At 42.7% G+C, this 72,089-nt stretch overlaps 1 protein-coding gene across 1 annotated transcript; it reads right to left on the bottom strand.

The window, feature by feature from the left end:
* Positions 1-13,161: 13,161 nt before the first annotated feature.
* On the bottom strand, positions 13,162-62,449 carry PRIMA1 (proline rich membrane anchor 1). Its single transcript, XM_054161891.1, has 4 exons — positions 62,094-62,449; positions 55,904-56,054; positions 31,997-32,126; positions 13,162-13,980 (listed from the first exon to the last, which is right to left on the bottom strand). Exons 1-4 carry the CDS (start codon positions 62,184-62,186, stop codon positions 13,881-13,883), a joined length of 474 nt encoding a protein of 157 aa, XP_054017866.1. The 5' UTR covers positions 62,187-62,449; the 3' UTR covers positions 13,162-13,880.
* Between the last annotated feature and the right edge of the window lie 9,640 nt (positions 62,450-72,089).

Genomic DNA, 72,089 nt, shown 5'->3' with positions numbered 1-72,089 from the left:
AGCTGGAGCAGTAAGTTGGTGAGCAGGATGGGATGCCCATTGCTCAGCTCTGCTGAGTCAAAGATCTGAATAAAAAAATAAGGGCATCTGCTGAGAAAATCACATTTAATTAGAAGGGAATAAAATGAACATGCTGAATAAAAGGAGATCAGAGCTGTTTCAAAAAGGAAGTTGAATTAATCCATCTGGGAATTCTCTGAATAATGATTATTATTAATAACACTGAGCAGTTGAGTGGTGTTTTTTGGGTCAAGTTCATTGCTGTGAATCATCACAACAAATGTGAAATGTAGGTTATTTTTCAGTATCCAGATGTCATGTCTGATTTATATTAGTTTATCACTATCATATGATCTGATATGTGGGTGAATTCTGCCGTCATTACTGAAAGGGTTTCTCCTGCAAATAAGAATCTCATTACTTATGCATCTCCTCACATTAAGTATGGAATAAAATGTGCAGAATGTTATATGGAATTACTGGTTTTGTCTCCTGTGTTGTTCAAAAATGTGTTCCTTTATGCAAAAGGTAATTTCAGGCAAATGTTTTGTATTTTGGCTGTAACAATCTTCCTTTTTTCTACTTCAAGTCCCAGAACTCTGCACAAAATGTAGCAGCATTTTCTTTGGTCTTGAAAGCCTGAGCATGAACCCACTAGCAGCCAGATTCTATACCAGCCAAGTCCATGGGAGCCTAACCACTGAAATTAGTACATGTGGTGCACCACCCTATTAAAAAACATTGATCACACAGCTCTGATTCCCCTCCCCACTTCAGATTCAGTGGCTTGAGCAGATCCTTAGTTGTTAGCAGCCAGGATCATCTGCTGGGCATCGTACTTTCTGCGATGCCTTTGATAGCTGAGATCCCCTTCCCCAATCTAGCATCAAGGTTTTGCAGCCTCAGCTGATAATCCATATCATTTGTACACATTGTTTATTGGTCCTTGTCTTAATGCAGTTACAGTTGAGAGTTAATACAGGTCAGAGCCATTCTCCAGGCAAACTCTGACTGAGAGACATGGTTCTGAAGCAGGTCTCCTTCTGTATCGACAGGTTTGAAAAGTAATTGTGAAACAGCTATTAAAATAAATAAATCTGTTCATGCTACAAATAACACAATTAGGAATGTTCCTAGAATAAATATGTATTTTTCTGGAGAAAACAGGGCTTAAGAGGTTGAAAGATGGGTTGGTAAATAGTATATTCTAGATTTTTTTTTTTAAAAGTATTTTTTTTTTCTTATTCCTGATGATTAAAGGTAAGTTAAGGCATAAAATCCACGAAAATCCATACACAAACTCAGTGCTGATTGTTTTTAAGCTTTCCTAAGCTGATGGAGTGTCATGTTGCTTTCAGCTGCTCAGTTCCCTTGAAGAAAGGGCACATCTGTACAATGTGTGCTTCATCCAGGTGGCAGTGACAGGCTGCAGGCATCAGAAGGGATGAGTTGGCTTTTTGGGCTCTTCCAGTCATTCTTGTTGACAGTGTGTGACCAGCCAGCTTGGACAGATGCTGCAGACCCTTGACCTAAAGTCAATTCAGTTTGTACCTTGCTTACACACCTGAGTAGTTTTCCCTGGTATAAGAAATAGCTCAAAAACAGGAGGAAAAAAATATTTGCTGGTGTCCTATGGCTGCTGAAGTTTTTCTTAACCTAAAATGAAAATTAGCTGTGGGGAGAGTAGCTTCCTGTTTGTAACCTGCAATTCCATGTTCACTTCAACACTGGAGAGATTGCTTTGACAGAGAGCTGAGCTGGGACTTTGGGTGGTCCCAGTTTGGGACCTGAGGTCCTAGTTTGGGTTTCTGTCTCCCACGTGGGAAGCTGAGGTTATGAGCAGCCACAATCCCACAGTTTCTGTGGAAGCCTGCCCTGAATGTGCTGCTGCTATCTAGGAGTGAGGGGGATGCACAACAGGCTTCTCAGTTGTCCCATTCAGCCCAGACTATGCGAGTGACCACAAAGGTATTGTCTGTGCAAAAATTATTATTTTCAGAATAACATTTTTGTAGTCAGGCTGAACTAAACTGCATGCATGTGCACACATGAATCGCACACACACACATGGTGATTGCCTTCAAATTTTCTACTGTCTTCTTTTGTGTTAATTAATTCACCTTCTTCCCCAGAATTAGGCTGAATTCTCTGTACAAGGTTGTATGAATATGTCCAGTTTTGGATGGACTGCTCCTACTCTATTGATTAGTACTACTAATTTTGCATTGTTCTCCTGTAGGATGGGTATCTGATGTCATTGGACTGTATGACAACCCCCTGCTGAAATGCCTGTGTGCAGCAGCATCTGCCCTCCCACCATCAAGAAATTCAAAGCCTGGGAGCCACGTCCCATGTTACAGCAGTTGTCCCAGTGCAACCAAACATAGGCACTTATTTCAGGGTAAGGCGAGTTGCCATCTGGAGGTGCCATCCTCCTCCACTGATATCAAGATTCCAGATTAAACACCACATTTTTTGTTTGGTAAAAATTAGGGGAGCAATCCTGCTTTGGGTATTCAGTGGCTTCATAAGTCAGCCTTAATACATCATAGGTGTTGAGAGTAAACCTCTTCTCTCATATGACAAATGAAACTAAAATGTTATTGATAACTCTCAAGGTCCTGACAGCAAAAGTGGAGCCTGTTCAGATTACATGGTGCTAGTCAGAGTTTGTCTCTCACCATGTGAGACAGGAGCCAGCAAAGTAGAAATATGAAATGGGATTTCATCGCAAGGTACATCTTGGCAAGTTAAAACTCTGTTAAAGAGAATGTTGAATTTAGAGCATCCCTCAGACCTGTAGTGGATCAGTTTTCTGTTGGTACAGCAAATAGCATTTCAGATTAGATTTATTTTGGCTCAGAAATTATAAATTTTAATTCTAAAAGTGTTTGGCTCCAACTTCTGTGGTATCCAAACAATGCAAATCCTACGTGAAGGGAGCAGGGAAGTCATTCTGCCCCTGTACTCAGCACTGGTTAGGCCACACCTTAAGTATTGTGTCCAGTTCTGGGCCCCTCAGTTCAAGAAAGATGTTGAGCTGCTCGAATGTGTTCAGAGAAAGGCAACAAAGCTGGTGAGGGGTTTTTGGAGCACAAGCCCTGTGAGGAGAGGCTGAGGGAGCTGGGGTTGCTTAGCCTGGAGAAGAGGAGGCTCAGGGGAGACCTTCTTGCCATCTAGAACTACCTGAAGGGAGGTTGCAGCCAGGTGGGGGTTGGTCTCTTCTCTCAGGTAATCAGCACCAGAACAAGAGGACACAGTCTCAAGCTGCGCCAGGGGAGGTTTAAGCTGGATGTTAGGAAGAAATTCTTCATAGAAAGAGTGACTGGCCATTGGAATGTGCTGCCCTGGGAGGTGGTGGAGTCACCATCACTTTGAAGTGTTTAAAAAGAGACTGGATGAGGCACTTAATGCCATGGTTTAGTTGACTAGATGGTGTGATAGGTTGGACTTGATGGTCTCAAAGGTCTTTTCCAACCTGGTTAGTTCTGTATTTGAATTACCAAAATAAAATCCTGGTGCTTTCCCCCATGCCTGTTGTTATGGAGTAGTTTTACTGCTTTTAGTAGGGCCAGTGAAACTGGCAGGTAACCTTGGGGGTACCATGCAGTCTGATGCCTCATCTAGGGACCTGCTTGCTAAATTCACACTATTTTTTGCCCTGGACAATCTCCTGGAAAACAGTGGTGAATTGGGAAGATCATAATCTGAAAATGCTGAGTCGCTCAAATCCAGCCAAATGCCCAGTTTGGAGACCTAAATTCCTATCGTAGGTGATGAGGTATGATAATAAAAACAATGTAGCTGCTGAATCTGTAATTTCTTCAATCAGGTACATTCCTCTAGCCCTGTAAAGCCTCAGTAACTTCAGATGTGCATCATCAGTATTTTAAAAAGTTAGGGGAAAAAAATAAAAAGGGCAAACCAGAGATATCTGCCACTCCATTTCCCTCCTGTTATATTTCAAAGGAGAATCAGATTATAGCAATTTTGCTTTAGTGATTCAGGCAGGGAGAAAGGCTTGCTTCAAAAATGCTCTCATACATCTACTGCAATGGAGAATTGCAGATAATTGCTGCTGACATATAGGTGGACACCATCTGAGTAGTACTGAATTGTAGCTTTATCTAAGTACTGTTCAAAGTACCTAAGGAAAAAGGAGGGTGGAGCAGATTCATGTGGTCATTCATCTGAGGGATTTCTCATGCTGAAGGTGTTTACCTGTGTGTACGATCAGCATCCACTTGTTTCAAGGCAAGGTTGAAAATATCCTTTATTCCCACTAACACAGTAGGTAAGAAGAGTCTTCTTTGACGAGACTTTGTTTATTTCTGCTAATGAGAGCACCTGACTATTACAAATATTTTGAGTAAAACTCATTGCTAATTTTGAAATTAATTTGCAAATAGTTTTTATCTTCCAAAACTGTAGTTGCAAAACCGAATTAGCTGAATTGCTTTCACTCAGCTCTACCCTTGACTTTATTCACAGATATTGAATTGATTAGTTCTTGACAAGAACTGACTGAAATTCAGCATCTTAATTTTAGTAGGGAAGTCAGAGATGGAGCAGCCTCCCTGCAGACAGACTTTTCACAGGATTTACCTGTCCAGTTTAAGTGACCTGAAAAGAAGGGAAGCCATGAGTAACTGGCAATAAAAACATTGATCTGCTGTCAAATTTAATCCCTTCTCCAAAGGTTTGGAGAAATGGAGACTGAAAAAAACAAACACCAATAGTCAGAAGTTCCTGCTGGGTTTTGTTTCAGTATCTTTCCCCCAAACGTCAGTCTTGCAAGCAACATAATTGTTCTGCCACTCCTAGACAAATACAAAGGTCAGCTTACAGCAGAAACTCTGCATGGAAAATTTCAGCACAAACTGTTCACACTTGAATAGGTTATAAGCACACTGAGCACTGGGTAAGGAAAATCACCACTCTACCTGGCATCCATGTGTATTGTATGCACTTTTGGGGGTTTTACCATCCAAACTTGGTCCCATACAATGCTTACAGTGATGAGGGGATAGGTGTGGTATGTTCCTGAAAAGTTCTGTGGTTGAGTTTTCTGCTCCAGAAATTCCCTGAGGAGCCATTGAAGGGACACCAAAGGCATGTAGCATTTTACTTGATGATTCATGATGCTTTCATCACCTGTCTTTAAAAGTTTTATCAAAAGAATTACTTTGGGCAGCCCAGGTCTGTGTCCATCAAAGCAGTCTTGCCTGCCAGCCAGCTGGTCGATAGGTTAGTGTGACCTTCTGCTTCCATGGTAGCTCGCTGGGGAAAAGATAAATAGCTTTCCTTCCGCTGGACTCAGAGTGTCACAAGAGAAAGCACATTTGAAGTCAACAAGGCTCTGAAACATCCTTGTTTGAAATTTCCCCTGAAATTCTTGCATTGTCATTATATACAATGGTTTAGCATCACTGAGCTCTCACCCCAGCAGCCAGAATCTCTGTTTTGTGGGCACAGAGAGCCATGCACCCCATGATTGGCCCCTGCAGGGATTTGGCTGCTGGCAGACATCCATCAAGAGCAGGGCAGCGGGCAACAGGCTTGGCCCTCGAGCCCTCAGAGGCTCCATGCATGATGCCAGGGAAAGGCCCCTACAATGTTTGCTGTGTGTGAAATGGGCACATTGACAGGTTTTCAAGTTTTCCAGCTTCTCCTGGCCATACCTGAGCAGGACATGAGTCTGTGCAGGATTTTCTCCTGCTGTGTGGGTACAGTGCCTGGACATCATCATCATCAGGTGATGCCTTCCAACGCCTCAGTGCTATTGAGGGTGGGCAGGCAGGTTCTGGCTTTCATAAACAGCTGCAGCTCCCTTCCATTCTGCTCCTAAACACCTGCCCGCTTTTCAGCTACTGACAGAGAGGTGGAGCAGATGGGTGATCAGGTGCATTTTCTGTTGTTTTAAATCTCTCTGTAAAAGGAACACACAGGCCTTGAAATATTCTGTTAAGCAAACGGCTGCAAATGAGGTGTGAAGCATTCAGTCAAGGTTATGCCACTCATTCTTCCATTTGTACTTCTTTCACCCACCTTGTGCTGCCCTTCTCTCTCCCCTTACCCCCCGCCCCCCCTTTTTTTTTCAATGTGGTGGTAGGCATCAATTAGGTGAGGGCATTCCATTTTAAACATTGGGATTTTTACTCGGCCTGCTAAGGCTGTCAAGTCTAGTTTGCTGCTGAACAGTTCATGCTTTGGTGCTGGACAATGCATGAGTGTTTAGATTGCTTGAAATGTCTAATTGAATTATCCTCAAATTACAAATCAAAAAGGGAAAGGCTGTCTCTGACTCACAGGCTCGTTCCCTGGGATGTGTCTGCCATACTGCTGCTTTCCTTTATTTTCTTTATTTTCTTTCTGCTTCCGACGATGGCTGTGTTAAATGAAACCTTAAATACTGCAAACATTTCTGTTTGCGTGTGCAGGGGGAAGCGATGCCAAATGTAAAAGGAAATTTATTCACGTTCCGGCTCTGTGTTCTTTTTGTGCTGCACAAAAACGAGTTCATGAAAATTATATCCATGCATAGGAAAGCAAAACAGCCAGCTGCTATTTACAAGGCAACTTCCTTTCTCTTTCAGCCACAGTGATATATAATATAAAATGCTTCCAGCCTGATCTATATAAATGACATTTTTTTCCCTTTCTTTTTTTTTTTTTTTAAGTGAGAGCTCACAGATAAAGGAAACCAACAAGGCAGAAAGAAGATTTGATATATCTGTGCAGCGCTCATGATAAAATCAGCTTCTTTTAGAGCCTTTCCATGTATACAGTGGCACAGAAATTAAAGCTTGTAGGATTTTCTTTTTTTTCCAAGTTGTTAAGAGACAGAGCTGGGTTTCCATGCATCATATTGGGCCTGAGCAGCCCCCTCTCCAGCAGCATTGGAGGCTAATCAGAAACTCTGGCCAGTGCAATAATGCATCTTTCATGGGTATAATATTTGCACATCATTTTATAATATATTGTCAGAGGGGTTTAATTACCTAGCCCCAGCCTCCATAATTTTGTTGCCATACTGTAACTCATTCAGTGATCGTCGGTACCAGTGACACAAGGTGAATGATGGTGCTGCATCCTGTGCCCAGAGTTGCTACATCTCTCCCTCTCCCCAGAAAATACCATTTCATGGCCTGCACGCTTGATTCAGGCATTGGTGCCTCCCTTCATGGCTGCCAGAACCTCCCATGTGCTCTGTTGTAGCTGCTCAGGTAAGGAGCCCTTGCTAGAGCTCACAGCAGTGTATGGATGCTCACACCAGGATGACCAGGGCTGGGAGAGCACCAGCCTGGCACAGGCACTGCTCAGATGCTCAGTCTAACCACGAGAATTGCTAATCCCCATGGATATACCAAACCATGCCACACTGCAAGACAGGAGCAGCAGGACAAGTGTTTAAAAGTGGCAATGAGTGCTTTTGTTTTAACTAAACCCAAAAATAAACCAAGTTCAGAACATGCCATGAATCTTGGTATTAATATTCCCAGTATTTTCCCCAGAATACTAAAAAAATGTTAACTAGATTCAGGCCACTTTCAAGGGCAACTTCTTTGCTAACTTGCAGTTAGGCAATTGTTTTTGTGCTATAAACATGGGTGAAGACATAACAGTTACAACCGAACCTTAAGGGAATGGCTTAGATAGCATCTTTATTAAATGGAAGACAAAATCTGTGGGTTGTTCTTGATAGAAAAGAATTTTTCAATATTAAGAATGTTAACAATTTAGTAACTGAAGGACTACTACATAACCAAAACATCAGTTGTGGGGATTTTTAAAAAGTGATTCTTCTGAGGTCAAAGATGACACCTGCAGGACAAGCATGAGTAAATCAGAGCTTCTTTCAGCAGCAGAGAAAGCTATAGTTTGAAACTAATTGTACTGGACATCTATCAGAATGATGTCGACCCTGGCAAGGCACATGTCCAGATGAAACCAGTGAAATGCACTTGATAATGATTGCTTATTATCAAACCCACAGAATACACTGAATAGCTCTCATTACAAATCTCTTGCTCCCTCTCCAAACAATATTAAAATCCAGTAATCTAATTTCTCTCTTGGCATTACAATGCTGCTTCCCAGAGATGGGGCAGTGGAGAAAGAGCACGCTAGGCAACACCAGGCTTTTCAGCATGGCAAGCTGCTGTGTCTTACATTATTTAGTGATGTTTTCAGCTATGCTCAAGACATAACCCTGGTTTTAGCTTTGGAGCTCTTCAGCTGGGCTCTGGTCTAACCAGATGTGCACCCAATACTCACGTTGCTTGCTGAGAGCAGTGACACTTGGATCATCTTCAGACTTGCTTGTGCATTGATTCCTGTGATGATCTCACCATGACAAAAGCTCAGCCAAATGACAGTGAATTCTGGGCTGATATTTTTACTCTTAGTAGGACTTGAGGGACATTACTTGAATTCCACCAAGGCTGTGCCCTATCTTTTTCTGCTGACTGGTTTCCCAGTGGTCTCTTCTCAGTCATGGCAGTCTCCTCTGCAAAGTGATATCCTTCTTCCTCTCCTGCAGATTGGAGGTATGGATGTTGACACAGCAACTTTGATGCCTGAAGCAGGGTCCAATGCCTTCCAGAGACATTTTCTTTCTCAGTGGTCACAAGGAGATTTTAATCTGGAAGTTTTCTTCAGCAAAACATTCTGATGCCTGCTGAGTATCATAGTAGATGGCATAATGATTATTGCTATAATTCATTAAACTGCCACCTGATACCTTTCCATTCATGTTGGCCTGTTCTGTTTAAGGGCTTCTTTAAACTTGAATATCAAATCATTCCCAAGGGACTAAATAAAACTGTTTGGGAATACTGCTTTGGGAATAAAAGGCAATCAAGATGCCTCTCCATTTGAAATAAAATCCTCCCACTCTCTGTCTGGTATTTAGCTGACCTCGCTTAGGCACCTGGTGGTCCCAGGACAGTTACTTCAGGCTTCTTCTGTGGCTGGGGAAGGAAAATCCCTGATGTGAAGGAGAGTTCAGGTTGTGATGGTTCCTTAGCTTCAGAGGATCTCACACAGACTGTGCTCTTCACCTGTCTGTGAAAGGCACAAAACTGTGAGAGGTGAATCCTGGCCAAAGGATCCAGGTTTAGCTAATGTAAGTCAGTGTTCATCTGCTAAAGGACTGGTCAAAATCTTGCTTTTGTTCTTGTGTGGAAAAGGGAGGGTGAAGTCCTCATAGGGAGTTAGAATATAAAATGGTGCAAATTATCTCTTGCCCCCAAATAGACAAAGGAACAGAGTATTATGTGAAAGATGAAGAAATCACTCTAAAACTTGAGTATGTTGTTAGGGAAACTGTGCATCTTTGGTATAAAGAGATGGGTTTTCTTGAGCTGCAGGGGGGCTGCAGGAAGTGTAATTACTTTGTTTATGAAGCTTCAGCAGTGCACATATCTAGGATTAAAACTGCAGCATTAGGGGAGACAGAGCCAGAACCCTGCTGAACACAGGTGAGAGCAGCAGCCACACGCTTCTCCAAAACTAAAACATAAAAGTGTTCAAGAAAGCAGGGTTAATTTGGGCAGTAAGAGAAGTAAGTGCCTCAAAAGGCACTACAGCCATTCCTCTCTTCAGTTTCTCTTCAATGTGTAGACTGTTCTCAGCTACATAACTGACAGGACACAGGAAACTTTTACAAGTACATTTTTATTTAAAATAAAAATTAATTATGGTTCCTTCTTAAAATAGGGTACTGCACAATCTGTATATGCAACACAGTTTTTGGTACAGAACATACTTATTGAGCAATATCCTTAAATACTAAATATACATTAATGGCTTTTTTGAGAGACATGACAACATTAATTCTGATATTTTTTTCTCTTTAGTCATTTAACCACTGATACAGATTTCCTATGAACAATATTTGTTTTTATCTGTACATGTGGTACACAGTCAAGAAGGCAGATCTCAGAATATTTACATTCATGCATTGATTTAAACACACTATTTTGTAGTTTAAAATAATATATTTTTGTTTGTACAGGTGCAGGGAGTCTTGTAGATACATATCTGTCATAGACCTGATTCTCCATCACTTGGCAGCATCTATGGTCACGTCCTGCTTGGAGCAGGAGGACCACACTTGCTTCACATACTGTGACCATATGGCATGCAAGGACCTGGACAATTAGGTCTCTGTACAGATATATATCAATATATTTATAACTTATACTTAGTTGAACTTTTCTCTTTCCTTCCATGTCTGTTTTTGCAGCATCTATCCAAGATAGAGGTGCTTTCCTGGGCACACCATTGTGTCAGGTCTGAAACTGGAAGGCTTCAGCTCCACTTCCCTGGCACTGCTGAGGACTGGGGAAACTCAACACTTTGAAGCTCAGGCTCTTAAAGTGCATTCCCTGCTTGTGTCTGCTAGTAGTGATCCTTGAGAAGACATTTTGAGTTGATGCTCTCCCTCAGACTGAACACAGCAGTTTTCTGAGTCTCTCTGGTGGTGGTCAAAGCAGAATAGTTAACTTCTGTGTAGAAATTGGCCACCTTTGCATTTGCTGGGGATCTGGCTATTTTGTGAAAGGAGCTATGCAGGACCTTTCTACACCTGGTATTTTTGGTGATTAAAACCAAACCTGAAGTACTGGTAAAGCTGCATTTTGATTGCCAGTTCCCCAGATCCAGGGTCACTGCTTAGTGAAGCCCTGAATTGTAGTACAGTAATGAAGCACAGAAGCCTCTTTATAAAAGCTTTGCAAGTAGTCTCTAGAGTGTTAAACACAACCTTAAACCACGTCAGTAAACTTTAGAAATCATTCCTCCAGTGCTTTTCTAGCCTCTCTTTTCTGCTTCCACTACACTTTTGCAAGTGCCTTTCTGAAGATCTCCTTAAATTTTGGCGCAATGTAGTCAACTGTAGGGATCTAAAGATAAAGCTACCCCGTGCAAGATCTTCCATCTTTCCTTGCTGTGCAGCTCTGTGAGTGCTGAGAGAAAAGGTTCTGGACAAGCAGAGGAGCAGCTCTCAGTCTGTCTGCTGCAGGTCTTCTGTGCCCAATGAATTATAAAAGCACACTGGGGAATGGCTTCTTAAGAAACAGTATGGTGGTGATGTGCCCAAGTACACACATTTGATATCAGCATGTTGGATATAACAATAGCATATATCTGTCTATGCAAATAAGATACATCTATATCTCACAAAATACTGCCATAGAGCTGGTAAGTATTTTTATCTTGATTATACAGGTGGGTAAATTGAGGCACAGAGAGGCAAAATTACTTGCTAGTAAACATCAGATCAGCAGGAGAATTGAGAACAGATCCTAGCCCTCATGTCTTCTTCCTTATGCCCTGCCTCCGTGCTCTCCATGAAGTTTGCTTGTGAGTTAAGTCATGCGCCAAGATTTTCACTAGCAAGGACACTCTACCATTGACATCACTGAAAATCTGACAGTGTCTGGTGACCATCTCTCTGGACTTTTTCTTGCAAAAACAGACACATTTTGATGGACATAAGATACAAATCCCATTTGTGATTTTGGCCATACAGAACACGCCTTTAAAGCTGTATTAGGAGAGAAATAAAATCAACAACTGTTTAGGAGAAAGTGCTAATCCTGAGCCTGTATCATGCTAAACTCGTTTTCATTTATACTTTATACTCTCAGCTAAACATGCAACCAGTCTCAGACTATGCCATGTTTAGGCAGAAACAAACAAAGCAAAAAAAAGAAAGGCAAACATAGGTAACTACACCAAAATTAATGTTATAGCTTAAAAAGTACTCTAGAAATATACTTGCAATATTTTTACTATAGTATTTAGGGGCTAAGTGCTTTAGGCAATCAACATTCGGGATACTAGACTCAAAGTGTGAATTCTGTCATTTTACTCCCATTTTGGATCTAGGAGTGTATCACTGTCTCATGTGCAGCCACACCACATGACCATGGCAGAGAATGATAATACTCTTGGGCAAAGGGTCACTGACTCCCTTTCACTTCTGTAATTGCATTCACTTCTCCAGAAAATCTAGCCTTTAAAAAATAATTGTATGTAGCTAAACTTCTTCTACATAGTGACAACAGGCTAAAAAGCAAAATGAGTAATTCCATAAATTCCTCAACAGCCTTATATAGCAGCATTTCATTTTATCATTAAGAAGATACTTCTATTTACACACACCCTATTGTTCAATAGGCCATAGAAAACTACAGATGGGCCTGAGCTGAAACTGCTGATTTAAACATCTTGGAGGGTTTGGGGTTTGTTGGTTTTTTTTGTGAAGGTCTGCAGAACTTCATCTTTCTCTACCTTCAGGCCATACTCTGCATCCCGGTGACAGACCAGTCACAGACAGGAATGCATTCAAAATCGAGGTCTGATTCCTGCAGTTCAGGCACATCCTTATATAAAACTGAAAGCATCGGTGTGTTGCAGTACTGAGGGATGTGATGGCCGGAGCACTGTCACATCCTGGAGCAAGACTGGGTCAGTGCCTAGGAGTTACTCACCAACATGGAAACTGAGTGGTATTGAAGCTTAATGTTCAGACAAGAAGCCAGGGTGGAAATTTGTCTTTCACTACATCACTACTCTCAGCACAGAGGTAAGTGGAGACATACACGTGGAGATGTGACATGAAGGAAAGTTTTCAAGGAGGTGGGGAGAGACTAGCCTCATCGCCTTTATCCCATGGGTTATGTACTGAATCTAACCCGAGATCCTATCTGAAATGAATTTGGCTGGATTCAGCTTTGCTTTAAGTAGTCTGCAATCCACTTTATGGAAAGCACAGCACTAAGCTATTACGCTGAATTTGGCACAATTGGCAGTCTCTGCCAAGAAGAGGCAGAGACTGGATTAACACAGTGGGTTACAACCAGCTTACCAGACCCCCAAAAGTGGTCCTCCAAGACAGACCTAAAATGTCCTTGATAGGTCAGTTCAGAAGACTTGACACTTTCAGGAAACAACACTAATCAGTGAAAGAAGACAACTTCAAAGGGCTGCTAGTCCTTTTAACACTGTCCTGACCAAATACACTAAAATGTAAAAACCCCCATCTTTCCTGCAGAGAGCTCCCTAGGGAATCAGCATGATGCAAGCACAGAGAAACATGTAGAATTTCACAAAGGGAAAACCATTCTTAAAGATAAAAAAATAAAGCGTGATGAAAAAAATATGAAGTAATAACGTCCAAAGCACCTCTGAACTTCTCCCTTTCAACAGCAACGCTAATTGCCAAAAACTTACATTTTCATTTCTTTTGCCTGAAAAGTCTTCTGCCATGGAAATTGCATAGTCATCAGACCATAGATTAATTTCCTGGGATAAGTCACAAGTTCATGCAATTTTTGGTTGCTTGATGGCTTAACAGAAACCTTTGTTCCCTTTTAAATAATGAAATAATATGAATGATAAGAATGAAGCATAGGCGTACAAAACTGCACAGGCTGGCGAAGCACGTAGGTGACACCTCCCACCCTTGACCCTCAGAACCATTAAATAAGCCGCAGATCATCTCCTCAAAAGATTCTATTTCAGCAGCTTTTTGTGGACACTCAATGCAAACTGAAAAGTGGGGCGGAAGAGAGGAAGAAGTGGGAGGCATCGTGACATCGCTTTCACGAGATGCAGCATGCAGTGCTTATGCCTTTGTGAGGCCTTTTCTCTGGGCAGCCCAAGTGGGCGAGTTTATCCTCCCTTGGAGAAGCAGCAAGCCTGGAGAGCAGCCTGCTTTTCTCTTCTGAATCGCTGATGCGTACGCTATTTCTGAAATGAAGTCCTTGGCCACAGAGCTCCTTTCGTTGCCTTATTTGACCCACCTTGCACGCTCCGCATGTGTGCTTTGAAAGTTTACCACCTCCTGCGCCTCGGCGGGGTTTCAGGGATTATACGACCGCATTGTTATCAACTGTTTTGTTGCTTTGGGAGGAGGTCATTGCATATTCAGCCCGACTGGTTCCATTCTCTTCTTTTCTCATTGGTTTCCTTGAGTGATCCCAGGTTTGGCGACGTATAGATAAGCAGGATGATGAGGAGAAGAAAGGACAGACATAATCATTTTTTTTTCAATACAGATTGAAAGCAAGGACATGCAAGATGCATCATAATACCAAACTTTTCTTGTCTATTTTTCCTCTTCTGAACAAAGGCCAAACTAGTAGTTAAAGTCTGTCAAGCCTCATGATTCACCTGGCAGGCAAGAGGTCTGGTTTTAAGGCCTCATGATGGGCTATTTGTCTATGTATAGATACAGATGTGCATGTTGTCTGAGATGAAGGCTGCTGGAAGGAGAACCTTTCACTACCACCTTCATCTCTACAATGGATGCTAGGGTGTGGGGTTAGGCTATGCTCTAGGGCACTCCTAGGCCTTTCTCCTGAAAGTGCCACATCATTCAAACTGGGGCAATGACCCAGGTCTTTCCACGGAGGGCCTGACTCAATCACCAGCCACCATAAAATCACAATGTTTGATCATTAGAGGAGGACTCATCTGACCAGTGCAGATATGTACGTCTGTGGTGAACACCCCAAATTACCTTCACACTCAATGAAGAGAAACAGTTATAAAATAGAGTTCAGAACAACTTGAAGTGGACACCCAAAATAATTTGGATGCTTTGTGCTCAAGGGCTTCATGTTTCCCTGCACTGTCTGTGAATGGAGGCTAATTTGCTAGCCCATACACAGATGCCCGTGTTCTAAGTATCTGGCTCATAACTAAAACATGATGCCTGCTGTGATCTATCAGGCCCCCAGCACCAACCACCTGTTTTATTTTGTTTGGTGGCCACCGGTACCTTTTGGTAACACAGTCTAGGACTACCAATGCTAATTGTGAGACAATACAGAAAATGCCCAGCAAGTGCAGAAAACTAACAAGCTTCTGCACATCACAGAACAAAATCATCTTTATCGGGGGTTTTGAAGTGACTTTGAAAAGGGGGACCTAAGTGTAAGTCCTGTAACAGACCACGGTTACATCATGGAAGTGTTTTGCCTACTCATTGTCTTCTCAAAAGTGATGTGAACTTTATATAAAGCTGAAGTTTTAAATACAGTAAAGGGAAAAAGCTTTGGTGTTTCCACAGAAATATTTCAGACATTGGTGCCCTGACTTCATGGTGCTTCTGAGGGCATAAAGAGGACCAGATAAATGCAACACAACACTCAGTCTGTGCTATTGTTCTTGACATTGTTTAAGAAAAACCCCAACAATTAATAAAAAGTGGTTAATGACATTTAATTTCAGCAAAGTATTAATGAAGGACTTGTGAAAAATGATTACAGGAAGACAGATTTATGTTGTTTGTAATTTGAAAAATAATTCTTATGATTCTCTTGAGCTGACAGGAGTTAAGGCTTGTTAATATTAGCCATGAATCCAGCTGTTAGAGAATGGAAATGAAGGAGAGATGAAGAGTTGTTGAGACCAAGGTTTGTTGACCATTTTTCAGCCATTAACATGCTGTGTCTGTCTGAATCAGACACGAGGTCCTGTGGCTCTGTCTTTCATGACACTGTGAAGCACCCAGGTGCCAAAGGGTGGGGGTGACAACAGGAATGGAGAATCTGATGGCAATACTCCTTTCATATTTTCCTGGGCAGAAAAATGATGTGGCTGTCTAAACTCTTCTGCTGCTTTCAAAAAGTATACACACACACACACACACACACATATATATATTCCTTCCCCCCAGTTCCAACCCTGACAATCAGGTCAAAATGGTCAAAAAATGAAGATATTTTGGCCACTTCTACTTGCGTCCTGTTAAACCCCTTCTTGCTTTATCTTGGCCTTCCATGTGTTTCTGCACCTCTTCAGTTGAATTTTCTTTTGTTATCTAGCCTTCCTTTTCCTCTCCTTGCTTTTCTACATTTTTCATTTTTCTAGAAATGATTTCAAGACTGACTTCTGCTGTCTTCTTGAAACACTTTTTTCTTTCCTCTTTCTTTTTTGCTTCAGTTTCTCTTCCCTGAGAACTGCCGCTTGCTCTTTCCCCTCCTCACGTTGGTCTCCCAGCACAGATCTGGGGAGTTTAGAGACTCTGTTCTGATGGTGAGACTTCTCTGCAGACACTGCTGGAGAGGCTGACAGTGATACTACACCACTGGCACAAGCATGCATTGGATGTTTATTTTTTCAGAGTCTGCAAACACCAGAATGGAAATTTTATCATGGTTATGCTTCTGCCTTATCAGTGGCTAAGGGATAGTGCTAGTAAAGCAGAGCAAGTATTTTCTTGAGTCTCAGTGAAACGGCTCTTTGTTTGTCAGACACATGCACTTGTCCCACTGATCAAAATAGACCTGTCTATTTATATATGCAAAATAATTTTGGCCTTTTGCTTCCTTTCATCTGCCCTTTTGCATTAGGGCACTAGCTATTTTTGTACCACCGGCTCTGTGCATCACTGGCTCGTTTTTACCTTAAATTTCATTGGCTGTTGAGATCCAAGCATACAAGTTTTCCTCTTACACAACAAGGAAAACCCTTTTATCCTATTTTCTACCTAACAAGATCAATTATGCATGATACAGAATAGAATAGCATTAATGAGGTTGGAAAAGACCTTCAAGATCATTAAGTCCAACCTATCACCCAACACCACCTAATCAACTAAACCATGGCACCAAGTGCCTCATCCAGTCTCTTCTTAAACACCTCCAGTGATGGTAACTCTACCACCTCCCTGGGCAGCCCATTCCAATGGCCAATCACTCTTTCTGTGAAGAACTTCTTCCTAACAGCCAGCCTAAACCTCCCCTGGTGCAGCTGGAGACTGTGTCCTCTTGTTCTGGTGCTGGTTGCCTGGGAGAAGAGACCAACCCCCACCTGGCCACAACCTCTCTTCAGGTAGATCTTCCTACATGTAGTACTCCAAGTCCCCTTTCAGATGAAGTGCTATGGCCATGTATTTATGCATTTCCATTCCAGAGTTGCTCTACATTGGTAAAAGGGAAGTTTCAAATTAGTGAAGGAATTAATAGGGAACTATTCATATCTGTGATATACTCACTTGGTGGCAGTCGAAATGGGCTGTCTGCTAAGTAGTTTGCATTGCTTTACAGTATGGCTTGCTACACATTGTGATTTGATGTTTAGCAAACAATTTGGCATGCTCTTCATGCCAAACATCTGTGAATGACACATGCAACTTTGTACAGCTTAGTACGCCCCTGAAACGATGCGTCAGAGTCCATAATGATCTCTCCACCATGCATGCATTAATCTGCATGAGTCCTAAAATCAAGAAATCATCAAACACCCATTTAATAGCGTATTTCATACATCAAGTTTAAATTTCAAATGAGATTCTCATTTTAGTATAACTCTTACTATCAAAGAAACCCCTATTAGCATGTCATACTGGCTTGTACCAGTTCTCCGCAGAGTCTTGTGTAAAGATCAATGTAATGATGCACATTCAAATGGAATTTGTATGTTCTGTCTTTAGAAAATTTCCTAGGGGAAACACAGCTCTTGACCCTTTATCATGTCTAGTCAGAAAATTCAGTTGGAATGTTTGAGAAAACCTGCTCTGCCAGCTTTGGCTACTCAAGCAATTTTGGCATAGACCTACTGTCTGCAAGGCAGTTGTGTGGGAGAGTCTTAGGGGAGGGCTCACTTGTATACACTTAAGAAAATCTCTATATATGACTTTTCAGACAAACAAACAAGCAAAAGCTGGGAAAACTATTCCTGCAATTGGGACTTACTGAAGCCATTCAAGATCACCTGGAAATGGGAATGTAAGTTTGGTTCAGAAGAGTAAACCACAACAGAGTTTAAAAGACAACACTATCCACACACTCATATTTTTTCAAGTGCTTTGTGTTGGAAGGGGTGAGAGCTAAGAATAAAACCTGATTTCATAAAACAAGCCTGAGCCTTGCAGACCTGGTTCTTACTTTCTACCTCCATAGCAATGTCTCTTTTGAAAGCCAGTGCACCATGGCCAGCATCTGTGAATGTCAAGCCCCAGGGAAACCCATCCAATTAGGAGGGGGTGAGCTCTGGGCTGGTAGCAGAGAATTGAAGGATCTTAAATTCACCTCCTTCTGGGCTCCCATGCCTGACTCAGCACTGCCAGGAGACAGCTGTCTCCACTTGGGATTTGCTGTCCTGGATTATCCTCAGAGAGAAACATCTTGCCTATTTCTCACAAAATGGGAATAGAGTGTCATTCTTCTTTTAAAATGCAGTTAGAAGAGGAAAGGCCATTTCATCCTCTCTGCTGTGTGTAGTTGGAAGAGGTGCCCAGTGATGACAAAATCACAGTGCAGCTCCACTCTTGTGTGAGCAGTGATACAAATTTGTAAAGCTTACTTAAAATGCACCTAGAAAATAATTAGATATTACATTGTATGAATATCAACATCAACTGGTATTTTACCAACAGTGAAAGCCACGAGGCATCTCTCTACTGCCTTTGCACACCTCTACCTGTGCCAATGTACAAGGTACCTGTGCCAAAAATCCTTGTGTGTTTTCAGTTCCTCTCATGAAGGCACTTTTAAGAACAAGTAAAGAACTTGTTTCTCCTCTCAAAGCAATTTCCCCTCTAGGTGCCTCCTACCATGAACAAAGCTACTACCAAACTCTGTGGACAGCCCCACTTTTGCATGTTACAGCACAGAGCTGTGAGGGGGAATGATGAGCAGCCGTTGAGCTGCTCTACTGGTGAGCATCACTGCAGTTCTCCCGTGCTGGTAATGGCCTGTGCTGGGTCATGTGTGCAGCTGCTGACCCCTGGGGCAGAGTGACAGAAGGGAAGAGGCAAATCAGAGAGCTGAAGATGTATTGTTTATATGTGCAACTGAGCTTCAAAGCTCTTCTCCATCCTGATGAATATATCACCATCTATCAACACATAAAAATTAATGATTTTCAGTAAAATTTGGTCTCACATGACACACCCCTTTGCTTCATAGGATTGGTCTATCCTGATGTGCTGCCAGTGCACAGCAGAAACATCTGAGCTACCTACATACCAGTAGACATCCAACTGCAGCAAGCATCTTCTTGGGTTAAAAAAGTTGTCCAAGAAACAGAGTAAATATCTGGTAAATATATTTTTACTCAGCTTCATCTCCTGAGCTAGGATGCTAGCAGTACCTGAGGCAGCTACGTTTAGAGCTCTTGGCTAGACTTCACTGCTAGAGGCCCAGACAAGATGATATATGGGCTACAGTCACACTTCAAAAACATCTTTATTTAGCAGATGCAGAATCAGAACAGAAGAATTAATTTTCTAATGTTATTCAATTACTAGACTGTGTCTCTAAACAGCCTGAATGTTTATAAGAACACAGAGAAGGTGAATGAAGGCTATTTACATCTCAGTACTGAGGTTGTTCAACAAATGGCCATTTGATTCATGCTGGCCATCAGCCACCAGAGGTGAATCAGTTTCCACAACAGCAACTGGTGGCAGAATCAAACTTGCTTTCTAAGACTGCTAGACTCCTGCTAGAGGGGTTCAATGCATTGACAGCAATTGCTTTCTGGGGTACAGCCATTGAACTTGTCTGCAGCTGCCCACAATGAGCAAGCTGGTGGCCTAATGGCCAGCCTGGTGCTAATGCCCAGTTATATGGAGCACATGTTAAAGGACATTTTTCCTGGAGATAGTTTTGAGTAATGGAGAGAGTCACCAGAAAAAAACACAACAGTCTGGATATTTTTTATTTGACAATGTAAAGACAGAAATGAAAGAAGAAACATTAATGATGAACATTCTCTGAAACCTCTGTTTTTCCTCTGTTAAATCAGATCACAGCCATATGTGGAGCATCTATCTGTCCAGCAAACAAGCAGCATACTATTCATGACTTGTTGAAAGAGGTTACCGGCTCAACTACATCTCATGTACAAAGCAAATGTTTTACAGTTAGAATAATAAGCAGCTCCATCCGGTCAACCTTCGGCAACACACTCACTATCACTCAGCTTTTTTTGAGGACCAGTGTTCAATACTCTCAGTTTCCATACTCTGAATTGCTCAAAGCCTTTACATATATTCTCTGTGTTTACATCTCCAGACTGGTAAGTTAGATAGTCTGGCATCTAAAAGGCGAACTGTCATACCCTAGGGGTTATTACTTATTGCCCCAATATGTCATGCTTTTGAATTGCTCTTCCAGACTAGGAAGTTTTACAGGTAACCTGAGTGATATCACCTGCATTGTTTGGCAGGACTATAGGTTGGTCTTGATGATCTCTGAGGTCTTTTCCAACCTTATTGATTCTATGATTCTATGACTATGTATACTTGGTTGCTTTCTGCTTTGGACATTTGATGGAGGTCTCCTTTATCAAGCTGTATAGCCACTTTGTTCCTCATGAAAAATGAGGTGTGTCTTTGGTGAATCAGAAAAGACTGTTCTTTCCCCAGAGATCTTTGAATACTTCTGTCTTAGCCAGGTCAGATGATAGTCAGCTAGTGGTCAGCTGATAAATAAGGTTTAAAAAGAATGTAAGCATACAATTTTTAACATCTTCAGACCTTTTCTGTCTTCCACGAGAGGAGAAAGGGAGAATATCTGTGCAAGAGCACACTGCTAGGACCATTATGCAAAATGAGGAAGTCATGTTGTATCAATAGGCTTTGATCTAACCCTGAGACACCATCTCCTATGAAGAGTCTCTTCTTTTGTCTGTTCACATGAGCATTTTTCCAGCCTGCAATTTATGGCTAATTCAGCTCTCCCTCACAGCCATTTTTAGCTGACCAGTTTCTAGAGTACATTTAAACAAGCCCTGCAGGCATGTGGGCGATTTCTGTTTTGGAGTGGTTCATGTTCCCCTTTGACAATCAAATTCCCCTTGCTGTGCACAGATTGAAGATCTGGCCTTTGCTGAGTGCTTCTCTCAGGGAAACAAAAAAATCCATATGGGCCTGCTCTGCAGCCATTCATCAGCATTTAGAGGTTCCCGACCTGGTGTGCTCAAGCTGCAAAATGTGGTGGGCAGATCTCTTTCTGCAGAGGTGCATACATCTCAGCCTGCTGAAGCTGTTCTGGGTATATCTGGAGAGGATTTAGCATGTTCAGATTGCAAGTTAATTGCAGTAGATTGCTGAGCCACACGTGAAATTTGAGAAGTGGAGTTTAGCCTTCATTTATTTTCAGCAGTGCAAAGTCAGAGTAATTCCACAGTCTTTGTTGGGCTTGAGGAAGATTTGTTCTCATTTACAGAGGAAGATCTGTCCCTGGGAGACTAAGGTGATGAAATCACATTTCCTACTAGGTCTTCAATAAAGCTAACTTCAGAATTATGCTCCAACACAAAACTGATGTCAAGGAAGAGAAGCAGCTTTATTTTTAGGACACTGGACTATTAACTGACATAACAGATAAAAGTACTTTCAGTGACCCTTCTCATTACAGCCCATTCTTTACATTCCCTTTAATGATCTTTGAAAGGTTTTATTGACTGGAGGGATATTACAATGTGTGCTATCTGTCGGGTGTTCTCAGTACATTGTTGATATGTTTTGATGAGAAAAGGCAGAAACTGAATAGGTCTAATGTAAAAAAGTGAGCTCAGGCTGCCAGCCTTCCAGCCTGGCAAAAAGCCACTAAATGAAAAACAACAACAGCAAAGACATTAAATGCATAGAATTAAGCCACTTTGCTTTGAACAAAGCCAAAACATATCCAGAGGATGGCCATTGCCATGCCTAGCAGTGTGCTACACACTGGCAGTCCTGGCCAAATTCCTGCTCCTCAAAGCCCTGCCCTGCCACAGAGCAGTGTAGGCAGCTCAGGTACACCCATGGAGCTCAGTTCAAGGCACACCATTCTCTGCCAAGCAATGCAGAAACAGCATGGGATATATGTAGCACGCAGATAACTAGGAGTGTATGTAACTCCATGGCATGGGCATGGTCTACGCTAACAAGTCAGTAACTTACAGAGAGTAGCCAGCTCCAATATCTGTCCTAATTTCTTACAGAAAATGATAAACAAGTTTGACCAATCTCATGTAACAAAAGGAAAACAGGGGATGGAACTGGTCTCAGGGAACACCAGAAAAGAAAAGGGCATTTGAAAGGAATAAAAGGAGAAAAGGCACAGATGAATTTGGGCTGGAGATGCAAAAAAAATGTATTTTTTATTTTGTTTTTAAATCTCAGAAGAATAATGGTTTGAACTGGGACTGCTGGAGGAGGAAGCAGGGAGAGAGGGAAAACTACACAGCTTCAAGAAGGAAACTGATGTTTATGAAAAGGATCAAATGCCACAATACTCACAATATCAGGGACAGACAGGGTCACCCAAGGGTCCTGTTCCAGTTCCATATTCCTAAGATGTCTAGGCTGCCACTCTGAAGTATCAAAGAAGGAATACTGACTGCTTCAGAGAACCAAAATGATCAATGTTATGGGAAAAATAATTTCCCTGGACTTGAGGTGCAACCTCTGCTTCCCTGGTGATTCTCAGCAATCAAGGCAATACCTATGGTGAGAGCTGGATACAAGGTGAGCTGCTCTACTATGGCACCCAGGTCTGGCTGAGGGCTCAAAACAGGTAACACCTAAAAATGAAGGCAGCACATTCTGCTTTTTCCCCCAATTTCATGGAGATCAGAAGGAGGAAGAGAGCATCATTCCCCAGAGGCCTCCTGTAAACTTTCTCCAGACTAGTGCAGTCTGGATGCATTACTGCAGTGGTGGCATTAAGCTACTGTCTCACTAAAATCAGTCATGGAGCTTGCGTAACACTGGACAGAAGTTTAAGGCTGTCCCCAAACTGGACTCTGCATGTTCTCTATGAATGCACATTCACGTCTGATCCTTCATTTCTGTGTACATCTGTGAGAGCTGTTTATGTCTCACAACAAAACTGAAACACAAGCGTTCTCAAGGGTACTGGCATGAAGGCAACAAACACTGACCTGCTTATCTCTGCCACTCAGTAGTGCAAAAACAACAGTGGAAGCTCAAACTAACATCTTTCTTTTAGTCCTTTAAAATTCACCACTTCAGGAACATATTGAACAACACCTAATACTATTCAATACTTTCTATCTTCAATGAGCTTAGCAGACATTGATTAGGAAATCTCAAGAAATGTGATCTTCAAGTGTCCATCTGTACCAACAACAACCATCTGTACCAAAAACAATGCCTTGTTTTTTTTATCACATAGACAATACATCTAAAACATACATCTTGATCAAAACTTGACAACTACCTATCTACTTCTACTCAGCTACAGTGAGGCCAGAAAAAGACGTTTAAAAAAGACTATCTGGGCTCCCACTTAGAAGTTGTCCTTATAAAAAGGGAAAAGGTGCAGGAATCCCCTACCATGTCTGCACATTGGTGCTGTACTCTGGGTCAGAGTGGGCATCAGTACCAGAAAAACTGTGGGGTTGGAATAATAAGGGCAGAGAGAGGAGATGAGCAAGGGATGCTCTTCACTACTCTCTTGCTGTCTCTGATGGATAGTATGGCTCTCACCAGCTACATGACTGTAGATACTGATATCTTAGGCAATGGATTTTTCCATCCCCATAACAAAGTTGATCATCTGTGCTACTTTGTGACTGGATTTTTTTTCTGAATGTAGATAACTACCTTGCTATTTGATTCTTACAAATATAGACAGCAATTTGAATGATGGACTTGATCCATGCAGCAGAACAAGGCTATAGCTGTTTCACTGAATTATTAAAATAGAATTTACAAAATTCTTTAAATAGCAATGGTTAATTTCTATGTAGATGAACCACAATTCTCTGCAGAGTTTCTCTTATAGAAATACCTTTAATAGAGGACTCTTTGCAACACAAATAAATGCAAGAAGCTGAGAAAATTAAAACTTGTAAAATTAACTGAGTTTCTCAACTATCTAGATCACTTTGAATTTAAGGTAACCTGTCTCTTCCAGGAACTAGATTAAGATCACTGATTTCCAAGAGCTGATTTCTGACTTCCTTCACTCAGAGAAGAGTGCAGAGCCAGACACTGCTCTTTGAGTGATAAGTGCAAACCCACTGTAAGTGGACTGTATAGGTTGGTCCCAGCCTTCCTGTGTTCTATGTGTCCAAATGGGGCAGGTCCATACAGAAGCAGAGCAGCTAGCAAGTCCTGCATACCATGATGTCTACACACATGTTTGGTTTTGGGCAGTAAGATTTAGACAATTGCAACTGAAGGTAATTTCTGATGAAGGATTTGAGTTCAGCCAGTCTCCACACTGGCTTCCCAGGGTTCAGAGCAACTGGAGGGAAGAACTAACCCAGCCTGCAGTTTCTGTTGTTGGAGTGTATTAACATTTTTCCTAAGTTTTCATGCTACTGTCTCAAAAAGCTGACACCAAAGTAGGCATCATTTCTCTACCTGGGACCTCTTTGTGTGGCAGGAATGACCCTGTTTTCTGACTCATCTTGCATACACCTGAGATCAGACCCTTTACATCAGAACTCCTGTTAGTGTTTCACTCCCACATTAGCTTGAGCAGTGAATTTTGCAATGCTCATCTCCACAAATGCTGTCTGACATGGCTATGTAGGAAACAACCCTGACAAATCAGGAGCATAATACTCCAGCACAGCCATACCAGAGGGAGTGGCCACTTTTCTGCTGACAGAGGGGACACCAGTCAGAGTAGTGTAAGTGTGTGGCAGTGCAGGACCACCCCAGCAGATCTCACACCCCACCTCTGTCCATGCTGACCTCCTGCATATCTTGCCTTCACAGCAAAGCTCTTCTAAGGGGGAAGCTGTGTGCTGCTTAGCAACCCCACAGTATGATAAATAATTATCAGTAAGTATAGGGGGTACAGAGAAGCAAGGGCAGAAGTAACAGAAATCAGACTGTGCAGCACAGCAATGGCAGCAGCACAGCTGCCAGAGGCTCAAAGGTGACTGCAAGTGATTGATGTGTGCCTGAGGATCATCAGAGCTCTGCCAAGGAGGACCTTGTCTGTACCTTTTCACCTGAGACAGTGTGTCTGCACAACAGCAAACAGCACAGCAGTGTGGGAGTGTGTGATGTAATCTCCCTTCAGAGCAGTGGGTGCACCCAAAACCAGGTCGTATATACAGCCACCTCTAAGCTTTCCTTTATCAACACCTTCTCTTACCTAAGACATGGACCAAGTTGTGACTAGTTAGACAAAGGTGTGAAACTAACACACATAAGTTACAGTGGGAACTAACACTGCCGTGGTCAGATGCCGCATTACATCTGGCTGAGATTCCCTGAAAGAGGAGGAAGTGTGCCCAAGTGCAGCTCCTGCCATTTGTTCCCTAAGCTCTGCCTTTACTGCACAGAAGTCCAGGTTAGAGCCAGGCATCTATATCAAAGTCAGCAGAAGCTACAGATTAGAGGGGCTAAGGGTGGCAGCAAGTGAAGGTCGCTGGCCACAAGTGTGCTGAAAGGTCAGGCAGCAAGAGGGTTTGTTCTGCATGGTCAAACCTGGGGCAATGCAGGGGCAGTGCAGGAAACACAGCTCTGCAGGAAACAGGAAAGTCCAGAGACTGGGGGACAAATTGAGAACGCTACACTAAAGCTAGGCACCCTAGAAAATACCTCAGCAAAGAGTTTTAGGACAGTTTAAATATGGTCTGTCATTTTATTTAGTACAATGCTGCCGTGATTGAGAGCATTTGAAGGTGAACTCAGTGTCTATTTAAGAAAATACATATGTAGGCACTTGTGGTACCTTTTTCTTAGACTATGGGACACATGCAAAACAGTGGCTTGACAAAATCAGAATATTAAGTAAAAGGTATATCATGCAAAACTTTGCTATCATCAGCCTGCCTTCTCTGCTGACTTAGCAAGAGCGCTTCTTGTTTGCAAACCCTGTGGTACACCTGAGAACAGAGGTCTCCATCCTGCCTAAAACCCAGCAGAGCCAAGAAGTCACATCCCTAAGCACGGTGGGTGACTCATGAACCATCTCAGACCATATGGATGTTCTGGAGATATTAAGCACAGGTTTTTCACATGTTGGAAAACCATCTGAAACATGTCCTGCCAAGCTGCATAGCTGTCGTATCAGCTGGCACAGAGACTGGGATGCTCAGCTTTGTTTTCCACTTTGAGGTTTGAGAGGTGGCTCCAGTATCTTAATTGTATACAGGGAGCCAGGGATTTATTTATCCTTTTTATGTAAATATCTTATTTCCCTCACAGACACTGGCACACCAGTGAGCTGCAGAAATAGGATTACAGACTGCAGGTCCCTCTCTCCTCCCTCCCAGCTGCGTATTTACCAAACCACTCTCGCTAATCCATTTTACTGTGTTTACTTTCCACTTCCCTCCAGCCTTATTTTCTTACTGTTATTCATTCAGGTGCTTGGAGACATTAAAAGCAAAGGCTTAAGAGACAGTCACCTCCAGAGCTGACTGTTTTTGAATCCACACTGATTTACACCAGATTAATATTTGTTAGAGCTGCATGGTGCACTTGCACAAGTCCACAAACCATGTAATTACTGATACAATCCAGCTTCCTACAGCCTGTACTGATTCATTCTCCTGGTTTGAGTTAGGACAGAACTAATTCTTTTCAGTGGTTTTACTGTTCAGCTCAGTCTCTTCAAAGTAACTACATTTTCTGAGGTGAACAGCATATTTTTGCAGACAGTGTCTGCTTCTAGAAGTGATAACACTTGATGTTAATAGTTACTACTAAGGATTGGTGAGACACTGGAACAGGTTGCCCAGGTAGAAGTCCCATCCCTGGAGTTTTTTAAGGCCAGGCTGGATGTGGCTCTGGGCAACCTGATCTTGTGTGAGGTGTCCCTGCCCATGGCAGGAGGGATGAAACTAGATGATCCTTGAGGTCCCTTCCAACCCTAACAATTCTGTGATTGGTATGCAGAGAGGCTTTTGCATGTACTTGCTCCTATGGAGACCAAGATCACTGCTAAGTTTTGTGTACCACATTGGGGATGCAGAAAATAAAAGGCCACACCTGTGACCCAGCAGGTGATCCTAAACTAACAAGGTATTCCAATCCCATATACGTTGTGTTTGGTATAAATATGAGGGATTATGAGGGTCAAGCTTTCTTCTCCAATAGCAGGCATCTGAGGAGGACTCTGTGTGCTCTGCTTTCAATCTCAATCCAGCGGTTCCTGAACCCAGTTCCAGAATCCAGCTCCTGAATCTGGCTCCTATCTGCTGCTGAGCCTAGTCTGGGACTTCCCCAGTGCTTGCCACCAGCACCAGTGATGATAGTGATGTAATTGCCATCATGGGGACTGAGTTCAATATTGGGTTTGTATATATTTGTATATATTTAATTTTTAAATTAGTGTTATTAAAGCTTTTTTATATTTTAGCATCCACAGGTCTCTCTCCCTTATTCCCTTTATCTTCCCCTTTAGGAATAAAGGAGAGAGCTTAATAGAGAGCATCCGTCATTTGTCTAGTGGCTGGCCCAGCCCTAACCCTTGGTATTTATGATTTGTCCTTGGACCTCCTACTTTTACTTCTTGGCAGCAGTCATCCAGGGAAAAAGAAAGAATGGTAGGCATTTACAGACAGAGAAGTGGTAAAGAAATACCTGGAAGTATTCCAGATTTTGAACCAGTTATTTTTCTGCTCTTGTTACGTGCTGCAGAACTCGCTGGTTGTGAGATTGCTTTCACAGTATCACAGTATCACAGTATCACCAAGGTTGGAAGAAACCTTGAGGATCATCGAGTCCAACCTGTCACCACAGACCTCATGACTAGACCATGGCACCAAGTGCCACGTCCAATCCTCTCTTGAACACCTCCAGGGATGGCGACTCCACCACCTCCCTGGGCAGCCCGTTCCAATGATGAATGACTCTCTCAGTGAAGAACTTTCTCCTCACCTCGAGCCTAAACTTATACACAAATGGAACAGGCAAGTCCCACTGCTGACAGTGGGATTAAGCCTGTCCTAGAAATCTTCAGATGTCACAGACCATGACTGCTCCCAGTTGTAAGCACCAGTCCTTAATTTTTTTCTAAAGTGCCATGGAAAAGTTTTTTTTTTAAAGAGGAATTTTTTATTTTAAAAAAAAAGAAATACCTCTTTGTCACCAAGACCAGAGAAAATAGCTGTTCCTCCACTACCAAGCGGAGGGTGCTGGCACCATGTGTGTAACCTGCTGCAGCACAACACATTATCATGTGCAATTGCCTCTGGTGCTTGATCTATGCAGCAGTACACGCAGCTGTACTCTATACCAGCCGTGCAGGGTTCAACACTGCAGACACCAGCATCACACACAGGAAATTCATGGGATGTTTAAAGAGCCTTTGAAGAACCATCCCATATAAAACTGTCATGGGTTAAGTTGAATATTTGCTGCTGTTATTCAAAACCATCCTGCCTCATGCCAGCTTCAAAATGAAAGTGCTGGCTGGAGCAAAGTATTATGGGGCTTGAAGTTCAGATTGCAACATGAGAGGCTTCCTGTTCTGGTTGCTGGTTTTGGGTTCCAGGGTTTGGGTGTTGGCTCTTTTTTGTGGGAATGGCAGAAAGGCAGATGGGAATGGGCTAGTTCCTTGGTTTTCTGCTTTATGCTACTGCTTGTCTGCTTTATGATGCAAATTGGCTAAGCTAAGGTAACTGTGTATTATATCATTGGCTATTATATCATTGGTTAACCCCTTCATAGCACTTTAACCTGTTACAGTATCTTCCCAAGAATTTAACCTGTCTAGCAGTTTTCTGACTATTGAAGCTGATTGTCACCTTTTGGTATTAGTTGCCTAATGAAAGAGGTCAAATCCATCCATTGGAATGGATTTCAGCATTTCTTATGACCATTTCATATGGGGAGATCCGGAGTATTTCCAGGGGAAACGCAGGTGTGAAGGTAGCAGCACGCTTGTTTAGTTCTGATAGATGAATAAAAGCACTGATCTGCTAGGTTGTTTTTTATCACAGAAACCCTTAGTGCCTAAAATCAGTGATATGCTGAAGTTTTAGCTTTCACAAGGGAAAACAAACCACCTCAGAAGAAGCAGTTTTTATATAGATTGAATAAAACTACAGTAGAGTTATGATACCTTGGAGACAGTCACTCCCTTTCTTCCTGCTACAGAAAAGCAGATATGAGGGAGTTGGATTGGGTCTGGCCCTTTGAAACCACTAAATGAGATTTTAAATTAAGCACAATAGGATTTTTCTTTTTCTTTCTACTTTAAATTTGTGTGAGGGATTAGTACAACAGATCCAAGCTCTGTGCAAATAAATCTCTGACTGCAATTTCCTACTATAACATTTAACTCTTGCTATACCCTGCAAGCAGAGGACTGCTCTTATTTCACTCTCCAGCGTCTCTTCAGTGGAGGCAGGAGGCAGATTTGTCAGAGATGCTGCAAGGACAGAGGTCCTAATTCCAGGAGATACATGGGAACAAAGACCCTGGAGGAGGATAGCAGAGGAGAGGTGGTCGGATGGCGGTGTGAAAAAGCACAGGACAGAGTATGGTTATGGAGCAAGAGGCTGACAACACACTGGAGAGACTCTTAACTTCAGGATCACTCAGATTAATCCCCTTACTCTTTCTCTAGCCACCTCTACCTCCCAGACAAAAACTGAGTGAATGATTTTTCACTCATACCAGTTAAGCCAATTCAGCTCAACAGCATGTGATAGTATGCTGTGTTGAAGGCAGAGATGCTTCACAACAGAAGCATCTTATTTCCCAGCATTTATCAATAAGTATCTTTTACAGCAGATCAAGGAATCTGAATTACTGGGGAATGCCGCCAGGCACTTTAGTGCATCCTTTTAAGAGAGCTGTTTTAGGAAGGACTCATTGATGAAAAGAAATGCTCTAGTTGCTGTGTTAAAATAAAATTAATAGGATTTTCTTTTATAGCTGTCTATCTGACATCTGAGCAGTTTTCAGCTTAGCATTTGCCAGCAGTGTGAATTTCAACAGTGAGAAGATCTAAGAGGAAATGTCTCTTTTCCCTGAGCCTAATGTCTGTTCAAGCAGCTGACTTGTACATTGATATTCATGTTGTTTATAAATAACAGGTGTCTTCATCGAGTATTGGTATTATTGTTCACTAACATCAAGCATGAGACTGTTATGTGAATTCCCAAAACCTTTCAAGGCAGCTCTAAATGTGTCTGTTTACATTTCTGTTTTGTTTCTTCCATCCACCAGCATCACAGCCAATTTGAAGAGTATTTCCTCAGTAGGCACAAATTGGAGAGCTGATGCTCCTGTACATATATGTTGCATCCTTGGCGGAAATAATTCACTCTTTGGCAGTAGGCAGACTAATATAATAGCTGGTTTTGAAACTAATACAGCTTTCCTCATGGAACTGGATCAACCCTCTACAAGCAGCCAATGGTAGATTAGGAATTACAAGAGATTTTGCACTGTGGTCCCAGTTCAACTGAACTCCAGTTTCAGTCTTCCATAGATGATTTTAAAAAGTGCAGCCACTACAATGAAGGCTTTCCAACTCCACCAAACTAATAAGCATTCATTTTAGCTAAACTAGAATAGCAAAGATGCTTAAGTAGATGTAATAAGAAATTAAATACAGACTTCTGTCTTCTTGTTTGAATTCTAAATATTTTTATTATCTTGGATGCATTATCCTTCAAATCCTGCATAAATGTTTCAGACAACCACAAAATATGTGCAGTGCTCCACTGTTATGATATTCTGACTGAGGCATATCAAAAATCTTACAATTGTTTTGCATGCAGATAAGATTTGGAATGCTGCAGGCTGCGTCACTCAGCTGTGCCAACAGCTCCTGTTCAAGACCCTCATGGTACAAAACAGTGACTTGCAGTTGGAGCCTTCACATAGAAATGTTCAAATATTGTCTTTTTCCAGCAGAAATATGAAATACTATTTAGGTGAAGAAATTATTCCCACTCCCATTTTCCAGTGTAACCAAAGTCAGTAAGTACTGTAGGCCTACGCAAGCATGTCTCTTGCAAAGACAGAGTATTCAAAATAGTTTCCACACACAGTTTTGGATTTTAGGGTTTGGATTTGATTCTGGGGGTGATAATTTTGAAGCAAGAAAAAATTGCAAGTGGAGTCCCCAAATGAAAAAGTACACAGCTTGAGTTAGAAGAGCTTGCATCAATTTAAAATGCTACAATTAGCTATGAGTCTGAGCCAAAAATCTCATATCACAGACTCACAGAATCAAGCAGGTTGGAAAAGACCTCAGAGATCATCAAGTCCAACCTATTGCCTAACACCACCTGACAACTAAACCATGGCTCCAAGTGCCACATCCAATCATTTTTTGAACACCTTCAGGGATGGTGACTCCACCACCTCCCTGGGCAGCACATTCCAATGGCCAATTACTCTTTCTGTGAAGAACTTGCTCCTCACCTTGAGCCTAAATTTCCCATAGCACAGCTTGAGACTGGGTCCTCTTGTCCTGGTGCTGGTTGCCTAGGAGGAGAGACCAATGCCCTCCCCTCCTCCCCCCCTCTGTCTCTACAGCCTCCTTTCAGGTAGTTGTAGAGAGCAATAGGTCTCCCCTGAGCCTCTCTTCTCCTGGCTAAACAACCTCAGCATATCCTCAGCAGGCATATTTTGAATACCACCAGAAGCAGATAGGGCAGTGTTTCCTACCTCTACAGTGATGAGTCTGAGCCAAAAATCTCACATCCCACATGAAAAATTTGAATACTACCAGAAGTGGATAAGCCAGTGTTTCCTGCCTCTACACTTGGCCAAGACAAAGCTATCAACATTCCCCAATAACTTGTAGCAATTTAACTTTGGAGAAGTTCTTATTAATCTGAATATTGTGGTTCTCTTCTATTTCTAGTTTTTTCCTCCTCACACTCATGACTGTGCACTGAACTTCACCCTTTACACCAGAAGGATCCAGTACAAAAAAAGCCACTGCCCAATAAAAACACACATTAACTATGGAATGCATTTTGCCTTTAGGATGTCTTTAAACAAAACAGGGTGTCAAGCAAGTCTTGGGTCAACCTTTATGGGGTTGCTTTTCCCTAAACAAATTAAAAGTGTGTGGAATCTTACCTTTTTATGGCTTTGTAGCAAATGATGACAACTACGAGGAGGAACACTAGTGTGGCACAGCATACTGCAATGATAATAATCAGGCCTGGCCACCAGGTCTCTTCAGTGGGACAAAAGGTAGACTTGGGAGCTGTAAAGAGCATAGAAAAATACATGAGTTCTCCCAGTGTATCTGTAATCAGATATGCTTCAGTCACCCATGCAATAGCACTATGCCAGATCCACAGATACATGTGAACAGGTCATTTCACCTTTAGGACTTTTTTATTTCCTCCCCGCCCAAGCAATCAACTCCTCTGTTTGGTGACAGATATTTCTTGTCATGGTTCCCAGATGACCAAGTCCACTGTGTCAGTGTTGTCCACAACCTGGTGCTGAGCACAAAGGTTAAGGGCACAGCTCTGCTACTTGTGGGAAACCTCTTCTCCCTTTGGATTTCCCAGCTCCTGCTGCATCAGACTGAGTTTTGGAGAGAGCCATTATGCTGATAAGGGGAGAGGTTTTACAGGGACCCACAGCAGAGCCTACTAATCACTATTTCATCTTCTATCATTGGAACAAGGAAGGGGGACTTGTTTTACAAGAGCCAGAATTTGTTGCATTTATTAATTGCTTTTAGAGGACTATAGCTGACAAGCTTTTTTCCTATTTGTCTTTGAATTCTAAGTCCATTCTTTCCTACTGCATTGTCTTTGAATTCCAAGACCAATAGCTAAGAGCTGTTAACATTAAGAAACCTTAACTTATGAAAATATAAGCAATTATAATTGAATTTTTCTTATCCAACTTATGGCTATAATTGTCCATGTAAGTATCACCCCAAACAAGCAATATTTTGCATCAGAAGGAATACTAGTGGCATTTAGCTAAAATATTTTCCTACAAGGCCATATTTCTGTTCCCATGCTTTGAGGGGGCATATTTCCTGAAGGATAGTGAGCAACAATACTGTCATGAGCAGTATCAGTGTACTGCACAGGGGGAAGAGATCCTTAACACAGTGTGTGTAACCACAAAAACTCCATGAGAACTTGGATCACCTTAAATGAAGTTCAATAATGTAAATGTGGATGTCTAAAGCTACATGTTCGGTTAAGTAGGGTAGAGAATTAAATAAAGCAAAAGGCTTTTTTTCCCCCCACTTTTTTTTTGGAGGTAATTATTTGATCTGATCTATCCTGTATTCTGAACTTCCCATTATACAAATCATAAATAGCTGACAAGTTAAAATGTCATCGCACTTGCATCATTTACTGGGATCCAACATCTCCTGTGTCTCCTGTGTTTGATTAGGAAAAGACATATATGTACCCTTAGGTTGATGCTCATTAGGTTAAATCCTGAAACACACAATTACTGAGAAAAGGTTGTTTTTTTTCTTGTTGCATGATCTATGGAAGGATTGGCAACATTCACACCAAGAAAACCACAGGAGCCCCTTGCAAAAAGATTAAATAATGAACTACATGAAGCAATCAAAATAATAAAGGCAACAGCTTGATAAATCATAGTCAGTTCAGCATTTGGTGGCACACACTATCGGTGAGATCATATTTGTCCAGCAAATATTGCCTTCAGTTTAGTGTACATACATTGACTGTGTGGGGTGTGTATGTTTATGGATTGTTTTGCCTGTGGGAGAGAAAAATAAAGCTCAAAGATTAAGTCATTTGAAGGACTAGTTCCTGGCTCATCTTCTGACAATGTGAACTCCCAGACTACCTCAGCAACTGAATTTCTACTTTATTAATGTGTCAACTGCAACAGGGCTGCTCTCAACCCCTTCATCTTCCAGCCTGTGTCCCTTTTGATGATGGGAAGCCCAAGCCCAGTCTGCATGGATGCCTCTGTGTACAGTTGGGAAAGTCATCTGAGAGAGGGAACTTCCCAAAGAGCCAGCAAGGTGCCTAGGAAGTGCCATGTGCTCAGAGACATGCCTCTTGGTGGGTCCGATACTGAGCTCTTGATATTAGGGAGGTACTGATGTCTCTGATGCCTCATGTTGGGGTTCACAGCTCTGGTCCCTGGGGAAGCCCAGGGCTGGGAAGGCTCTCTGGCCTGTGCTTGGGTCCCAGACCCCCACTCATTGCCTACAGTATAGAAAAAACAGCTTGCATCTGGGAAGGGCTGACCCACATGTCATGCCATTGAAAATGAGAAATTATCCTGGGGTGAGGACATCCTCTTGCAACTGTGCCACTTTGCACAGAATAGCACTGCATTTCTCAGGCACTCTCTGGAGGAGCAAAGACATAGGTCCCAAACTCTCGTCTAAGATACTGAAACTATAATGAAAAACACTGAGTAGGTGATGTCCCCAGCTACCCAAAACAATGACAATATCTGATTATTTAATCATCTTATAAAAGCTTTGACAAAATGCAGGAAAACAATTTTCATGGTCGCTTCCTTCTTTGTATCACTTCTTTCAAATCCTTTATAAACCTCCAAAAGGTGTGTGGATTCAGAACCAAACCGTGTCCTTTCCCTTGTTATGTAAAGGAACAATAAGTCAATTACTGTTGTCATTCACAGTGGTGTATATGGGGAGCGGAGGGCACTCCTTGGGCACAGGGAGTTCCTTTGTCATCGCCACAGGTTTACTAAGAGCTGAGGGCTGGACGGCCTGTGTTTGCTCCTTTGGCACCCATGACTGGTCTCATGTGAGCAGCTTCAGCTGCTCAGAGCATTATATCCCCCTGATTTGACTAATTCCTGGCTGCTCTTCACTGGTCTCAAAATCAGCGGAATGGAGAAAGTGATTTTCACAGTATCAAACAGCTCTCCTAAGCCCTGAAATGTCTTTCTGCACACTGAACAAATGGTTGGGTGCAAAGTGGCAGGAAAATGTGTGACGTTTTAAAGAAGATAAGCAGAGTGAGCTAAGCAATCACATAAATCCTGACAAAACAATTAAAGTTCTTATTCAATTAATGAAACATTAAAATAAAAATAATATGCTAAATGGCACAGGTTTAGGAAAGCACATCTTGTCAAACTGACTAGACATTTTCTGAGGAGATTAATGGTTTGGTAAATAGGTGTGTTAGTGCTGGTGTGATACCTTTAAACTTTGTTATGACATTTGACTTAATTCCACATGATGTTTGGACTATTAAACTATAAAGCTACACAGTAAGTGTAGCACACATAAACTGAGTTAATATTATGTCTCAAAATCTAACTACAGATGGAAAGTCACTACTGAGAGAATGTGTATTTTTAACAGTGACTCCCTCCTTCACCACAAAATTGGTTGATGGGTACTGGGTAGGGTTTCTAAATGACTCAGGAGTGTACTTCAGTACATGTGGAGACTATGCATATTCAGATTAGAAATAGGCTATTTACTATCATTAAGAGTAATTATTCATTATAATAGCCCATCAGCTCTGGTGGAGTATTTCTCTGATGAATTTAGTTTAAGGTGGACTTTTCGTTTTTCCTAAAATCAGCCTAAATTCAGCTATAGAGATAGGACTCAAAATAAGACTTAAGCAAGTAAAGAAAATCCTTTGTCTCTGGGAAGTCTACATGAGCACGATGCCTTTTCCCCTTTGTCCTTACAATTTATGAAGTACAGAGCATGGTTAGATTTACTCTTAGAGGGCCAGTACCTTCTCCTACTCCAAATAGTGCCAGGACTAAATAAAATGATAAACAGACCGATTTCAGATGTACAGTGGGTGACTGCATCCAACTTATTGAAAACACATTCATTAAAAAGTACTTCCAGAGTGAAGGCATCCTGAAAACTATTTCAGTACCAAAAAACCTTACACACTTGCGTTCTTTGACTGAGTTTGTTTTGAAGGCTCAGCATAAAGACATAGCTCCAGTTCTAATGTTAGCAGGTATCTGTACACACATGGTTCTAGCCAGAAATGTGCATACCAGGAAGATTAGCTGAGCTACAGAGGGTTTCCCTCAATGTCCCAGCACAAAAATAGAGGTCGTGTCACTGGAAAGGAAGTTTCCATAACATCACAAAGAAGCCTCTGATTTCTTTTTAGGAAATCTCAGGGTGGGTCGCTCTCAAAATTGTCTGGAGCTATCAAACCCCCAAAACAGTGATGAAACTGTTTTAATCGTCTTGATTAAACATTAAATTGTTTTGTGTATGCTATAAAATTGACACATGCTTGTGCTGCCTGTGACAGAATACAGAAACAAGACTTGGAATCCTTGGCTATGGCCTCAGGTTACCTTTAGTAAGCATGGCTGTACATTATAAAGCTCAGATTTTGGAAACCTAGTACTCCCATCATTTATTTTGACTAGGGTTATTACTTTCCATTGCAATATGGGTTGTAAGCTAGTAGCTCTTCATGTGGGAATGCTGAGATATTAGGAAGCAACCACTAAATTTGTCAGGAGACAGCTGGTGCCTCAGTGCAGCCCTCAGCAGCAATGTTGAGGCAGGGAGCACAGATCAGGGCATCCCTTCCCACCAGCTCTTACTCATCAGCCAGACCAACAAAGCAAAACAACAGAAAACAAAACAGAAAAACCAAACCCAAACCAAACACAGGGCTGAGCTGGAAAATAGCTAAGGGAGGCAGTGACCCATGCTCCCATGTACAGTCCCAGGGGAGGTGTCTCTGATTGAGGTCTGAGTGTGTCAATCCACTTACAGGTTCAGTTCCAGGCAGCTGATGAGTGTGCACTGATGTGCTGTGGAAGGGTGACAGTGACCCCCCACACCTCTCTACAACAATGGCAACTTCATGCCTTAAAAGGAAGCACACTTTCAAGATAAATCAGAACTGATTATTGTTTTTCCTCCTGCTTTTATTCCTGTTCTTGTAGAAGGTCAGGAGTGCTGGCATAATCACCTTTATGAGACATCTGCCCATTTTTAATATTGTATACAAACAGCAGGCTAAATCCTGCCATCTTTTTGCCTGCAGCATTCTTTTTGCTATTGCAGGGCTGCCTGAATCAGCCATGCACTTTTAATTAGCATGCCAGGAAGCAAGATTGGATTTTATTTTGAAGACAGGTTCATATTCCAAGGGCTTCAGTCATGTGTTTTAAAAACCCATTGATCTGCTGGCTAAGGTGGGGTTTGGGGTTCTAGTCTCATAATCACTCTTATTTGGCTTAGTATTTTGATACATTTCCATAATTTGCATGTTGGCATCTTCATTCACAAGACAGAGAGAAGCCACTAGTTCCTACAGCCATGATCACTACTGGGATGCAGAAACAAGCTCAGAAAATGTGGAAAGGTTTAGGTGTGATTTCAGATATCAAGGTACGCAAAAAGACTCCCAGGACACCCCACTAATGTGAAATAACTTCAGTTCTGGGAAGCGAGACCCTCCAGAGGAACAGTTACACACACACACAACACCAAAGTTCGGACACTCAATCTACAAGCATTGTGTTGTGTAAAAGGTGAGAAACAAGGAGAGCCTTCACCACATGCCCACATATTTTTTGAGAAAGATGATTTCACTGATGAGCCTAAGGCCCTGAGTCTATTTTCACACAAGACTCTTCACTCCCCCCAGCAGTGTAAATTCATCACAAAGTGAGTGCTGATTAACTTAATGATGATTAACTTAATTATACATTAAAATGAAGTCTTAGGCAGCTAATACAAAAGGGCCAAGAGTTCAAGGATGTAAATTAGTAGAAGCCCACCTAGCCATGAGAGTGGTGCCAGCTGAGGACCTGGTCCTAACATCTGCATGATGATGCTCCTAAGCACAGCTCCAAGTTTTGCCGAAGGTCAGCTCAGTCCCCAGAGCCCTGAGGCTGTGGGTTCTCCAGGTGCAGGATTTGTAACCTAACTTGGGATGATATGAAGGCTGGATCAATGGGCCAAGATCAACCATATGAGGTTAAACATTGCCAAGTGCTGGATCCTGCACTTGGGTCACAACAACCCTCTGCAGTGCTACACAGGCTTGTGGCAGAGTGGCTGGAGAGGTGCCCAGCAGAAATGGACCTGGGGATGCTGGTTTACAGCTGGCTTATCATGAGCCAGCAGTGTGCCCAGGGGACCATAAAGGCCAACAGCATCCTGGCTGGTATCAGGAATAGTGTGGCCAGCAGGGCCAGGGAAGTGATTGTGCTCATGTACTCAGCACTGGAGGGATTGCACCTTGAATTCTGTTTTTTTTTGGGCCCTAACTACAAGAAAGAGATGGAGGTGCTGAAGTGGGTCTATGGAAGGACAACACAGCTGGTGAAGAGTCTAGAGAACAAGTCTTATGAGAAGTGGCTGAGGGAGTTGTTTAGCCTGGAGAAGAGGAAAATGAGGGGAGACATCATTGCTATATATTAGGAAAAAATTCTTTACTGAAAGAGTGCATTGGAACAGGCTGCCCAGGGAAGTGCGGAGCCACCATCCCTGGAGATCTTAAGAATGTATAGACATGGCATTTCAGGACGTGGTTTAATGGCCATGGTGGTGTCAGGTCAACAGTTGGATTTGATGACCTTACAGTTCATTTCCACCCAAAATCTCCTCCTTGATGTATTTTGTCACATAGAAACTGCTACATATGGGTTTGGATAATCGACATGGTAAGAACATTCTGTGTTTACCTAGGGCTGCTAACAGCAAGAGGAAGACAGCATGGGAAAAATAAATCCTTCAAAAGAGCTTTCTAATGGAGTTTGTGCTACTGCTAGACCTTGGTAGAAGTATAGATCTTCAGCAACTATTTTAAAAGGCATTTCAGGAACAAAATATTTGTTCCCTTCAGACCACATCCATTGACACTCTTGGATTTGAGGGGAAAATTTCCTGGGAGAATGGGGGAGCTGATCAGGAGACGGGGGACCTTGTTGCTGCCTCCCAGGGCAGAAAGCCGTGCATGAGTGTGGCCATGCAGCAGATCCTCCACTCACCCCAGCCCTACACCTGCCCTGATGCACAGTCCCTGTGGCTTACACATGGCCAGAGGGAAACCTGAACTCACATTTACATTGCAACCACAGCTGCCCACAGAAAGGAACTGGCAATCAGGTACAAAGATGTGCTCACAGAAGGAAGGACTGCCATTTTCCCGTGACAGGTGGAGAGGCTTATATAACCATGTCAGGTTTCTGCATGCTTTGAGAGGAACTCTCTGGTGTTTGTATATATGGAGGGACACACATATGTTATGCATACTGATACATGTATATGCAGAAAGGCTGTCTGTGCCTATTTAATCTATGTGTATAAAGGGGTGTGCATGTGCAGCCATATAAATGAAACTTCAGCCAAGAATTTTGCTAAATGTGTCTGTAGTCTGAGTGGCTCCTCAGGATCAATTACTGAGTGTTGGTGACAGATTGCATGAGAAACTCTATTGGCCCTATAAGGACAGGCTAAAGGAATTGAGGTTGTTCAGCATGAGGAAGAGGAGGCTCTGGGGAGACCTTATAGCGGTCTTCCAATACTTACAGGGGCCCTGCAGTAGAGATGGGAACAATTCTTTATCAGGGAGTGTAGTGATAGGACAAGGGGTAATGGTTTCAAACTGAAAGAGGGGCAATTTAGATTAGGTATTAAGAAGAAAATCTTTTCTGCCAAGGTGGTGAGACACTAGAACAGGTTGTGTGGAGAAGTTTTGGACGCCCCCTCCCTGGAAGTGTTCAAGGCCAGGTTGGATGGGGCTTTGAGCAACCTGATCTAGTGGAAGGTGTGCTTGCCCATGGCAGGGGTATTAGAACTAGATATCTTTAAGAACCCTTCCAACTCAACCTATTCTATGATTCCAATAATACCTTTTATCTCTCCCTCTTCCCTGCACTTGGGATTCCCCACATGGGCTGAATACATAATGGCATTCACATTTGGAGCACCTTTGTATGTCTCTGAAATGATTAATTTGGGAGATACAGGAGCTATAGGATATGAATGGATACACTTCACTGTCTCCCTGGCAAGTACAAAAATCACTTCATCAACCTCCCTTCACAGTCATTGCCTGCAGAAAACACACCTGGCCACACTTGAACCGCTGAAGGGGAGATGCAGGAGCTCATCAAATCAAATGCCAAAAGCAATGTTGGTATCAACAGGAACCCTGGGAGCTGGGTCAGTTCCCCTCCTTGGCTGGGCAGCTGCAGCATCAGAGACAGCCTGCAAGAGGCCATAATCCTCTGCACTGCCTGCAGGCTGCACAGCAAACAGAGCAAAGACTGTGAACAGACTGAGGGAGGGGAAGGTAGAGGCATTCCCAGACTGCATCTACAGTGGATCCAAGACAGAAAGAGTTAGAGCAGGTCCAGCCTCAACCAGGTGAACTGGTGGTGGCAAGTCACCATTGTCAGCAGCATGCACCCACAATCAAACCTTGCAGAAAGAAAAACTGGATATGGCCATAACTGCAATGGGGCAACTTTACTCCATGGTAAGCCATGGTCATAACCAACCCCATCTAGCTGCTGACTGGAGGGCTTCGTGCACAGACTGCTCCCCTCCTGGCACCTCCATGGCAGCTACAGTCTTGACATTGGAAATATGAAATTACTTACAGAACATATTGTGAGCAGATAATCTTCGAGGAGCAAGGCAGTGTCATATGCACTGCTGTATGCTTGCATATATGCCCAGAGAAGCTGTGGATACACCATCCTTGGAAGTGTTCAGGGCTGGGCTGAAAAGGGCTTTGAGCAGCCTGATCTAGTGAGAATTGTCTCTGCCCGTGGTGAGAGTGGTCTAGAGCTTTAAAAGTGCCTTCCAACCCAAATCATCCTGTTGCTTCTATGATGTTTAAGCGTCTGGTATGGAAGTGCTTTGGCATTGTAGCTTCTGGGCACAACAGTGGGGATGTGGCCCCAGCCCTCCTGCTGCTTCCCCCTGCAAAGCAGTAATAAAGCAAGCTCCAAAAGAGAGATATAAACACTAAAGAAATGTGGATTAAATCCAGCAAATACAATAAAATATGAGAATCCCCAAACACACAGGGCTGTTTTGCTCAAACTGATGGCCACACTGTTACCTGTTACTCTCCCTAGAGCTGGAGAAAAAAAATGCAGGATGTGCAGCACAGAAAGGCAGACCTATTAACAGCCATCATTAACTTGGGGAACTGGGCCAGTGCAGCAGGAATGAAAGGCAGGAATGGATGACAGCTTCAATAACAGATGAAGTCCACTTGAGGCAAGTTCATCTCCAGTAAACCCAAACACAATGGAAAGGATTTGGATTACCGTAGTCCCCAGGGAGCAGTGACCCAGAAAGCTTCCCTGCTGGACCTGTTGCCTGAGATCCCATGAAAGAGAACAAGCACAGATGGAAGATGCTACCCAGCAAGGAAAGAACTGCAATATCCTATCCCATTACCCTCTCCTCTGGAGCTGTAACTGTATATGATGTGCAATAGATTGGCTTAAAGAAAATAAGAATTGCTAATTTTGGAGCAAATTTTGAAACAGGAAAAAAAAAATCTAGGTTGGTTAACTTTTTTTTCCCCCCCATTATTTTTATTTTTACTTCCTCACATCTGATCCATGCCATTCTTGTCACAATCTTAGGGTGATTTCCAGAGTACTATGAGCTAGTTGTGTAAACAGCTGTTTTCCTGGCAATAGTGGTGTGCTCAGCAGAAAGGCTGTCCTGATTTACTGACTCCCTGGAGCAGCTAGGTTAAATAATACTAGTGGAAATCTGATATTCCTGTAGCAGATGATACTTCTGTTTATCACATTATGTTGCAGATAAGTTTATATCATGCAGCTGCTCTGTGCATATGTTCCTACTAAACTTTTGAGGAGGATATTGCAATCGCTACACAGTGGGAACTTCTGCTATAATAAAAATGTGTGGGATGATGCTGGAGAAATTCCCTCCCCTGCAGCTTTTACACTGTAGATGCTGTTATTCTACACTCCTGGTTCCCTCATCTCCTTAGTTTTCTCCCCCTTTCTAAAAATACTTCCCTTCTGAAACAAGAAACGTGCTCAGTTTTGTGCTTAATTGTGGAGACTGGAGTTTGCAGGAGGAGGAAAAAAGGGGCAGTTCTGCAGGAGTTTTATGAAGCAATTGGTGATAAGAGTAGTCCACAGCTCACTGCAAGAAATAGGACTGTTACCATCAGTGCAAATACAGTCAGTGAAAAAGAAAGGAGCTGGCTAGGGGAGTTTTAAATGTGGTGTTTAATATCTAAGCTTTAGAGGTTACTGAAGCTGCATATATTTACATTTGGGTTTTGCAGTGAATTTCATGAACACTCCATGTTGCTTTGCTGTCTTGGTAGGTCTTATGCAGCTGCTTTACTTTGGTAGATTTGAGAGTCCTTTAGAAAATGCACATATCGCTAGGACCACAATAAAAATAATAGCAGGTGTAAGTATCAGCTACCCAAGCAGGAGACAAACACATTGTGAGGAAGCAGGTTGTGCAAAGTCACCACAGCTCAGTGAAAAAGCCAAGAAACAAAACGTCTTTTGACTCCTGGCCAGTCCTACCCTCTGGATCATGTTGACTCCACCTTAGGAGTAGATGCAAACTCTGGATTTGGCCATAACTACATTACAGGGGTGGAAGCAGCAAACTCCCTGGCTGACTTGCTGGGCAGGTGCCAAATCTCTGACCCAAGCCAGCACACTGACGCCATGCCCAGGAGCTCTGTGCAGCTGAAACCTATGGACAGAAACAAGATGAGATCCTGTAAGATGACCGTGAAGGGCTGATCCTAAGCTTGCGGGATAACTTGTATTGCACAGCTACAAGTTTTGCACAGGTTTTGCACAGCTACAAGTATGAACTAGGATTTCAGTTCAGATTCCTGTATGCTTATGGAAGGATAATAATGCACACAGCAGAGCACTGAAAGGACTATCAAAAAAAGTCAGGAGGGAAAGTCTGTGCTCCAAATGATCGACAGGCTGAGAGCCAGATCTGCCAGCCTTAATCTTGTTAGATTGTTGGTGAAGCTGATGGGACCTGCCAGAATTGAGGTATGACCCCACAGACAGGAGCAAAACATGGTTTCAGCTGCCAAGGTCTTTTGGAGGAGAGCAGGGTTGGTGAGCACAGAGGGGGAGTCTGTTCTCTAAAGCATGATCTGGAGAAGGGGTAGCATTTAAAGTCCTTGTGGAAAAAAGGCTTTTAAGGAGATTACATCATAGCTAGTCTCTGTGTTAACACTCGGCTCTGGCATTTATCTTTACAATGGAGGCTCACGTCAGCCACTGCCCTCTGATCTGACTTTGTCACATGTTTTTCTAAGGAGCAGTCTCCTGATGAGGCACCATTTCTCCCCTGACATCTGATTCTCCCTCAGCAAAAATAACAGAATTGTTTCTACCCTGATTAAATCACACACTATTGGTTACTGTCCTGAGCAAATGAGAATTGAAGCTTGTGCCTTGCAAAGCAGCCTCCTCCTTGCAGCAACGTGGTCATTCTGGAGAGCTTCATGAACACCAACACATTTCCCTGCTCTCTGCAACCTGGAACAGTGCCATGCTGGGCAGCACCAAGATAGTCTAAGTGACATCCCCAGATAGTCCTAAGCACTGACTCCCCATGAGAGTCGTTGCTTAGGAGAACCCTGTATTTGGTGACCTGCTTTCTGAAATGCAGGAGTCGTCAATCAGATTAGTGGGTATCTGGTGCCTCTAAGAAACAAGTCTCAAGTGCCAGAAAATGTGCTGTTAAATTAGTACCCTGGAATTTATTTTAGAAGGTGACCTGATTTCCAGAGGTTCTGAGCACTCAGAAAGCCAGGATGCTTTAACTTGGATATGCTTATATACAACATTAGGTTTAATCTTCTGAGTTTTATGATATAGGCTTTATCCTCTCTTTCCTTAGGCAGAGTACCACTGTGTGTAGAAGACAGATATTCAGAACTCTCAGGATGTGGGTTCCAGCCTCAGCTCTCCACCTTGCTTATTTGGTGATTTTGGAAAGATTTTTGCCCCAGCCTGTTACTCCTTCTCCAGGGTGGGGACAGATCCAAATTGGTTCAAGATGCAGGGATTTTAAAAACAGTGCAACAGAAAGGCTGCATGTTAGCACTGTTGTGGTTCCTTTCTCACTTCTGTGATAGGCTAAATAGATAAATTTAGAAGTACTTCACCTGTATTTCTGTAAGAACTAGCTATTTTCCTGACCTTTTTCCTGACCTTCCCATCAACTACCTATTGAGCAAACACAGCAATGAGGCCATGTTATACGGCCAAACATCAGGAAGACAACACTGACCTAGGGACAGTAATTTCTCAGTTCTTTTGAACAGAGGCACAACTGAGAGACGCAGAGATGTGTCAGCACAGTACCATCCACTCCATTGCACGAACACACATTCTGCCTCTCCAGTGGTGAGTGATGCACACAGAGAGCCCCAGCTCTCCAGAGGGGAAGTATCAGAACTGAGGATTATCTGCTTGCTCTCAAAAACTGTGGGACCATATATTACAGCAGTGAAAAAAAGTATCTTGGAGAAAAGAAGCCTGAAAACACTGAATCTCCATGTTAAGTCTGATTTTGTCATTTCAGCACTCTGATACCTGAAAACATATCAGCATTTTTCCATCAGTATTCAACAAGCGTGCACGCACACACACAAGCTTGCACACACACACACATCCAGATATCAGTCTAGCTCCCTCTTCTATTCTGCTTTGGCTGGCAGAGATTTTCTAGAGAGCATTTAACAATGAATATAATACACAGAGGTGAGTGAAGTCCCCACAAGGTTTAAGGATGAACTTAACACCTGTAATAGGCTGTAATCAACTTTGCAGAACCAATGCTGCAGCCCACCCTTTGCCAGTGTGCCTGTCCCATGACTGCTTTTGAGTGAAGCCAGTCGGCTGCCCCACTGTGTTAGGCTTTGGCTTCCTTGCTGCATCTCATAACAGAATTGAAAAAAAATTCAGAATCTTCTATTTTGGCATTTGCTGAGGTGGGCCCCCTGTCCACTGAGACACACAGAGTTCAGTGCAAGCCTGAACAGCTCCAACATGAACAGGAGGAGGTTTGCTGCTGTGAATCAAGTACATGGAGTCTTCTTCAAGTTTCTTGGGAAAAGGGCCACCTTTGCTTTCACAGCATTTAACCGCAGACAAAAGTAGGGACCAGTGAAAGAGGTAAAGTGTCACTTCCAAACTGGAACTCACTGGGGACAAGAGAAGCATTTCCTCACAGAGCGCTCCTCCTCCATCACAAGAAAAATATCATGTTCCATATCCACTGCATTAAGATACATAAGAAGAGAAAGTGTCTTCTGGACAGTTGTCTACTCCAGTCAAGCTAGCTTTCTTTCAGGTTGTTTCGGAGGCTGCTATAAGGGTAGAAGACAGGCTCATCACCAGCTGCCAACTATTTCAGAGAGAGACAGACTCCTGCCTAGGGCTGTGCATCTGGAGTGGGCAACTCATGAAGAAATTACTTCCAAGGAGAAAGGAGTAGAAAATTGGCCTTTTCCCTCTGTGTCCTCCTTTGTGACCTCCCTTGTGACCTTCTGGCCCCTACTCATCTCAGATCAACAGTGAAGTAGTGCTTAGCAAACAGCACACAGAAAGCACCTGTTTTCTTCAAAATAAGGTGGAGTGAGCCATGGCTTAAGAAAACTGCTGGGAGTTAAGTGGTTTGGAAAGCCCATTCAGCACATATCTACATTTTTAGGTGTTAAAAGTCCTTTAAAAGCTAGCCCTTGCTTTCACTGAGCCTCAGGCACCCTTGAATGAAATCTGTTCCCCAACAAGTGCTGTGAGGGCAGGTACAGCTGAGCCTGTTAAGGTACTGCTGGTAGTGGCACCCATATGGACACTGCAGGTACATATAGTGATAGCCCTTCCAGGCTGTTAATTTCCATATCTGTTGACGTATCCTCCTTTGTCAGGGTTTTGTTGAAGCTGTATCATCACTGACAGAGAAGAAATAAGACATGACATAGTGCTGGTTTGCACCATGGGTTCTTGTCAGCCCCTTAGGCTGCCTCCTTCCTTTCATTACCACATAGTGATGGCATGGCCAGAGGCTCTACCCCTTGCTCCTAGCACAGTGAATGCCTTATCCTCCTTGCTGTGTGCGGTGGTGCATCCTCCTCTTTGATGAGTGGCAGGAGTGATCAATTCTGTAGCAATTACTGTCCCTTTTTGAGCCTAAAAATAATTATGATCTTCAGTGCTTGACATTCACTAGGCTCAATCTGAAGTTTACAGAGGTGAAACAGTATCTCCATTACAAATATGGTAACTCTGAGCGGCTGATAGGGTAGTTGACTTTCTTGGGATCTCCCAGCAGGTTGATGACAGAGAAATAAGCAGCACCTTGGACCCTCTTTTTGCTGTTCCCTGCAAGGTGGCCAAGTTGCTTCCTTTGTGAAAGCCACAGTATGTCAACATCAAGTCATGTGAAAGCTTATCCATCTTCCAGCTCCTGCAGTAAACAGGCCTTCAAAGGAGGGATGATATATGTTGAACTTCAAAAAAGTGAAATATGATTCTGGAAGTCTAAGCTCCTACACGGACAACCAGTCTTTTGTCAGCAAATGATTGAGAAGATACCTCAAGGCTGGCAGATTCAATCCCACAGAAAGATGACAGATTTTCTTGGCATAATGCTCCTTCACGTAATTTGAATTAAGGTCCAGATTTGCACAGCTTCTTCAGACTGAACAGTATTCATGCAAGTGCACCATCAAAGTCACAGACTATGAAAGGTCAGTAAAATTCAGTGCTACTGGTATAATTAAGATATTATCTCTTAGCTCCTTAGTGGCTTTTTAAGGAGTTCAGGAACCTCCAGATAACAGCAAAGATTGGACAAGCCTCGTATCTTAGATCTGAAGCTTTCTCAAAATTAGCACCCTCAGGGAAACCAGATACAAAACCAGTTTCAGACAACTGCAGATTGAATTTCCTAACATAGATTGTGGAAGACTTGGAAATACTTGGAATATTTTCCTAGAGTGTTAGCAGCAGTCATTTCTTAGGCACCAGTTTATGTCCATCTTGGAAAAAGAAACTGTTTGTCCTTTGAGCATTCAGACACTATATAGAGACAGCGACTATAATAGACATATACATTAAACTGGGAAGTACAGTTGGCTTTAAAGAATTCACTTTACAGAGAAAGCCATACTGCAAATCATGTCTGAGTTTTAGGGAACAGCCAGCTGACTATATAGCAGATAATTCTGTACAGCACCTACATAAACATCATCCCCGTTTGATATTGCACAGATTATTCCTTGTATTATTTCAATGGCTCAGTTATTGCTGGAAGTAAAGGATACAGCTAACACTGAAAAATGTCCCTGAGGACACCAGTTAATAAGTCCCATATCCAGTGCATTCAAGTTCCTTTTCCAGATTGTATTCATGTTCAACTTAATGGAAATGAAACTGATGACCCAGCCAGAGTACAATGGAACTGAAGTGTGAAATGACTTCCAAACCAGTGGTAAATTTAATTTTCTTAAAAATATTATTACATTTACCAACTGATAAATTTTCATTCAGTGTATATAAAATATAGAATACCTAAAATGGCAATGACATTGCATTAACAGATCAAGTCATTTCACCATGCCAAATGCCCACCATGAAGTCCTCAATCACCACTCAGAGCATACTTGTAACTCTGAAAGCTAAAAGACAAAGCACAAGGCTTAGGAGTCACAAAAGCAAGCAAGCCAGTTGCTGGTTGCTATCTGCCCTTTCCTCAAGCTTTACACAGAAGTCTGGAGCTGCACAGTTAGGCCAGCTTTTGCTCACCATCTCTCCCTACTGCAGCCAGTGCTGGAGAATGATGCCTCTAAGCTGAGATGGAGCACCTGCAGCTTGCCAAAGCAAACCCAGGGTTAAACCATTCTCTTTGCTCCACTACTAGTCATTTCCTTTGACCGTGGATATGAAAGAAGATTATGCATTGCTTCCAGAAGGAAAGGAAAACGTCCAGGGTTGATTCAATAGAATCTGTTCCATTGGTAAATGACCAGTTTAATAGCAGCAGTGCTCCTGGTAAAAGTCCAGTGTTTGCCAAGGAACAGATTTTTGTGTGAAGTATTTCTAACCAATGAACTGATGAAATATCAGCTCCATTTAAAAGATACTTCAGAATTATAAACCAATTCATTTTAATGATAATGTGGAATTCACAATTTACTATTATATATATGTGGTTATAATGTGATATGATTTACTAATGGAAGTATTAAATTAACTTGCATAATGATTAATGACAGTTTTTGGCAGTGGCATTAGTTATTAATCTATGACTTTTTACTATATTAACGGACACTATGTACTTACTTTGGGATAACATCCCAAATCTCCAGACTGCTTCCTTGATCTGCTACATCAATATAACAATAACCTGCGAATTACAATCACACAGGCAGTGCCATCAGGTTTGTGATAAAGACAACACAGGAAACCATCACACAAACACACTTCTGTGGGTCTGCTTTACCCAGGTCAGCTGCCTAGCCCTCCCTGTCAGAACAGCTTGTGCCAAAATAAGAGTTTTCTTCTGACTTGTGAAGATGAGGCGCAACTCCTTCTGCCATGGGCAGGGGAACTTACAATTACTTGTAAATCAGCAGCCTCTGACTCATCAGTAATTTCACTGCAGATTTCTTATCTTCTTAATCAGTGAAATGGTAGGCATATACAAATGGACTGCAAACCACACAGGGAATTTCTTCACTTTAGCCAACTCCTTTGTCTTTAAAAGAAATAAAAATCAAGCTGTTAAGAGTATGCATCTCAGACTACAAAGGACTGTTCTAAGCAGAATTAGTTTAAGCTCTGATGCTTTTCCCCCCCCCCCCCCTAAATTGGACAATGCTTTTAATCTATAGGTAACAGAACTCCCACTGATTCCTGAATTGCACTATCTAGCCCAAGGCCCTTACTTTTAAATACTTCAAAATGTATGAATTAGTATCAATTCAAGAGTGTCAGTTTTTCCATAATATGGATTTATTACTGCATGAAAAATCCACATCAACTCTACAAGGTCCCAGAGCAGGGGGGAAGATTCATTATTTGCTTAAATAAAAATCAGACTTGACAAAACACTTCAGAATTTATTTTGGGTAAAAACTCAGATCTGGGAAAGCAATGGAAGCTGTGATTGATAGTCTGATCTAACTGGTGGTTTCAAAAGACAGAGTTTACAGCAGTACGGTATGAGGAGATGTTGGGTGCATGAGTGATGTCAGAATCCTACCATGGAAGTATTAGCAAGAACTTACTTGCTTTCTAGTCACTAGTCTTGTTCCTCAGACTCAATATAACATCCCAGATGTCCAAACTATTTCAGACTTCCTATTTGATTGTTAATAAATCTCCTCACCCTAAATAATTTTCTTATTTTGACTGGGATGTGAGAACTTGTAACTTTTATACCTATGCTACACATAACCATGCTAAATGCAAAAAAATACCAGGATTTTGAAGCTTCTGTGTCAGAGATGTCTGCATGTTGAGGGAGGAAATCTAATAATTGTATTTCTGATTTAGGTGGGTGAATTCTGCCTAAATCTCACCTTGGATTCCTAATGACTGTGTTCATTGTACTAACAGAGAAGGTAGTGTCTCTGACGTGAAAACAACATGATGGGGACCTGGACTAGACTCTGCATGTGTCATCATCCATGACTCCAGGCTGTGGGAAGGATTTCAGTTTAGATTTGAAAGCTTAAAAATCCTACTGCCAGTTCTTAGAGTGTATGTGGGAGAAGACAAGAACTAAATTTTGGTTTTGCTTTGTAAATTACAAACAATGTTCTCACAGAAGACTGCAATTCACAGTATGACAGCTGTGTTACCAAAACTGAAAGGGCTTCCCTGTTTCAGCATTCTGCTGGCATTAAAAAAAAATGACTGTCTAGACCAGACTTGTGGTAAAACAATATTCTCTCACAGTAGCTGTCATTATCATAAATGTCATGGTGTAGGGGATGATGTGCCCCCTGCCACTTTGCTGCTCCTGTGGTTCTCTCCCCTTACTGTTCAGTTTTTGTACATGCTGTTATATGAAGTATAAAGGAAAACACCTTCCCCAAATTATGAACCAAAATCACCCCATACATTTACTAAGAACTCCTTTGGGCATCAGAACTTGCAAGAAGTTAATACAAGACTCCTTAAGTGTGCCCAGATATCTCAAGATTATTCAGAACCAGTCCTTCTGGCAGAAGTGTGGTAGGTAAAGGCTGGTCCTAAGGCCAACTCAAAGGGAAACTTTAAATTCAGATGTCTCAGAGATGCTCTGCTCCATACTGCAGCAACTATGCACAGCAAATTTTTGGCACCTCATTTTTAAAAATATTTGGTGGCTTCCAGACAGATTTCAATTCAGTTGGCTATCACAACCTCCCCTCAGCTCCTGGAGGATAATCATAGATGTCTGCCAAGGACAAAAGTCCTTTCAACATTGTATAGGCAAGAACATCAACATCTATACCTGCACAGACAAGAAGCATCAGGACTATGCTCAGCTTTCTTGCTTGAATAATTATGCAGAGACAGTGATTAGCATGAGGCTCAAACTCATGCTCTGGATCCATACTGATCACCATGTGCATTCTACCACTGGGATATGGGTTGTCAAAAAGCTAAAAAAAAGAAAGCCCATTTCTTACTCCTTTATGTCCAAGAACTGTATGATTTTTAGTTCTATAACAAGGAGGTCCTGTTGTGAAAGGCTATGTTTTTAACAGTCAGCAAGCCAAGCACGCACATTTTAGTTGCTTTACAACCTACTCAAATCTTAAGGAGTTCCAGACTGTTTCTACATTTAAATTCCTACCTATATACACACATTGTGACCATCTGTTCTCAAAGACCTACTTGCACTGAAGGGATCCTGCACACTTTCTGAAATTAAACTATACATCTGTGCTCAGATAGTTGCCAAAGAGTTGCGTCCTTCCTGCAGTTGGTCGTTTTTACTTAGGCGTTTTCACCAGCCCAAATAATTCATTAATTAGATGTGCTATCTCCAAAGATAAAGATTTCACCTTGAAAAACAAAATCATACCATGGTATGTGGTGGCATAGAGATTAGCGTCCCCTGCAGTGCTGTAATTCACTTTGGCTTTGCACTTACTTGATTGTGCTTTATCTCTACTGATAGCTCAGGGCAAACTTTCACTGAGGTCAGGAGCTCTAAAGACCTCACTCTGTACCTGCATGTAAGCATCCAAAGAGTCAGAGGTTGATTCACATAATACAGACTCAGGTGTACTAGTACAGCTTATAATATTGTCAAATAAAAACATTTATTTAAATTTCCTCCTCTGAATTTAGACTGAGGTAATGTTTGACTGGACACTTCCATCCTCCAGAGAGGGGATGGCAACAGCATGATCTCCTCACCCAGCGTGGAAGACAGGTAGAGCAGAGACAGCAAGTGTTGTTAACGAGCAAGTGAGGAGTCCAGGTGGAACATTCTTTCTCTTCCTTGTACCATTTTAAAGAAGACACTTCTGAAATGTTTTTTCCTCAAATCTTACCCAAGTTACAACTGATACTGACTGCAACATTTGTCCAGCTCTAGCCCTTTTCTGTTTTGAAAGCCTACCTTCTACTTTAAAAGAGAATCCTTTCTTCTTTGCAATGCCCCTGGAGAAATCTGCATGCCCACAAAGTATTGAAGAGTTGACAACAGCAGTATTTTAGATTTTGAAGGGTCAGCATCATTTGAACTAGCTTAATCTCATGGGCCTGTGAAGCTGGGTTAGAAATTCTGGCAAAACAAGTACTGCACCCACCTTGATTAGTCCTGGATGAAATCCAGAGACAAGGAGGAAAGATGGGGGGTGGGGTGGGGGGTGGGGGGATGGGGAAAGAAACAATTAAAGGCCAGACCCTGAGCATCTATTTTTCCTTCAGGTCAATAGTCGCGTATAGTGAACACACAGAGAGAATTTCATTGAAAGTTCCTCCTCCTTTGCTGTCAGCATCTAAGCTTAGCTGGCCTTAAGCCCCTCAGAGCCTCAGGAGTTTTCCCTTCACTTCATCAACAAGCAGTTTTCTAAGCACAGGTTAAAGAGCAGGCTGCTGCTTGCATAAGGAGACTTACTGCAGAAACATCAATATCCCAGACGGCCTGGAGGAACCGCAGCTGGCAACGACAATGTCTCCTGATAGTTTGTATCACTTTGTCACACAGTCCCCATCATCATTGTTACTTCCAGCACATGCTGGAGCCCCTCTTCTTGAAGACTCATAATATGGTATGCATCTATACTGAACAAGACAGCAGTGAAACGCCAACCAACTGCATCTGGAACGAAACTTGGGAAACTCAAAACTGAAATGCTCCATGTGTCTCACTTTAAAAAAGATACAAGGCTGGACTAACAATATCAAGAGAACCAACATCTATAGGGACTAGTGTGGCTGATCACAGCCTTCATTAACTACTGTAAAGCAGACATTCACTGGGCAGCCAAGTGGTCCTCCGCTTAGTACAGAAGAGGCACATGAATATACTGTCACGATGGAATGCCCCATGACAGCTGCAAAGCAAATGGAGTGAAGGCAAGAACAGGAGTTGGAAGGGACATTGGAAACACCCAGTGGTTTGTGTGAAGAACTAAGAAATGTGGGAAAAGGAGGCCTGGCGTCATGGCTGAAGGAGAACGAAAGCAGTCTGTGTTTTCTTCCCTGTTGCCTGCAGTTCCAGTGGCAGAGTCATTCTCTGAATTCACCAGTCCATAATTTTGTTGTCCATATCTGGAAATACATGGGCTACATAACCTAATATAATTTCCCATATTCATATTGTTATGGTATGCTATGCCTCCACAGGGGGCACTGAAACACACTCCAAGCATCCCTGTTGTAAATATGTGACTATTCTCCTAAAGCCTGTAAAGTTGGTGTTTCTACCATCACTCATGTATTTAGACTGACTACTAAGTCGTGTGATTCTACTCATTTTCTGTGGAAGTAATTAGCTTATTGTCTGTCAGAGTAAACACAATATTTACCAGTTATTGAAATGTGAATTCAAGAACTCACAACATTTAATGGCTCTTGTGTAAACCTATCTGCAGGAAGCAGAGCTAAAGATTTGTTGCTGGATCAACCTGTCAATATCAAAATGACTAAAGAAATGCTAAACGTATGGTAATTATTCCTGAAAGTTCTCAGTTGTTCTCAAGCATAATAAAAGCCTTTCAGGAAGTGATTCAGCTGCTCACAAACAGTTATCCAGTGTCGTCCCATACATACAAGTAGGGTTTGGAAAACGTTCGGGTGGGACTCAGAGAGAGGACACAGAGAGTCTCCTGCTTTTCAGTAGCATTAGCTACAGAGCAGGACGTGTCAAAGAGCATTAGATAGCTTTATTTAGCAGATAACTGAGTTGTCTGTATCTGTAGTAACTGAATGGACACGAATTTTTTATCTGTTGGCTTTAATCACCAGGCTGAAGCCACAGTGACTGTTGTAGAAAGATGTAGAGATGATCTAAACCTCCAACAACATTCAGTCTGATTGCAAATAGAGCTTTTAAGGCTGCAGCCTTTTGTGACTCTCAAAGCTCTGAGAGCAATGCCAGCATCCATATGAAGTGCAGATACTTTACCTTGTAAAAGTAAAAAACTTGCAGCCTTGCTGTTTTGTAGACGTCTTGCCAGTGCTTAAGAGTGCAGTCTAGTAACAACCACCTAACAATAGCTTGTCTTGCCCCTTTACTGCCCTCTCATCTGAATGCTGTTTAAAAGTGGTGCCTATAGCATCAATATTTAACCACAAAGCTGTCTCATTCTCACAAGAATAGGGATTGCTGTACATGTAGGCTAAATAACAGCGCACAGGCAGCTGATAATAATGAAAGCATCTTTCAAGATGAGGCACTTGATTGCTACTCCAAAGCTTATTGGTGAAAGGAACATGTAATCTATTCTTTTAATTGCATTTGAAATGAAGAAATTTGTTTAAATGTTAGTCATCTGGATTTATATAGCTCATTTTTTAGAACTGGGTTAGCACCTGGCAATCCAGCCTGAGCAAGCAGCAGGCTATCCCAGTCACAGGCCCATTTAATTTCTCTTTCCCCTTTTTGCAATGTGTGACAGACTTCTTTTTCTGATATGAATCCCCTCCCACCTCATCACAAGAGACAAATCCACAGAGTCAGACCAGCTGCTGATGGCAGCCCAGAGAGGGGAAGCACCCTGGCAGCAGTGCCCTCTTCCCCAAGCAGCTGTGCTGACACTGCTCTGCCACATCTTGTGTGGGTAAGAGCAGCTCCCTCAGGGCAACGGTGTACACCAGGCACAGGAAAACAGACTGAAAAAGTACTTTATTTTCTGACTGTGAGAGAGATCAAGGGAATTTTCAATATGACTGTCCATGACATTTTCCTGAACATTGAAAGAGATTTTTCCTGCTATAAAAATACTTTAATTGCTGCATTTCAAGCTGTCTTTGTATGTCCTTTCCCCAGTGTTTCACTGTTTTCTCCTGCCTTTGCCTTAAATTTCTGCAGGGTGGCACAAATACAAAGCATGTTTTTGGCAGAGAACACACAGCAAAATTGCACCTGTTCTCTGCCTGGCTAAAAGCTGTGCAGAAGCATTCTTCATGTTTTCTGCACATCTATAGCACTGATACAGAAAAACAGCCAAATGATGCTACCAAATGATTTCTTTTCCCTTGGGAGATGCACTGAGAAGGACACTAGATATGATTTGCAAGATTATTCCTGGATGAGTTTATCTAAGCTGAGAAAATAACTAGGAGGCATCCTTTTAGGGAGAGATAAATTCAAGGAAATATAGAAGTGTTAAGGAAATTTGCTGGAATACCAAACAACTGGGACATTAAAGTGTCTGTGCAGGGTCCAGTCCATGCTCCTACACCCAGCTAGTGCATGTAGCACCAGTGAGCTCTATCCCACTGCAGAAATACTACCTTTCCAGGGACCATTATCACAGCTATCACTCCCCAGAAAGTATCTATGCATCCAGGATCACAGAAATACTGATGTGGAAGGAAGCTAGCAGAGCTAGCCAGAAAAAAACTGCAGGCCTGTGGATGCATGGCTGGAAATCTGGAGGCACTTGGATGGGCTGGATAAGGCTCAGGAGCGCTGATTTGTATGAAGAGAAATAAATGAGTCTTAGTCTGTATGAAATAAATGAGTCACAGTATCACAGAATCACTGAGGTTGGAAGAGACCTCAAGGATCATCTAGTACAGCCTGTCACCACAAACCTCATGACTAGACCGTGGCACCAAGTGCCATGTCCAATCTCCTCTTGAACACCTCCAGGGATGGTGACTCCACCACCTCCCTGGGCAGCGCATTCCGATGACGAATGACTCGCTTGGTGAAGAACTTTCTCCTCAGCTCGAGTCTAAGAGCTTCTGAAGAGCTTCTGAAGAGAGTCTTAGCCTGTATGAGCATTAGTGCAAAAACTGCTCACCTGCCGTTGACTCCTGACATACCTCTGACTTTTGTTAGTCGTAGTAATTTTAAACTGACAAGCCTGATTCACTGCTATGCTCAACCAGTAGAGCTCCAGTGTCTTGTAGACAGTCAACCCTGAAGGATGGCCTAGGTGGAGCGTTTGAATTTTTGCCTGCTTATACATTAACTTGCCTTGGAGCACACAGACCTCCAAGCTGCACATCTGGCAAAACAGGAGGTCACGTAACTCAAGTAGAAAGCACAGCACTATGTCACCATTTCACAGGGCTGGGGCACGAGGGAAACATTTAAAGCTAGGGAATCATATATTATGCAATGAAGGGAGGGAATTTCTCTGGCTTCTCTCCAAAAGGCAAGCATTATTCATTGATCAGATAACAGATCTCCATCTCTACTGAGAACATTTTTTCCTCCATTTGCTAAGTGGAAAATGACAAATGAGCTAGCTGTGCCCTCTCCCACATTCTTTCTCCTTCCATCTGTCCATGCATCCCCATTGCCTTGTCCTCTCTCTGCACACTACAATGGTACCAGCAGCTACTTACTTGGCACGGTTAGCAACCTTGGTGGCGGTGGTGGTGGAGGAGGAGGTGGTAGTGGTGGAGGCGGCCTGCACTGGCAAATTTGCTGGCAGCTCTCTGTGACTTTCTCTGCTACAGGCTTGGAACATGACTTCTGGGGCTCACCTCGAGTGATCTGTGAAGAAACAAGTCATCACATGAGCAGCAGAAACAGAGAAATTCCATCAATGTGTTTCTTGGACTTGAGTATGCGAGTGGCACCTCGACCAGTACTTAGAATTAAGTCCATGTTCCTCACTAAGGCCATCATAAGGAGATCTTCATTACATGCTTCCCATACTTATTTATTTATTACATTTTAAATATTTTTTTAACTTAACACATATTTTTAAGATGTCTTTCCCTCTGTCAAATGTGGTTGATATTGAATGGCTGGTTTCTGAGGAGAAGGCAGGTAGTGGCAGACAATATGATTGTGTAATCTTGCTTTCTTAGGAAAGCCATCTAGCAGCATGTATTATTCACAGGGTCATTGCTGCAAGCCAGAAAGCTAATAAAAATTATGAGACAATTAGGGTCATGATTATGTTCATCTTCCTTATGGCAGAACTGAAAACCTGAGGAGGTCTCTCCTCTGTTCTGCCAGCCTCACTTTGATGTGTAGAGAGAATTTCAGAGCATCTCACTTCCCACCAAGAGGAGAGGAAGCCCACATGTCACTCTTCTGCGGACAACAGCAATGGTATGGTCGACATGGAAATGCCACAAACTGTGACTTGTAGCCTTAGTAACATGCAATAAAACTGAACATGAAGCACTGCAGAAACCAAGTGTGGATAATGCAGAACCCAAGTGTAGGCATGGTCATGGACAATGATTTAGCCAGTATTGGTATACAATATATTCAATAGCTTGGTCTAGACATTTCAAGGACTATTTATTAACAGCATATTTTTCTTACTATCAGAAATATTTACATGAATATTCACATGAATATGACATTTAAGGAATATTCAGTAAAATTTCCAATCTAATGCTGTGAAATTAAGAGTAAGCCCCTAATGAAAAGGGAATTTGTGGAACATCACAGGATCTTCCAAGAGGTGTCAGTTTCAGAGGCCTCTTAAGAGAGGTGTTTCTGAATGGACTGATATGCAGATGGAAAATACCAGATAGAATTTTAAGGACACAAAGCCTAAAAGACAAATAATCATGTTATCTAACAAGCACTCTGAATGTAGGATGAGATCACCTGGGACAGACTTGTGTACTGCTGAAGGTAAGGATACTTACACTAGCATTCAACTCTTGCCTTGTACTGTTTGATCTTGGGCAAGTTAGTCCTAATAGTTTTGGCCCAACAACATCTTTCACTGGCTCTTTGCCATGATGTTGGTCATTATGAAGAGATGTCTTATGCCATGCTTTCTGATCTGTTTTAGGGAGGCCTCTTCTGCCTCTCTGCCTATCCCTAGGGTCATGCAGGGTTGCCTTCTCCCTGTTCTTCTTTCCAGCCCAAGCTTTGCTTCCCTTCCACTGCCAGCTCTAAGCAGTCTGTCTCCTCTCCCTTTCCAGCTCTAACCCCACCAGCCATAGCACTGTCAGTGAGCCTCTCCCACTACCTACAGCTGGGCATTAAGGGTGATGTGCTGCCTCTTGGCTGCAGGAAAGCTGCACACAGTCATTTCATGTACTTCTGGCCAACAAGAAAGACATGAGTAATTAAAACAACATCACTGCACAAAGGACATATTCGCATGCGTAGGAGGTTTCTAAATGCAGCAAGATGTATTACTCTGGCCTCAGGGAAATAGAGGTAGGGCTTTGTTGATTAAATATTAGAGAGAGGAAAGAATAGAAGAGGCTATACATAGCTGAGTCGGAAGGACAGCTAAGCACAGCACAAGTCAGAAGGCTCAGTTCTTTAAACAGCTTGTCAAAATCTACTACCAAACATAGGGAAAACAAAATTCTGCACAGGCATATTCCAACTTTCCTCTTCACCATCAGGTTAACAATAAGAGGATGGTTAAAAACCATCCTCGACAGCTTCCAGGAACTTACACACTTTATGAATGCTCTAATGAATCAGAGTGGCTTCATAATCCCTCATGGTTGGCAACAAATCTGTCTGTGCAGGCTTATTTATTTTTAAAGTAAGTGATCATAGGCAGCAGAATATCCTCCATACTACTTCAGCTCTTCCAACCTGTTCACACACTGGGTTGGAGTGTTAGAAATTCTCATGTGAGAGCTCCTGCTGCATGCAGTAGCAGTGGCACAGCTGGGGGATCCGCCAGCTGTACTTAGGTGAGAGCATTTACTGTCCTGACAAAGGAGGTAGGGTAACATCTCTCCACTAGCCCCAGCAGATGATTAGGAAGCAAATATTAACTCCTAGCTACAATTACTGTCCCCTACCTAGTTCCTACGGGTCATGACAGTTTCACAAGAGTCAGTGAAAAGGGACAGGATATAGACAGGGAAGAATAACATTGAGCAGACTTGGAGCCAGCTTCATTTGCAGACCAGAATCAGCTTTGTGTATACAAGTCTGAAGATGGTGCTGGTATGGAAAAGCAACATTGGCTTATTGCTCTAACTTAATATCAACCAGAACAAAAGGCTTGTTCTGTCTTTTTTTAGAGCTATTGACTGCTTTTAAATCCCATGAGGCTCCCCTACCTTAGGCTGGTAATAGAGTGTCCTCAGAAACCAGTGGATATTTTTCTCCATTACTTTGCAGACAAGATTAACCCTATATATTCCCAGCCACTCCCTGCTCCTGTGTACTTAAAAAAATATTATATCTGGAGGAAACCCCCTGCTTTTTCCCTTGATACCATAGCCTGAACCTTTTCCAAAACTGTCCATGATAATTTTCAAATGGTTGGGAAAGAACTGACATTTAAAAGCATGGGCTTTATCACCTACTTGTTTCCCTTCTGTTGTCACTCAGTAAAATGCCTGGTTGTTAGGTGATATGGGGAGGAACACAGTAATTAGCTTGTCAGAGCTTTGTCTTAAAGGGTTAATTTAAAACAACAAAAATAGCCTAAGTTGTCTGAACTCTGGCAGGAAAAGGAAGACCTGGATTGAGCTTGAGGACTTCAAGTAGGAGAGAACTGCTGCAAGAAGATAAATTAACAGTAAATTAACAGTAGCAAGATAGAATTAAGAAGAAAAAATATTTGGCTCCCTTTCAAGAAAAAAAAAATCCCACTGTTGACGTCTATTACTCTTCCTACAAAAGGAATAAAGGCTATTACTTGTGTCTTCTAAAGGTAAGCAGAACAAATCACTAGAAAATATGCTTTAGGGAACAATCTTGCTCTGGCAGAGGATGATGAAATATATTACTCCATGTTTCTTTCTTACTGTCTGCAATTCAAGCTAAGCTGCCTTTACAGGAGATGGCAGGAGAAAAAAAATATGTTGAAAGAGCCCAATTGTTCTCTGACCAGGTCTGCTAATTCAAGTCCAGCCTCAAACTTCATCGCTTGTTTGCTCTTCCAGACACTATCACATAATGGCTCTGGAAGCACCTTGCAGATAATGACTAATCATATATTCACTTGTGCTGCCAGGTAGTTTGTAGCACAGAGGTTGCCCTGGAAAGATGTCATCTCTGGAGATGGACCACACAGGGCTTCCCCCTTAGTTGTTTGCACCTTGCATCCATTCCTCCAGGTGCTGGAGGTGCCACCAACACGTGTCTCCCCGGCCTGTCTAAAATTTGGTTGCTTGTTTGGCATGAGGCTTTCTTAATACACTCAGCTGTTGGCCAGTTTGGACATACATGTTGCCTGGACTTCAAGGTGATTTTTTGCCCCTCACTGAAACTAAACAGTTGTGTTTATGGATCTGTGCATTTGATATGAATATGCTTTGCAAAAAGGACAAATGCTTTTAAATATTAATGGAAATGAATATCTGATCCACAAATGTCCAGGGAAAAGCAAACAGAAAGTGGTAACTGGTGGTTTCCTTTTGCAGGCTCTGTTGAAGTTCAAGCCTTTGATGTATTTCTTTTTAATCCAAGATTTCCTTCAGGAACAGTGGCCCTAGTTCTGCTTTGCATATCATGGAAGAATAAATCTGCATGTGGTCAGAGCTGTTTAGTAATTCAGTATAGTCCCATGGGGTTGCAGCAGTCCATGAGCATGCTCTACAGAGTGGGATGGGAATAGAGGATTAATGCAATCCCCAGAGCATGGTCATCTTATGACTTTTTCAATCAAGTAAAAAGAAGGAAAGCTTGGGGGAAAAAAAAAAGTGCAGTTGACTGAAAAGGCACAGAGACCTCTAAATGCCTGCTGATGTGGCAAGAGCTTTGTCTCTTGGAAGCAGTCTACGGAGATGAGATCTCAACACTGCTGCATAAATTCCAGGACAGCTCTGCATAATTCACATCAGAGTTCCATGTTTATGAAACCAGAAGAAACGTGACCCTGATATTTATCATGACACTTACTGCTCTTTTTCTTAATTATGTCAAAAGCTTCAGTCAGAATCACCCCTTCCTTCTTGCTGGCTGCAACACTAATAAGAAAAGATTGTGGGTTTTGGTTTGGTTTTGGTTTGGTTTTAATAAGACACATTCTTCTCCTCTGATTAGCATCTGACTGACAAATGGGTGAAGAAGGGCTGGGAGAAGAGATGTGAGAAAACATGATGGCTGCTATATATTGAGCAGGAACAGGGGAGTGACATGATGTGACATTACTGAATTAGTTGAGAGTATGACTTGAGAGACTTTGAAAATAAAACCAACTCAATATAGGAAAAAGGTCATGGGACGAATTCAAAGATGAAGGTGTTTTGGTCACAGGAAGGCCAGTGTGCTGATGAGTCCTCCACATCTGCCCTTTCCATTGGTACTTGCTGATACGAGTTTTAGATACATCCTAGTTTGGAGATCTGGAAAAAAAGCTTGAGTATGAGCAGATTTACTGATTGCTGCTCTACAGAATAGCAGGCGTTGCGTAAGTACAGATGACGAATGGGACAACAAAACTTCCAAAATATTGCAGGGAAAGACTGGGCCCCTTGGCTTTTGCACTTCTTAGAGCCTGTTTCAATTCTTATAAACAATTATTTTTGAAAGATCAGCTTAGATCATCAGTTTGCCAGAAAGATGTTTATGCAAGTGGTTTTTTTGTCTGCTTGATTGACTTGACTGATTACAGGAGAATTTCATCACAACTGCACATCCCTTAAAAATGCTGTTACAGTTTTAACTTCAGCTTATCTACCTGAATACTTGCACAGGACAGCAGGAAGATAGTGCTGGAAGGGAGTTTAAAAGAGATTGGTTTTGTTGTGTTTTGGTTCATTTTAATCTGTAAGATGCACAAATCTTCCTGTCATTCACAACAAGCAACAAGATACTAAAACAAACATCTCTTGAGACACTAAGTTTAGAACAGGGAGTAAAAGATGTGGAGTCTCCACTGTGTTTTCTCCAAGAAAGAAACTATAATTGTTCTGTTCTTGAACACTTGGCTGGCTCATCAATCACTCCTTTGAAGACATGTATTATAAATAAACTTTAAAATATCAAAGTGACGCATTTGAGTTGAGCTTTACTGCTGTTCTGATTCTCCAAACTGGATGGGTGCTCTCCCTTACTGTATACCAATTTCTCCCAGTCCATCTTGCTGGTCACCCCACATTACAATCAAGGTCACATAACATCACGGCTTGGGAGTTGGCAAAAGCTGATTCAGCTCAGAGAATCCTCAAATCGCAATCGACATTGAAAGCCAACATAACCAAAATTAGACTGCTGGAGCTTCGCTCCGTGCATCTCTTCTTTCTGTGCATCTTGGCACAGCAAAACGCGCTTACAAACCCTCTGGCTGCCGGCGCGCCGAAGAAAGTCAACTATATCTTGCTCACCCCGCCACGCCGAGTTCAGGGCTCCCGGGGCCCTAAGGCGGTCGCCCAGCCCCGGCGCACTCCGTCCCGTGGCCGCCGGCAAGGGGGGACCGCGCCGGGAAAAGCAACAGCTCTCCCTGCTCCGGGGCCGCGGACCGCCGCGACCACCTCCCCGCCGCCACCCGCCCGCACCAGCCCCTCCCCGCGCTGCCGGGGGTGCCGGCCGCGGGGCTTTGCCTGCCGCCCCGGCCCCACTGCCCCCCGTCCCGTTCCCTTGCATGCAGAAGTGCGGAGCGGGCGCGGCACAGCGTCGGGCAGGCTCTGGCGGCCCTACCTGGACGGAGCCCCAGAGCGGGTGGAGGGCACAGTGCAGCAGCAGCGAGGGCCAGCAGCATCGGAGCAGCCCCAGCAGCTCCCGAAGCAGCATCCCTCCTGGGCGCGCGGGCGGGGACGCAGGCTCCGGGCGACCTGGGGACGGAGCAGAGCGAGCCGGCAGCAGAGGCGTTGGCTCGCACCCATCACCGGAGCACGACTGTCCCAACTTTAATTCTGGAGAGGAGGGAGGGAAGGAGGGAGGGAAGGAGCGGGGGGAGGGAGGCAGGGAGATGGGCGGGTGCGGAGGGGAAAGGGTGGTCGGGAAAACCCAGCGCCTTGCAAGTCCCGGCTCCCTCAGGAGGGAGCCATGCCTCCACCCTCGCCCTGCCCGCCTCCCTCTCTGCCCGCCCCGCCGGCTTCCCATCCCCGGGATGCTCCGCCGGCCGCCGGCGGCACTCTGCCTGCTCCTGGGCTTCCGCGACTGGTGCTCACCGCCGAGGCCGGTGCTCCCTCAAGCCCCGAGGGTGGTGCGAGCAGCGGAAAAAGTTTAGAGCCCGGCGCTGGGGTAGAGGGGCCGAGCGCTGCCGGAGGTGCTGCCGGAGTCGGCGGGGAGAGGCGAGCAGAGCGGTGTGGCAGCGCAACCCGGGGACTGCATCTCCCCCGTGCCCGCCGCCGCTGCTGCTGCAGTGATTTTTCAAGCCCATCGAGGCAGTCCCTTGTGCCTGGCTCCCCTCGCCTCTCCCTCCCCACCCGGGCTCCTCCCGGAGGCGGTTTCCCTCCACTCGACCCCGGCGAGGCTGGCACAGGGTAGGGGCGGCCCCCGGGGCGGCTCGGAGAGCTCCGGCGGGCCCGTGAGGGACCGCACCCGCCCCCCGCCCCCTCCCAGTATCCGGGAGCGGGACCAAGCCAAGAGGGAGGCGAGGGATCAACCGTCACCCCCGTGTCCTAGAGGAACCTCATTCTACATTGCAACCAGATAGTTTTTTGGGTTGATGGGTTTTGTTTGATTGTTGGATTGGGGTTTTTTTCTGATACAAGAGCATGTCCTCTGACAGGCAGGAGTTGCCGGGTCTTCGTCCCCGGCACGGTGTCTCTGGGCTGTCATAAGGAAGATGCTTCATAGCATTCGCGTCTTTATGAAAAAAATATGCACGTGGAAGTGTTTAAGAGTGCTTGGGGGGAAGTGGATAAAACATCAAAGCGCAACAGGCCAGCCTTCCCACAAAAAGGAAACAGAAGATCAAAGGTGAAGACGATTTTGTTTTCAGTGAAGCAGTTAAAGAGCAAAACAACTGCTTTGTGAATGGTGGCCTTTGCTACAAGTTGGGCTTGGTGTATATGAGGATGACTGTAGATGTCTGTTGTTGGTCAGCTGCACAGACGTCCTGATTTCAGTGTTTCAAATGCAGTAAGCAAATGAATTGAACAAAATGTTGGGTCTGTGGCTTATATTTTATACCCAGAGATCAATGAGTCTGTGGATACTAGTTTTAGCTCTTCTTTGTATTGCTGGCACCCATACAGCCAAGTTGAGTAATCAGTTTCATAAAAATCTCCTTGGTGAGGTAGGAATTGAAATTAATTTACCTTTCAGCTGATACAGGACTGAAATTCTCTTTTCATAACACTGTTACACCAACATATAATCATTTCAGCCCCTACAGACACTGGCTTAAATATCAGGACTATCAGGCCCATAAACATCTCAAGGATGAGAATAGCATAGTGGAACTTACTGAAGATACACCTGGGTTGAGGTAGAGACATTGAGCCTAGACATTTATTTGTAAATCATTATGTTGTGGGTTTGTAATGGCAGAATACAGAGGGGCAGAGATATTGCAGCTTTGGGTATAGGCAGTAGTTGTACAGGAAATATATTTTCTGTAATGATGTTGAAAAAGATGGATCCTTTTTTCTGTAAGTCTACTGTGCAGCACACAGTGCTTAATATATTGTGCTCATTCAATTATAGTTTTAGTGAACTGGAGTCACAAGAGACAATAAAGCTTTTCAGGCTATCTGGTGATTTCCTGAAGGTATTTCAGCACTTGGTCATAGTACAGAAGATAATAAATTGTACCATCTGTATATATAGTTCTTGGTTTCTGACATAATAAGAGATAAGGCTTTAGGCATTGTACACCAAAGGAAAAAAAAATAAAAGGGCAACACAGATTTATTTTCTTTCAGTATTCAAAATGCCTTAATGTCAGAAGAACTGTGGATTTTCCTGCCATTAGTAGTTGTCCAAGTAGCTGAATCTGTCCCTGTGTCTTCTGATACATTGGAATGGGCTTTTAGGTGGCATTAGCAGCAGAGAAAGTGAAGGCTACCAGCTTTGTGGTCATGCAGGCTTAGGAAGAATCCACGTTTATCCATTTTTATGCTAATGATGTTTCTGGATGAACTGAATTTTAGAAACCTATTGAGGTGTGGGCTCCCCAAACTGTGTTTGTAGCTGTGAGTGCACAGAACACCTGGATTCATATCTGGGTTCCAAGCTACTGGAATGCTTAAAACTGAGTGTGAGAGGATAAGGAACACAGTACACAATGCTCAGAGGGTGAAAGAGAACAGAGCAGAGCTAATTGATGTCTGTGTCTTCTGTGTTTTAGTAGAGACCACTGTGCTGCTGTGTGGGTTCAAGGGAGTGACTGGAAATAATCCAAGAACAGTTTCTCAGGCACAGGGTAGCAGAAGCAGCAGCAACCAGCAGAGCAAGGCCCTGGCACACAGGGATTCCTTCTTGACCTGTGTGCAAACACACCATTTATTCAGGAGGCAGGAGCACAAGGTGCTGGTCAATTGATTCCAGTCCATAAGAGTATTTGATGATAGTTTTGACTGCAGGAAAGCTTGAATAACTTATGAAATTGCTCAATAATTAATAAAAGTAATCAAACACTCCACTGAAAACAAGCTTTGTAAATAGTTTCTCATCATTCTTTTTCTTCTTCTTTATTATTTTGCTCAGTGAGATACATTTGAAACATGGTGGCAGCAGTCCTTTTGTTTTGATTTAGCACCTCTCTGCCTATGGTTGTGTATGGGGGAACAGTTGTGAGGCATACACTCATTACCAGGCAATAGCCATTTGTGTTACAGGTGAGTGGAAGTTGTTGAAATCTGACATAGGAAGCTAAGCAGATGGCTTGGCAAGCAAGCAATTAATACAGGGTGACAGAAGAAGGAAGAGACTATATTCACTGAAGAACTGAGCAACCCAGTGCTGCTGCATTCACCTCTGTATGAGCAGACTTCAGAAGAAAAGGATGGGAAGTTGTGGTCAGTGGTCTGCCTCTCTCAGTCCTTCTACTGCCAGAGCACACCAGACCTGCATCTTGTTGGAGAGAGCACTGATAGTGAAAATCCTGTGCAAAATCATACTGGGCCACTCCCTCATCTGAGAATTACCCCACAGTGCAAGGGCCTCTGAGAGGAATATCCATGTGCGGGGAGAAAGGAGAGGGTTACCCATGTGTATGTGCACCTACAGACAGTCACTGAAAAGACAAAGTAACTTCATAGCAATGAAGGGTTTTAAAATTTATATACCATGATTTTAGTCACTTTTCTCCATCTCACCTGCCCTACACCTCCCATCAAGGAGACCTGTAGATGCCTGGATGTCCGAGTGAGGTGTAGTACAAGGTTGGTGAAGAGCAGGAGACAAATGGAATACATGGAGTTTCAGGTTTGAATCGCTGTGGTGCATATGCAGCCGTGGTTTGAATGTGCACATAAACTGTGTGCCCTGGAGAACATCCCCCATTAGTGAGCACCTTTCCCTGTCCATCACTTAAAGTACCACCTTTGTCCCTTTGGTGTCCCTTTGGTGTCCCTTGCCTCCTCCACAGAGATCCCGTATTAAAGGCACTTCAGGCTGCAGCGAACATACAAACCTGTATTCCTTCAGTCAGGCAACACAACTAAATTCTGGCAAGCTTCATCAGGGGGAGTTGTGTCTGACTTTGGATTCATGTGTTAGTAATTGTTGTACACCCGAAATTAGTTTTTTTGTTGGTTTTGGGTTTTTGTTGTTCCCCACACCCCACACCCCCTGCCCGCCTTACCTATAAGCTCCACAGTAGATTTTGATAAAGAGCCATTCTTCTGTTTCTTTAGTGCATTCAACAGGTGTAGTACCCATGTGGTGAGGTGGATGTGAAAATTTGTGCCACTGCCAAAGGTGTGACATTTGTTAATGGCAGGGAAAGAAATGCAAGGTTGTGCCTGTGCCTACCACATAATTTTGGTGAATATTTTATATCAACCAACATTAAGGGTTAAAAGCCAGATGCCAAGCAGGTCAGACTGTAATGGGCCCATCTGTCTCAGAACAAGAGCTATTGATCAGTTATTAAGTCATTGCTAATGGTATGCTATCACAAAGACACCGCTGAGAGCAGAGCTTGCCATTGAGATCTGTTGTAGTTGGACAGCACTGGGTTTAACAGGGAGAGTTTCTCTCCGGCATCTAGATTGGAGGCTGAGAGCCAGACACTGCACTGGATCAGAAACTGGTAGCTCCCAGTGACATTGTTGCTGCCAGCTCCCAGTTCTCCCAACCTGTCTCTGTTTGGTATGTAATACAGGCCTGTGTTTTCTGTATTAATTCAAAACTGCCCAGTACATCTGTACTCCCATGAAAAGAGACTGTGTTTCTTTCTGCATCCGGTAAGGAAGATCTATTACTTTGTCACTGGTTTCTAGGCTTTTAGTGGATGTTAAATCTCTGTCTTTTGCATCATCTATGCCTGAAGTCCCCATGAGGCATACACATCGATTCAGTTGGCCACTGCTGTCATTCCTTAGATCCTGTGGGGTCTCTGTATAGCTGAAGAAAAAAAATTGGAAGACACTTAAAGTGGTGTGTACGCTTTCTAGTATGCAGAAGATATATTCTGCCTGCTGACCATAGGTGAAAGGTTATCTTCATGTCTGGCAAGACATAGCTAGAATCTTGTTATATTAGGCTGGCCAGTATCTGAAAACTGGTTTCTCATGGCTTAGACTATCAGAAAGACACATACAGACTGCATGGTAGACCTTGTCACCTTCCTTGTACAAGACAAACAAACATACAGGTTGGATCTGAGGATTGGTTACTGCACTAATCCTTTCTTGGCCTTTGAAGAACATAGATTAAAGCTGTTATAGAACTTCAAAAATCTACAGTATAAAATATTGTAGACACTGAGGTCCTGCAAAGAATTTTACTTCTCTCAGCATTAACCATGTTCATCTTCCTAAAGAAGTTCTGCTAGGCAGTGTCCCATGGGTTTCTATTGTTCTCTGTGAGTATTTTCTAGTGTCAGAAGTGATTTTCTAGTATCAAGTGATAGAATGACATGAAATGGCCTCAAGTTGCACCAGAGGAGGTTTAGACTGGATGTTAGGAAAAATTTATTTACTGAAAAGATGCTCAGGCATTAGAAAAGGCTGCCCAGGAAGGTAGTAGAATCACTGTCCCTGGAGGTATTAAAAACCACATGTAGATATGGCACTTTGGGACATGGTTTAGTGGCCATGGTGGTATTAGGTCAATGATTGAACTCAATGATCTTAGAGATTTTTACCAACCAAAACATTTCTATGATTCTATGATTTTTCTGGGTCCACCACTGGTGCAGGCCTGGTGGCATACACATTGCAAAGAATTTTTGCAACTAGACACAATGAAAAAACAAAAGTACATTTAAAACCCTAGAATTTCAAGGAAATAAGTATAAATTCTAAAATACTTTACCTTGAGACTCTATTATAGATGCTTTCATGAAATCAAACACCAACTACATTGCCTTTAACTTCTTTCATATCACAAGTTGCCACTGCAACTCTGAATTACATTCCTGGCAGAATTTTATGCAGAATGTGTAGATGCTAGGATGCCCCTCTTACTAAGGGCACCAATATAAGCCAACATTTATCAGGCTTCAGGTTCAGTGCACCACAGATTTTGCTCTGAATCTGCCAGTGGATTTAGACTTTATTCTAAAAAGCTTTTCTCCGATCAGTAAAATCAAAGTTTATAGAGTTCTGGTTTCCATCAGCATTGGAAACATTCAAATACTTGATCTGTTTCTTTTCTTTTACCTTAACAAATACTAGGTAGAAGAAGAAAGCTCTCTATATAGGGCCTGACAGTTTGCAGTTCCTCAGATGAAGAACAGCCTTGGAGTACTCTTTGTCCTGCAGCCTGCTTTGTCTCACCAAACAGTGAGATAGCGCTCAGGAGGTCCCAGGAAGATGGTTAAGTTCTCCTTTGCTGTGTCTCCTAACATCAGTGCCAACACTCTTCCAAACAGACTGAGGTGTGATTTCTCTTGCCTTAAATTTCCACCATCTCTGCTCTGCCCTTGTGAAAAGGAATTTAGGAATATGCTGCAAAATTCCCATCTTCTCTTTGGTGAAGGAATTTCTTGTTGTGATGAGTGATGAGACACATCATGCTTTTGCTGGCACTAATGATATTCAGCTAGTGAGTACATTTTCTGGGTATTATTGTGTTTGCAACATATTTGTTTGCTGCTTACCTGGAGGCACTGTGATATAATCAGAGAGGAGAAAGACACTGGATATAATTTTAAGTACTCTACCACTAGATATTTTAAAGGATATTAGAAATGCATCTGTAAGGAACAACTGAGGCTGAACCTGTTTGGAGACTAGAGGATAGACTGTATCCATCTTTGCCAGCCCTTTTTGTTCTCCAAACCAACAAGTATCACCCTGTGCTATATTTTCACAATAGTTTTGATTTTAAAATGGGCTCATTTTTGAATGTTAATTTTTATTGTTTCCTGGGTTTTTTTGCTTGTTAGTTCTGCTTGTCTGTGCAGGAGGTGGGGGAAGAGTCTCTGCTTTTAAAAAAAGGGCAGTTTGTTTTTTTCACATTATGATGTCTTGGAAACCCCTGGGATCCATTGTTCTCAGGAATCTTCTTATCCATTTCTCTGATGCGGTGATGAAAAAGCAGTGGTGTGCAAGTTGTTATGAAGAGATAATTGAGGGAACAGCAGCTGATCTTTACTAATGACAACATATTTCAGCTTACCTTGGCACAGCATCCTCCTAAGCACACAGACACACATAGTCTCAGAAGTGCTGGCTGGAGACACTGGCTCCCTGGGAGGTAGTACGCTAACATGTGATACGTCTCACATTGCTGACTGCGCCTTGCACTGTTTCCTGTCCCCATGTCCAGTCTTGTTTCCCTGGCTGTTAGGCCTCTGCTGACACTATGTCCTTTAGCCTATCCCTTGCTTCAAATTCCAAGTGTATCACCCTCCACCAGCTGCTGGTATGAAAAGGAAGGTACCCAAAGTCCTCTCTGTGAGACTGACATTATTTTGCATTTGTTTTAGAGCCTCCTAAGCATTTCAAGATCCTCCAAAGAAAGTCACTGCATAAATGCAAAGCATTTTATTGTTAAAACTTTAAATCATGACAGATTTTGAATACATATTTTTTGTGACTCAGTCATGAATGATCACAATTTGCATATAATATTTTCCTGTATTCAGCATACCCTGCTTCTCATTTAATCCTCCTAACTTGTGCTGCTCTTATAATTCTAAACCTCAATTGCAGAAGCAACTGTGGATTGCCTTGCTGTTAACTTGGTGATGAGCAATCTTGAGATACCTATGGGCAGGAACAGTTGTCATTTGTGTGTAATGAGCCAGAAGGAAACCCCAAATCAGGGGAAACATTTATCTCTTTATGAATAAGTGCATTCCTTTTGCTTTCTGTTTATCCAAAGTTATAGCAGCTGTGTAATATGAATATTATTTCCTTGTGCTCATTACTGTAATGTCAAGGGATGAGCTTTACTAAGTAAAGCCTCAGTCAAATGCTGAGAAATAGGCAGTGATGCCCCAGTGCACTTACGGTCTTAAAGAGCAGAACCAGCAGCCAGTGAGAAGGTATGAGGCAGGCATTATTGTAAAGGGATAAGCAAATTTCTGTCTTTGAAGTGTCTTTCTTTGAAACACTTTGCTATCTATTGAATCAACTCCTTAGCTGCCATTTTCTGGTTTTCTCTAAATGAATCAGCTGGGTGACAGAAACAATCATGCAGAGTCCCAGTTATGGGAGAGGAGATGAAATGCGATCCATAGCCTGTGTGTGCCCATGCATGTAGAACACTGTCCAGTGAACTGGAAATCCAGAATCCAGTTTCATACACTTATTCTAGACATACAGGAATGTAATTCTGCCATAGTATACTGGATATTGCAGGCCAGAGCCCATTGTCTTTGTTTCCCTCAGAAAGGAACATGATCATAGTTAGGACAGGAGAAGACCTGAGTCTGCCATGCAGCTTCCCATAACAAAATTTATGGTCACTTTGAAGGTCAATGTGTCATCCCAGTGGGAGAGGAAAAAGACTCCTGAAGATGGTATAGGGGAATAAAAGTTTTCCCTCAGGTAAAGGATTTGCCTCACAACAGACAATTTTTTGCTAGATACTGCTTTGCCCCATCCTGCGCTTGAACATTTTCTCACAATGCTCAGTTTTGCTGGAATGATCCAGCATCAGCTACGTTGACAATCTCACACAGAGCTATTTAGAGAAGCTAAGAGCTGGTGTGGATTCCAGAGCAAACAGGATGAGATTCTTTTTCCCCCTTTTCCTTCCTCCCTCCTCCTACAGATTAACCCAGTGCTGACTTGACCCCTCTTCCCAGCCCTACTGGTGATGGAAGTAGTGCAGATGTATTCTCTAGGGTGCAGTTCCAGAGTTCCACAGCATTCACCTCTGACACCCTTGGTGGGGTTTGGCAACACTTCAGCGTGTGAATTAGTCCTTTTCTCCACTGGAGCATGATTAGCACTCATCTAATACAGGTCTCACCTTCCTCATCTTTTCAAATGTAACTTGGGCAACAGACTTCTTCCCAAGTATCTCATCTGAGTAGTTATTGAATCCTATTTTACTGCTTGAATGTGGAAATTGAACTCACCACTTCCAGACTAGAAAATAAGCCACCACACAGCTGCAGAAAGTAGGTAATTCAACATAATTATTTTGGTTGGAGTTACTTGGGATAAGGCAACAACCTTTCTGGGTGCATTTTCATGTTCTGGCTTCAATGCGGTAACCTGCCACAGCAAGCTGCCTGTGTGCAGAGTCTTTCAAGGCACCTTCATCTCTGCTAACATACTCTGTCTCTCACGGTTCAAACTCATTTTTGTAACTAGCTCAAATACAAGAAAAGGCTGTTTCTTCTGTCTTTGTAAACAGTTTTCGCTAAAAACAGCTTTCAGTTTTAGTTTTAGCTCTAGCTTGATTCAAATAGAGAGTTCCTGTGAGCACCATCAGAGCCCACTAGCACCTACAGGGTGTCAAACTCTATGAACAATGGGCACTCTGTACAGTTTCTATGTGAAAAGGGGGAAAAATTGTATCCAAAAGCTTTCTTCACTGTCAACCATCTGCTTTCAAGAACATGTCTTTGTGCTGCTTCCAGTCTGAACTGGGGTGAGGTTTATCCTTTTTCAGCCCCTCATTTGTGCTTCCTTTTCATTTATTTGAATTGAACTCATCCATCTTGTCCATCAAAATGTTCTTTGCTTACCACAAAGATAATAAATTCCTGCATCCATAAACACTTTGGTCCGTATCTTCTCTCACATAAATATGCTCATTAACTTTTCTACAGGATGGCTTGCATGAGGGAGATGACATACATGCTCACCAGTAGAAAGATAAGTCTGAGGTAATTGGATTAGCTGTAATAGAAAAATGGGTGAGCTGCAGGGACGGAATTCACCAAGGACTGTTGTTAAGCACAGAAAATTAGAGTGCTCCAAATCTGATAGCAAATGATGCTTGTTTAGATGGCAGTTCAGGAGCCTTTATAAGTGTATATCTAACACTGAATATCATCTGTCAGATGTAGGGACCATGCACCTACTGATAGTTGGATGCCGTATTTGATGAAAAGGGGCCCTGATGAGTACATTTATTTAGACTATGAAAATGATAGAAATTTCACCACATCTC

The sequence above is a fragment of the Dryobates pubescens genome, chromosome 5 (assembly GCF_014839835.1).
Source record: "Dryobates pubescens isolate bDryPub1 chromosome 5, bDryPub1.pri, whole genome shotgun sequence".
NCBI lineage: Eukaryota > Metazoa > Chordata > Aves > Piciformes > Picidae > Dryobates > Dryobates pubescens.
Note: the sequence above shows the minus strand (reverse complement) of the source record. Positions and strands in the feature narration are given on the sequence as shown.

Bases quoted from the DNA above. Each gene is read 5' to 3' on its own strand.
- PRIMA1 (XM_054161891.1), bottom strand. From the start codon at position 62,186: ATGCTGCTTCGGGAGCTGCTGGGGCTGCTCCGATGCTGCTGGCCCTCG. The intron at 56,055-62,093 runs GTAGGGCCGCCA...GTTTCTTCACAG, and splicing joins CGCTCTGGGGCTCCGTCCAG to ATCACTCGAGGTGAGCCCCA. The intron at 13,981-31,996 runs GTAAGATTCCAC...GGATCACTCAAG, and splicing joins TGCTACAAAGCCATAAAAAG to GAAACCAATGAGAAAAGAAG.